The sequence below is a fragment of the Saccostrea cucullata genome, unplaced genomic scaffold (assembly GCF_032062105.1).
Source record: "Saccostrea cucullata isolate Sc308-1 unplaced genomic scaffold, CSIRO_AGI_Scuc_v1 ctg234, whole genome shotgun sequence".
NCBI classification, from domain to species: domain Eukaryota; kingdom Metazoa; phylum Mollusca; class Bivalvia; order Ostreida; family Ostreidae; genus Saccostrea; species Saccostrea cuccullata.
The window spans coordinates 369,396-441,484 of record NW_026931351.1 but is presented as its reverse complement, the minus strand read 5'-3'; the positions used below and the strand labels follow the sequence as shown (position 1 = coordinate 441,484).

At 33.3% G+C, this 72,089-nt stretch overlaps 4 protein-coding genes across 5 annotated transcripts; 3 read left to right on the top strand and 1 right to left on the bottom strand.

Annotated features, from left to right (window-relative positions):
* Window positions 1–15,723: 15,723 nt before the first annotated feature.
* LOC134232296 (agrin-like) lies at window positions 15,724–24,261 on the top strand. The gene is made up of 8 exons (XM_062714250.1): window positions 15,724–15,836; window positions 17,451–17,541; window positions 19,189–19,326; window positions 20,168–20,305; window positions 21,116–21,253; window positions 22,843–22,980; window positions 23,126–23,160; window positions 24,254–24,261. The coding sequence occupies exons 1-8, from the start codon at window positions 15,755–15,757 to the stop codon at window positions 24,259–24,261; spliced, it is 768 nt and encodes a 255-aa protein (XP_062570234.1). The 5' UTR covers window positions 15,724–15,754.
* A 4,594-nt stretch (window positions 24,262–28,855) lies between these two features.
* Window positions 28,856–35,449, top strand: LOC134232311 (inactive pancreatic lipase-related protein 1-like). The gene is made up of 6 exons (XM_062714263.1): window positions 28,856–29,058; window positions 30,379–30,689; window positions 31,972–32,203; window positions 32,934–33,044; window positions 33,979–34,101; window positions 34,768–35,449. Exons 1-6 carry the CDS (start codon window positions 28,887–28,889, stop codon window positions 34,971–34,973), a joined length of 1,155 nt encoding a protein of 384 aa, XP_062570247.1. The 5' UTR covers window positions 28,856–28,886; the 3' UTR covers window positions 34,974–35,449.
* Window positions 35,450–42,190: 6,741 nt separating this feature from the next.
* Window positions 42,191–51,891, bottom strand: LOC134232318 (sugar transporter SWEET1-like). 2 transcript variants are annotated; one of them, XM_062714272.1, is made up of 8 exons: window positions 51,799–51,891; window positions 51,354–51,379; window positions 50,754–50,853; window positions 49,702–49,779; window positions 49,253–49,376; window positions 48,445–48,606; window positions 47,553–47,672; window positions 42,191–42,582 (listed from the first exon to the last, which is right to left on the bottom strand). In XM_062714272.1, exons 3-8 carry the CDS (start codon window positions 50,819–50,821, stop codon window positions 42,475–42,477), a joined length of 660 nt encoding a protein of 219 aa, XP_062570256.1. In that variant the 5' UTR covers window positions 50,822–50,853; window positions 51,354–51,379; window positions 51,799–51,891; the 3' UTR covers window positions 42,191–42,474. The 2 variants fall into 2 exon arrangements, with proteins under 2 accessions (XP_062570256.1, XP_062570257.1); XM_062714273.1 differs by having other exon boundaries at window positions 51,354–51,374; window positions 51,799–51,881.
* Window positions 51,892–52,136: 245 nt separating this feature from the next.
* On the top strand, window positions 52,137–68,607 carry LOC134232310 (testis-expressed protein 10 homolog). The gene is made up of 16 exons (XM_062714262.1): window positions 52,137–52,191; window positions 52,414–52,619; window positions 52,880–53,553; window positions 53,816–53,967; window positions 54,110–54,201; window positions 54,687–54,812; window positions 55,180–55,387; window positions 56,230–56,356; window positions 57,205–57,344; window positions 57,879–58,056; window positions 61,482–61,552; window positions 66,955–67,028; window positions 67,274–67,354; window positions 67,477–67,756; window positions 68,255–68,379; window positions 68,520–68,607. The coding sequence occupies exons 2-16, from the start codon at window positions 52,434–52,436 to the stop codon at window positions 68,592–68,594; spliced, it is 2,589 nt and encodes an 862-aa protein (XP_062570246.1). The 5' UTR covers window positions 52,137–52,191; window positions 52,414–52,433; the 3' UTR covers window positions 68,595–68,607.
* Window positions 68,608–72,089: the final 3,482 nt, after the last annotated feature.

The window sequence follows — 72,089 nt, the reverse complement described above, 5'->3', positions numbered from 1 at the left end:
GTCTCAAGCGCTTCCCCTGTATTTGCTGGGTCTTCTTCTTTAAAAGATATCTGCCAGTATGCCCAACACAATTGCAGTGTCGGAAACCATGCAGTTCCCATGTTCAGCATTCGAATTGGTACCACTCTATCTACTAAGGTCCTCCCTACAAGAGTACCTGTCGACACGAACTTTTCATTTGGTTCCACCAAACCATGAATCATCGAAATGCTTTTGCCCTCCGGCGCACACACTCTCCCCTTTATGATAACCTCTTGATTTGTTGGGAGTGTCACAGTGTTCAACGCAACGATGCGATAACACCCATAACTCCCTTCTTTTATCAGGCTGTATTGTTTCCCCTTAATGCACATTTTCTTCTTTGCCACATCAATTGTGCATCCATTTTCTTCCAGAAAATCAAGGCCCATAATTCCATCATTGCTCAGTTCTGCAACGACAGCATCCAGTTTGCAAGAGAATCCCCTTATCTGTGATGGAAAGGTTCCCTTACCGCTTATCTGGAGACAGTTGCCACCAGCATCCAGTATATCACGACTGAATGAGTCAAGCCTAGGTCGGTCCTCTTCTGGAATTCTACTCATCAGTTCGATAGATATTAGGCTGACTGTCGCACCTGTGTCAACCTATAGCTTCGCCGTCACGCCACAGACGTCCATTTCAAGGAATAGGCCAGCGTCCATTCCGACTGGACTTGCTCCTATGGAATTTTTACACTTTTGCTAAAAGATTTGGCGTCTTTGTTTCTCGTACCATGATTTTCTGGGTGTTCTCCAGTAGAGGACTTGAAGGAATATTTAGGTTTCCTTTGCGCCTGAAAAGCTCTGCAATCCTTGCGCAGGTGTCCGGGTTTTCGGCAAAAGTAACATTTTTTCTGTGTCCCCAACGTTTGCTTTGCTTCCCATGGTCGGGATCGCTGTGAACTTTCACTGCGCTCTGCTTTCATTTCTTTGAGTTCTCTCTGCATAGACTCAAACTTTGCGCTTAATTCCTCAAGCATCGAGACAGTCTTTCCTTCAACGGATTCAACCGTAGTTGGGCGCGCATAGTTCTTTTTCTCAGCTCTGTTGTAAGCTTCTAATTCGACGGCCAATTGTATAGCGTCATTAAGATGTCTAGGACACGCCTGTTTAATGCGGATGCGCATTTCCGAGTCGACCAATGCGTCCACAAATTGGTCTTTGGACAATGTTTCCCGAATCTCGGCTGACGCAGTGGGATAGGCTAAGTTGGCAAGTCTGCGAATAGCCTGTCCTAACTCCGGAAGAGATTCTCCTGCTCTTTGGCGCCGCTCACGCATCTGCACCCTGTATAGCTCCGTTTGACTCGGGGGTGCAAATCTGTCTTCAAGGGCTTTAACAAGTGTTTGATAATCGGGCTTTGTCCCCTTTGGCATGTTACCTAACACTCCCTGTGCACTTCCCCGAAGAGAAACTGCTAGATATAGTCCCTTCTGATGATATTTCCATCCACTTAATTCTGCACATGCCTCGAAATGCGCATGATAATCCAACCAGGGACCACTGCCATCATACGTTGCTGGCTTTATCATTTGTCCAATCAACCAATCTTTAGTAATCCAACTAGTGTAACATACAATGATTATTATTGATAACTTTAATTCAAATTCAACACTAATTAAGTATTTATTTAAGCACATATATAATTAGTTATTAAAATGACAAGGGCGATAACTTTCGCTATAATGAAAATATAGAAAACGGCTTTCCGTTTCATCACCCCCACCCCAGCTTTATGCGTCCTCGCAAATATATAGAAAACGGCTTTCCGTTTCAATAATATATATTTATCAGCTCATTTGCAGTCTTAACTTTGATATTTTTATATAGATTCGATCAAGTTAATCTTAATGCTTTTTGGTTTTGTTTTTTGTTGTTTTTTTATTTTTTGCAAAACTGAAAATCAAGAACAGCAAACGGTGAGAAAAATCATAATCTATATTTGTTAAAACGGCAAAAGATGTATACAATTTTTGCAAGATTTAATGATTTTAAATCATTTGGAAAAAAAAAATTCTAAAATTATAACATAATGCACTGCGGCATGACACTCACATTCGTTAAATGACAAAGACAATTTTTATACCGTTTAATTTAGTTTTAAAATTAGATCATTTTTGTAAATCTTTAGAGCACTTCTTTTAAAGGAGATTGATATAGTCTTAAAATGACCACTTCCACCCAGCCCTCTTAATTTAAAAGGAGGGTTATAAATTAAAATAATAAATAATATAATAATGTAATAAAAAAAGTAATGTTAAAAATAAAATACAGGGATCAAGTACATTGTAAAGTTTACACCTAACATTATCGTTTTCTTTTTTTTGACACATTTCAATGTTGCTACTTAATTTCTTTCGTCATCAGTATTTTCAAGATTAACTTAGTGCACTGAAGAAAAAAAATTATAACCGGGCGTGTGCGGGTGTCGGGGTTGGTGTGTCAAGAAATGACACCATATACTTAGCAGAAATCTACTTGAAATGTAATATTTCATATACCTTTTAAATTTAGAAATAATTGTTATTTTTCTTTCACAAGAATTATAAGATAAAAGAGGATTTTAAAAAAAGAAGAAAAAAAAATAAGTCTAATTGTTCTTTTTGGGATTTATATATAAAATTTAACCCACGAGAAAAATGACACCATATACTTAGTATAAATTACTTGAAATGTAATATCCGATATACCTTTTGAATAAGTAAAAAAATGTTGGTTTTTTAAATCACAAGATTTCTAAAATAAATAGAAATAAGTGTTGTTGACCGTTTTATATATCATAAATAAACCTACGAAAAAAAATTTTGCAAACAAATCTCGCTTTGTCAGTGGTAAACGTAAAAGCCATGAATGAGATTAAAAGCTGACTATAAAAAGACAGTTCCCAGTCCAAGAATTCAATTCTCTGCTGGACCTGAGAGAAGACTCATTCATAGGAAGAAGGTACCTTTTTCTGTGATTTGTTAAAAGTGAATCACTGATGTGAATTACTTACTACTTTTTTGTATAAGGTTGAGAAAAAAGTATTTTAAGAACTTTGTCTAGCAATGAATTCTTTTTTGTAATGTTAAAATTTATTTCCACATAACATTATGCCCAAATTGTATTTGCCCACGTGGCATACCTGAACCATACTCAAAATTTTATTTTTTGGTAACTTTAGTCGAAGTTTGTTCATGAATTACAGAACTGAAGAGAAAAGGTAATAGGGTTAACCAAAAAGTCGAAAAAATTGTTCAAACTTTTAGGCCACTGTAGTAAAACATACGGTCAATAGACGAAGGCCAAACTGAAGAACCTGCTTTATATGTTATCATTGGGTTTTTGAAAAGGGATCGGGAAAGGAAGTATAATACCTCCTATATGCAGAAAATTTTTACACAGGAGTACTGTTCTGCTAAAATTGTCTTCTTTTTATTTTCGAAAATAAGGATCAAACATCTAATGGTCAGCAAACTTTCGAAATATATTTTGTCAAAAAGGTAAAAGTTTGTAAATTTCTTCTTCTTGCCTAAGCCTAGAATTCCTTTTTTAAATGAAAAGAAGACAATACAGATCATGATCTTTTTACTGTTAGCCTCTTATGTTGTTTCGTTATGGCCACTCGCAATTTTGCACTCTCACTTGTAGGGCGAAGATGTGAAGGCGAAGGTGCAAATGTAGGAAGATGCAAAGGCGAAGCGCGAAGTTGCGAAGGCAAGAGTGCGAAAGCGACGGAACAAAACTGAATACTGTGTCTGCAGCGCATGCGTAGCAATAAAAACATGCGAAGGCGAGAGTGCGAAGGTGCAAATAAGTCGAAAATGGGGTAAAATACCGGTATATGAACCTTGTACTATGTGTACATAGTAACTCTAAAAAAGAATCCATGCCAGCTATTGCTTACATGTATTTCTATACAGGCGAAGGAATAGCTAAAAGAAATTGATTTAATTTTTGAGAATTTATGCCCATAAGGACATGAGCTACGACGCTTCACACCGATATATTTCATGAAGCGTTGTAGTTCAAGTACCTAATGAATTCTCAAAAAGTTAATTCTTTTGTTATATTTACAATATTTTTCTTATGACTTACCACATATTTTTGTCATTCCAAGGCCCCTTTTTAACCCCCAAAAAGATTGCATACTATATACAGGGTTATTTTGTCCTGCTTTATTTTCGCCCGTTCACAGTTTGGAATAATTTTGCCCCGTCTTAAATGTGTCAAATCACAGTTCTATTTAAGAAATTATACTGTATTCTTTGAATTCGCCCCCTTTAAATTCCCCAAATTGATACGGCGGAAAGGGCGAAAATAAAACGGGGGCGAAACTTTCCCTGATAATATTTGTTTTTACTTCAATAACCTCACAATGGAATTATTCTTACTCATCCCATGATAGTTCATGAGAACGTGAACTTTTTTTCTAATTTCAAAAGAATCCTAAGGAAAAATATTAGGAAATGTACATCTTTAAAACAGATTAATTGATACATGCTATTTTTTCCTTTAAGAAGACATCACCATTCTAATAGGAATGATAATTCTAATCACCTGTCTACTCCTGATTGACGAGACACTGTGTTCATCAAAGGTCGAAAAATATTTAAAAGCGAATGGTCACTCCGATAAACAGATAGTCAAGCTACGGAAACTGTTACTGAGCCTTTACCACAGACGGGCAGCAACTGTGAATAATGCACCCTCATCCTTTCCCAATAGCCTCATATGGAGATCTAGTTACGACAAAAGAAATAAAAGTGCTTCATAAAATAAGAAATGAAAAATAAGAACAGACTACAAGTATGTATGTATATTTTTTCTGCAAAAAATAATCTAATCGAAAATCTATGTATATTCCTTATTTCTTTTTATGATGATGTCTACAAATTAGAAAGAAATAATTATAATAATTGTTCTTTTTAAGTCTGAATGCATTTCTTATGATGATGCCTACCAATTAGAAAGAAATAATAATAATAATAATTGTTCTTTTTAAGTATGAATGCACATTCAACCTAATGAACTTCTCAATTTGATAATTATTATGATAAATTGCACTGATCTAATTAAAAAGTAACCCATCGTTGCAAATCACGGCCAAAATGTCATCCAATAAATTGGATATTTGTCCTCTTGAAGCTCACTTGAAATATGACTACATTTGAACCAACTAACTGGTGTAGAAAATAACTAAGCGGACTCTGAACCGCAGCTTGAGACGATGCTAGTAACCATAACATACAAAATGTATAAATAGGAGTACATAAATTGTGTATAATTTTTTGTCTTGCTTTATTCTACAGGCTTTATACAGGAAACCAAACATGTATAATTTCATATTTGATTCAGTACTGTTCATCGATTCATCTATTCTGTATATACATGTATTTATACTTTTTCAAAAAATGTGTTTTGCATATTTTAAAATGTTATTCACAATAAATACTTTTTTATCCAATTTCTTTCTTTCTTTCTTTTTTCTGAATGAAAAAATATCAAGAACGAGCATTTTGTTTTCAAAGAGAACATTTTGAGGTACTGTCTGAATGAAAAAATGTTGAAATGTAACAAACGTTCTGAGAGTATTCTAGGACCCCTTATCGACAAATGTAATCTGCCATGCAAAATTGAAAAGCCCAAAAGGGTTTTTTCCGGATTTGACCTACTGAAAGGGGGTGTTTACTCCCCCTAGGCATCTGATCCCATCAGTTTTGTTTCTAGGGTCTTCGTTTTGCTCACACGTTTCACACTGAGGCAGGATAATGTCAAATACTACTTTTTATCAGGAAAAACTATATTTTGGTGAAAATATGCAAAAAAAAAAAAAATCATTCTTGTGTTTACCTGTAAATATTTTTCAATCTTACGAAAAAGTATTTGTATTTAAAGACCGTTTTCAATAAATAAATAGATAATAAAATCTCATGAAAATGTCACCTATGATGTCACCAAGGGTTTCTTAATTTTTGCCTTGTTTACGACGGCATGAATGAAATTGATCAAACTTCGCTATTTTGAATTTTTTTTATAATGTCATCTCAAAGAAACATTTTTTTCCTGGTCATAGAATAAAACAATTAAAATCTGGTGTGCTATTTAGTTTATAAAATGTAATTTGCAGGTAAAGTGAGGACAAGAGAGATCTATTATGATGAATGGACAATAAACTCATCTGACCGGATTACCTATTTTAAATGTTTTGTTTAACAGGTATATCAACTGCTGTTTAGGTCTTACAGCCACGAACAGTTAGGATTGTCTCTAGGAACAGTGTAAGTAACAGAGTGCAGAATATGACAACACTCACATCGTGATGTACATCAGTTAACTTTAGAGATGTGTACTTTTGTTTATACAGTTACTAGTAGTCAGGTATTGGTTGTTTGAGGTCGAGGGAAGATGATAAACAATGTATGCTCACGAATACAAGAGAAACTCATTTAAATATAAATAACCAACGAATTTTCATTATTTTCACTCTACGATTTTTAGTACATACAAAGCTATATTAAAATTAGGATGAAAAATGGGAGGTAAAGACACTTTTTTTGGCGCTGCAGCACATGTGCAGGGTTCTCCACAAGGGGTTTTACCATGGCGGCGCGCCTTGGTTAAATTCATGTGCGCCATGGTTAAACGAGCTGCGCCATGGTTAAAATCAGCATCCGCCATGATTAAAATTTTATTGCATTTCAGTCCTGACACCTACTTTTTTTGATGACTTGAGTAGTTAATTGTGTTTATACAACGACTGCCGTGCATCTGGCATGCCTCGAAGGAAAGCGGACTGTGCTAAACAAACACGTCGTTAATCGGCGACTCGTAACAATCAATGGAGAGTCAATCAGCTGATTGATATTTTGAGAGTTAATTATCCTGTACACATGTAAATAATTTTGGGTAACTTCAACATGTTCACTACACGATTAGATATATAACGGGTTTATAAAAAATTACAATTTAATACCGATACGGTAATACAAGCACAAAAATATTTCATAAAACAGGCTACAATTCTTATAATTAGTAATCTAATGCCATGGTTACCGGCTACCAGTATCAACATTTTTTCTTAAAATTCCTTCAGAAGGTTACTACAGTTTTGGGCAACTTTTGGTACATTTGTGAAGTAAGATACAGGATAAATCCTTTTCAATTTTATTTAATATTTTTTTCACTTTAAAAAGTGTTAGTTATTTCATTGTTTTGTATTGCAGTAGGTAAGTTTAAAAATTGTAAAAACCAATCATTTTGATTAATGAAGATTACATGTAGGAAGTCTAAGATATATCAGTGTTTTTGAACACATTTCGCCTTCGTGCAGCTTCCTCCATGGTTAAATTTTCAAATGTGGAGAACCCTGCATGTGATATGTCATGACCTTTTTGCACTCTGAAATTGTCTTTTACATAAATCACTTCTTGAAAAATTTTACTCTAATATTTATTTCAAATAAATCAATGTACCTTAACCTATTTGAAAAGATTAAATTTTGTGACAAAGTTGAATTAGTTTCAAATTATCAACGATTTGTCATTTCTGCACTCACAAGGTGTCATTTTCCTGGCATTAAAAATTGAACAAGAGTCTTGAGCTTATGCTGAATTTAAGCAGAATGATGAAAGTTAGATGGAGGTTTATGGTGTAATTTGTTTTTAGATAATGCCGAGAAATTGTAAATTTTAAGCTAAAATTGACCATTCTTTCCTGTATGATAAAAAAAACCCTTAAGGCGATTTTAGGACCAGTATGAACATAACTTTGGATAAATCACTACAAGTACAACCTGCTTGTAAAAAAATAAATGAAATCCAAACTTTTAAAACAGTTACTGTACTGAAAATTCTTTGAAAGAGAGAAATATTAATTTCTTTCTTTGAAAAAATCCGCCACAACATAATTGTTTCTCACTGCATTTTGTATGAAATTTAATCTTAGGTATTTTATTGAGTGTAGCTTTACTTGCATTGTTGAATCTAATTTTAATGTAAGAGCTAAATTATGATGCAGAATTCTGGAAATAGATGTCCAGGCGAAATTCACTTAAAACTTTTTAGCAATGCATGTCTATCAATGTATTTAAACACACATTTCTGAAGTCTTGAACGTTCGACGCAATTTTTCAGAGACATATAAAATGGTAAACAAGCTTTCAATCGATCAAACTTATGCTACATGTACTGTGATTAAAAATATATTTTGTGTGTGATAATGACACAGATGCATACATTATAATTATAATTAAGTCATAAATATACGTAATTAAGTATCATTTTGAAACATATATCGGGATGCAAAAACGAGATGGTGTGTGATCAAATCTACCATGAAATATATGGAGATAACGAACAGTATTCTGGATCAAAAGTCCTTAAAACAATCCAAAATAGGAGCAGAGCAATCACGGACTTCCACAACATCAGAGGTGAGATCAGGTGCCATGGAGGAGTAAGCACCCCCTGCCGACCAGTTACACCCGCCTTGTGCTTCTTGTCATGATCGGGAAAAAACAGAAACATCCGTCGTCAATGCAATATATAAATAATGGACTAACAATTAATATGAAAAAAGTCAAAGTTGACGCTAGAAAAGTGAAGGTCATCAAGTTTGTCATAGAGCTTGGTTGTCAGATTACCATTAACGTCTTTTTCAAGTGAAATATCCGAATATGAAACAGATGTGTCAGACTCTGTGGTACATCGAGCACTTCAACCTCTGTGGATTTATATTTCCCAAGCATAACAAGTAGAACATGGTGAATGTGACCGGTCGGCAGGGGATGCTCACTCCCCCATGGCACCTGATCCCACCTCATATGTTTTGAAGATTCGTATTTCCTCAGCTTCTGTTCTGTTATGTTTTATGGACTTTTTAGCTGTTCGTTATCTGCATATATTTCATTGAATCAGATCATGTGATCAACCGTTATTTATATTCTGATAGATGTTTATAAATGATACCTCTTTAAGATAGAAGGTAGCTTCTTTATAAATAAATTTAATGTATCTTTTTTTTTTTTTAATCTTTTACCATTTTGCTTTGGCAATTATATCGATATTGCATTACAATGAAGAATACGCTATAAATCCTATCTTTCATTAAGTTAAGAAATAGGTAGCGCTGTAATAGTTGTTTTTTTACACCACTTTAGACCTTCAAAAAATTATACAGTGTATTTGGGAAATTGTTTTACGTAGCCTTCAACTCAACATTTAGATATACAGTTACTTTCATTCATATTACGATTCATATATCCTAGTTAACTTGACATTAAAGAAACAACAGATTCTGCCATATGTGTTTCATTTTTTAGCTAACACACGGTGATAAATCCATCCACTGCAATTTTATGAGAATTATTCTGATTTAACGATTTATTTTTTATTTAGGAAAAAAAAATAGTATAGAGGTAACAAATTGTCTGCTTCTTCATACTAATACTTGGTAAAACCAATATTTGTTATTTTTGACAATCAACATGAACAAGTACACTAAATGATATGTGCTCGAAACCAATGTAAAAAAGAAAAATGCATGTGCGCTAAATGCATCTACGTTTACATTATGATAATTATCAAAAGAGCTTACTCACTAATTTTGTATGCATCAACTTTGAAAGTCGTATAAAGAATTGTAAGGTTAAATGCAAAATGCGAAATAGAGTTAAAACGCTTTTACAAAAATATGGAGATAAAGAAGACTTTCCAAGCTAAAAATTCATTTAAATAATACGTATTGGTAGCAGAGCAAACAAGGACCCCCAAAAACATCAGAGATAGGATCAGGTTCTATGGAGGAGTGAGCATTCTCTGCACACCGGTCACATCCGCCGTATACTCCTTTTAGTGCTAGATGTAGGTTTTAATATCTATTCGAAAATCTAGAGCATAAGAATTAATAAATATTCAAATATACAGAAAATCAGAGAAAGAGTAAAAGAGATATTGTTTAACAAGCAAGAATAACAATGAAATATCTGGTGATAACTAACAGTATTCAAGCTCAAAAGTCTATTAAACAACTCAAAATAGCAGCACAGCAAACGCGGGCCTCCAAAACATCAGAGGTGGGATCAGGTGCCATGGAGGAGTGAGCATCCCCTGCCGACCGGTCCACCAGTCGTGTGCTCCTTGTCATGATCTGCGAAAGGGAAAACCGCACACATTTATGTTTGTAAATAATGGCATAATAATTGGTATGTTAAACGTCTGTCAGCATTTGGCTAAATTATAGGATTTATCTGCTGGTAAAAGTCAATGGATCTACCAAATATTTGCTAAATGATGGTCCAATTTCATTTGGAGGACTGTCAATGATGTCAAAACGCCTGGTCTTTAATTTATCATGAGGATTGGTTGTATTTAGAGTTGAAAAGTCAAGTTTTCATGTTCTGGATTTTGTTAAAGTTTGGGGATTAAAAATTTTCGGAAAGTTCCTTGAAATTTTTAAGTATCCACATCTGATTTTTACTACTTCCTGAGTATATTGTTGCAATGTACTCCTGAAGTTTCTCCTTACTACTATAAATATTTTAGGGAAAAATAAAGAAAGGGGCTTGGTAGAACATTTGCTAGAACCCGCTTCGTATCTTTGTTTGAAAGGTTATTATTTTATTGAAATTTTGGAATCTAGTATAAGTATGGTCTTTCAATTTTTTTGTTGTTAGAAATATTAAAAATATTAAAAAGTGTCGTATAATTTTGAAGAATGTTCTCCTTGGAAAAGGAGTTATTTGTATAAGATGGATTGTCATGATGACTCTTACAAACAAGGACAATGTTGTTACCTGCTGTTTTGTCATCTGAAACCAGTAAATACTGATTGTGTGATCTATCTAATTCTTTTTATTTCACTATCGAATTACTGATGGTTTTCATTTTGCACCTCAGTTGCTTTAATTCGAGATTTTAACATACATCTGATACATTTAATCCATTCAATCAAGTGTCAATGTGTTCTTTTTCACATCACCTGGCCTAATCTTCCAAAGAATTATGACACCAGTTAAAAGCTCAGGGTTCCCTAAATTTCGATCCCTCAAAATAAAGTGATTTAAGGTTATCATAATTAACTATATATTTACGTTATCAGTTATAAAGTATTCAGCAAGATTATTGTAAATGTAGTAGGGTGAAGAAGAACATAGACATGATGGAGGATTATGTTTCAGGTGCTCTATATCCAGATTATGTGCTTAAAAAATAATGAAATTATAGCTGATGTATATTTATAAGAAATACAAGTTGTGAAATATGGGGTAATACGAGACTGGACCCTTTTGTGATTAAAGATATTTTTTTTATTAAGCGTCTCAATTTTTGTCGTCATGTTAAAGTTCAAGGTGAAATAGGTAGTTTTAAATGTATTTTTTTGTTTCAAAAGCCTTAATTTGTTATATCCATAATCACAAATATGAGCCTGTTTTCTGCTGTCGAGAATCTTTATACAAGTAATGACTTACTTGACCCTTTTAAAAGTTTAAAAGATACAAAGTAATATTTGGTGCAATTGTGATAAAGACCTTTTTTCCTTAGGAGATGTATTCTAATTTTATCTTTAGCCATGAGCATATTTTACACATTTGTGTTACATTATGTACTCGCGATAACGAATAAATCGGTTAATTTGTTATTACTATATGGTGCACCATTCAATATTAGAGACAAACCATAGACGCTCCCCATGTAATTCTGTTAATGACGAAAGATAAGTATATATAGGTCTACCCCCTCTATACTATAAAATGGGGGTAGATCTATATATACTTATCTTTCGTCATTTCCAGAATTACTTGGGGAGCGCCTACGAGACAAACGAACAAAATTTCAAACGTAAAGGTAGTAATGCATTAAAGGAGACATAAACGACATTAAAAAGTTATTGGATTAATTAACTGTATAAAAACTTGAGGGTTGACAACACTTCCTTCATTTTTTTAAAAATAAACCTTGCATCTTACAATTTTTGTTCCGAAAATGCAGAAAATATGTATAATTTCTTTTAAATGAGTTTGAAATTAAAAGACAAATGTACTCAAGATCAATCAAATATCATAATGTTTAAATCTAAAACTGTGAAGAATATTCACTATCAATTTGTAGGTAGTGCAAAAACATCTTAAGATCCTAGACACATTATATCAATGATTGTTGACTTTGCATCGGTGTTTTGCTTATTTTGAAAGAAGACTGTTGATTTTGGGATTGATTCTGCTGATTTTTATGATTTTTAATCTACCTGTTTTGTACTTCAGCTTGTCTTTCTTTTAAATTAATTTTTTGTATTCCATAAAAATCCTCCTCCTGCTGCCAATAGAAACATTCTTTATTCTTTGTGTATTCTTTGGAATATCACTAAATACAATATAGTAATAAATACTCCTTGCAAAGTTTTCTGTCAGAATTTTAGATTTATAAAAGAACAATAAGATGACAATGTCATGCCATAGTAATGCCATAGTAAATAAAAGTGATCTAGTTTTCTACAGGTGTGCATGCAATTATACTGTAGATCAAATTCTCTTAAATTCTTTAGTTCTGTTTTCTTTCGTGCATAAAACAAGATGATCGACTTTCATTCAAGTGACTCAAACGTACACACTTGGAAATTACTCTTGTGACTGAATACCTAAAGGTGTCTCTTGACTTAAATTAAATGAAAGAGTAAGATGGATATGGAGATAACGAACAGTATACAATCTCAAAGTCAATAAAACAATACAAAATAAGAGCAGAGCAAACACGGACCCCCAAAACATCAGAGATGGGATCAGGTGCCATGGAGGAGTGAGCATCCCCTGCCGACCGGTCCCACCCGCCGTGTGCTCCTTGTCATGATCAGGAAATAACGGGAAAAATCCGTCGTCAATTCATTGTATAAATAATGGACTAACAATTGGTATGAAAAACGTCAGTCAGCATTTGACTCAATGATAAACTGTATTTGCTGACAAGGTCATTGTATCGACCATAGAACTCACGAAATGATGACTTTAAACGAGACTGCTGATATTCTTGTTTCGTCAACTTGTTTGTCAATAATTCACCTCGTTTTAGAAATTGTTTATACGTAGAACATGCTCTTGCGTATCGAATCATTATTTTATAAGATTATTTTTCATAGAACATGTACGTAGAAAGTGGTAAAATGAGAAACTGGAAACAAACTTTGCTATGTTTGGAATAATTTAATAGTTCTCTAATTTGAAAGAAAATATAGAATGACCACGGTGGCACAAGCTTTAATTTTTTTTAAAAAATAACTGAAAATATTTAATGACTATCACAATGCTTTATGGATAACTACCCCTAAGAAATATAGTGTACCCAATTGTCCAGAAAGCATTTTGTCTATCGAAGGATATGTTATTTACTATCAATATTTGAATATAGTCAAATTTTTCTTAAAAATACATAATCCTTTTGAGGCATTAATCACATACGCAATGGGTAGTTTTTTTCCATTGTGTTGGTGCTCAAATTCCGTCGTCCGTTTCCAAAATAACATTTATGCAACACATTGGAATTGATATCGAAAACGTGGATATATATATATATTTTTAAAATAAACATCTTGTTAAATTAAATTTTATAGCTAAAACCTCAAAATAAATAATAAATTACAGTTCATAAATTATCGGAAATGCATATTGTATGCAGTCTATCACGTATCGATTTTTTATTTTACCTTGTGAAGAAAAAAATTGGGATTTAGATTATACTCATCAATGAGGTTTCATATCTAACTACTCTTTCGTTAGATCTGATTTTCTTTCTTTTAGAAAATGCATATTTCGCTACGCAATTAAATGCCTCATCAGATTTTTGAAAAACAATTCTGTAGTACTTAATTAAAAAGAATTTTATACCCTGTAGGATGCCGAAAGTAATTTGTATTCAGACACTGTTTTATTTAATCATTAAAATGTAATTAGAACAATGAGTATTTTCAAAATCAACTTTCTATCAGGTTATAAATTGTGATGGATTTACTGAGGCATGTTCCTCATTTATTATTTTCGGGGTCAAAATCACAAGTAACTGATAATGTCCTTACAAGAGAATGAAAATAACGGGGAAAAGGCGTAATAAGAAGTATTTGTAGAGAAAGCTTTGAAAGTATGACCGAGACGTGATCAAACATGATTAATTAATGACGGGTTAAGGAGAAAGATTTACATTAATTAACTAAATAAAAGTGGTATATAAAACAAGAAATATTTGTTTACAAATTTAAAACTAACATTTAATAAAGACAGGTAAGCTGGATTTTTTTTCTCTTTTGATCTGTGAACAATATTTCTTATAGATTTTTATTTAAATAGGTAGCCTGGATAATGTACGTTAGGTAAAATGGATGAATTTGGAAGACTTCTTCACAATGATGAGAATATGTGCAAATTTTTGTATATAGAAACACTAAGAAAGTGATACGAAGTCGCATTTGAAAATAATAGCATCATAGTGATAATTAATGAAAAACTTAAACCAACATTCGACCTAACGAAAGATTATTAAAGCAAACAAGATCATAGTATATTGACCCTAAAAATATTCGAAATGTTCAATCAAAATACGATTAGAGATACTAGTACCCCTTGGTTCATCAAAATGCGTGTCCGTAGCCCGCCTTGTTTAAAAGCAATATTGTTCTGTACGAATGGTTCTCGCTAAATAATGTTGAAATTGATCCATTGTTTAGATAAATAAACAATAAGACAAACGAGTCAAATCTTATAGTGGTTAATATTAGACACTATACACTAGATCAGGAAAAAACAAAAACAAATAAAAAGCCTCGTAAACTTTTTACATATCTTTTTAAAATTTTATTTAAAAAAAGAAAAAGACATTTTCATTTTGCGAGGGTAATATTTGTATTTATCAAAGATTATTATTTCTAGGCTATTCATTGTTATTTATAATCTATTGAAATGAAAATTCCATGAGAATGAAATCTCGTATAATCACTACGGAATAAAACTCCTGAAGATTAAAACGGATTTTCAAATTCCTAGTAAGCTACCATAGTCAGATATCTCCAGTATATGGATCACATTAATATACTCGTTTGTGTAGCATTATACAATCAACACCTGCATGTGGAGTTTATGTCTCTTGGTTGATTCTATACGCACGATTATGGTCTACGATTGAACAATTTCTAAAACGGGTCAAGTTAGTGACAAATAAGTTGATGAAACAAGGATATCAAAAATCTGGTTTAGAGTCAACATTTTTCAAAATCTATGGTCGATATAACGACCTTGTCAGCCTATACAGTGTATTAGTATCATTCAGTTGAATAATTGTTTTTTTTTTCATACAAAACAAATTGTTAGGTAATACTATACTAATTTAAAATTAAGTTATATATTAATATTTCATTTACATACATAAAGCATAAAACAATAAATTTCAATAATATACTTTGAAATAACTGTTTTCATATAATACTAAGTGTATTTTCGTTCTATGATGGCTATGAAGAGACCCATGAAATCAAGAATTTTTCCGATTTGTTTAAAATTCAAGAATAAAGAAGCTTAAGAATCCAATTACTAGAAGAAATTTAATCCTCACTTTTCAATATCTTTATTTTCACGGATGACATAAAATGTTCTCACTTACATGAGTGATTTTACAATACTCTACTTATTTGTTCTACATTCACGGAATGTTACATGTTCATATGTTTTCGTATTTTTTATAGAGCTTCCTGAACGTGGAGCTAAAATTAAAAAAAAAATGAAGTTCGTTTATACATTGGTGGCTTGTCTAGTGCTGCTCAAAAATGTGCAATCACAGACTGAAACACGGGGATCCGTTCGTAAGGACTTAGAATATTTTTCTATCATCCATCCCCCTGTCTAGTAATACATGTACAACTGAAAACTCTGATAATTTGGCACAGTGAAAGTAAACCGCAATCTTATTGTATAATTATTTTTTTCAATATTTTAATAATCAATCGACTGGAAGAAAACCATTTACATGTACATATACGAGGGGTTATCAAAAAGTTCGTGGACTAGCGCCATAAAATTAAAACCGCTCAAAGTACATCAATGAATTTTGAAATATCTAGTAAGCATCATCTTTTTTATCCAAAGAATAAACCACAAATCATGAATTTTATTTTTTAATAAATTAGTAATGTTTGTGTAAGCAATGGTATGTCCAAGCGGCGCAACCTCGAAAACGACGTTTTTTCGACCTATGTGTAACTGAGAAAAACTCATTTTAATATGATTATTTGACATCCAGAAATCCCGTTAATTCAGGTATTTGTCCGGACACAATTGTTCTATAAAATATGAAATTTTCACTTCATTCTCGAATTTCTATGAAATTTTATCGTAAATTTTACACGGAATGTCTAAACAAATGACGCCTTGAAAATGACGTCAAAAGGGGGAGGGGTTTCCGTTTCCAACATTATATAAAGTTTTGCCTCTGAAAAAAATAGTATAGACCTAAAATATGCTGAAACTGGCTACAGAGAAGTAATATGCATCCAGAGTACTTGTCTTTTAATGTCAAAATAGATTCAGAGAGTAAAGGGATACACAGTTAATGTCGATTTGCAGTCAAGGTGTGAAAAATCAATCCCGTAAAAATGACGTTGATCATATGTTGTAGATATTGAACTCCCAAAAGCAAAATATGCCGGCACAATATCAAGCGCGGATCTCTCCCATTGTATAAATCCATCTGGAATATTATATTCATTGAAGGCCACTGTTAATGACATTGTAAAGTCATAAAAACAAAGCGGGTTTAAGTCCTTACTCAGCTCCAGAAAATCTCATCAAAAAAAATGTATGAGGTAGAAGAAGATGACATTGAAAAAACAATGACGTTATCGGACGTCAGGAAAATAAACGACGACAGCGCCGGGTGATCATATAATGTCGTTTTCATTTTATGATAATTTGGCAAATAATGAACGTATCAGGCTGAAATTTTCAACATTTCTCTATTTTGTGTTGTTTTATGTTCCATATAAATTTTGAAAGCACAGACTACATAGTACTAATTTTATAGCCTCAGTCCACGAACTTTTTGATAACCCCTCGTATGAATACACAAGTATATTTCAACAGCTCCTTGCAACTGGATGCGTTTACAATTCCGACGAAGTTTGGAAAATGTTATATTTTCAATTGTTTATTTGATTGTTTGAAATAATGTGGCGAAAGAAATATAGTACAAAATGTCAATGTTCGCAAAAGAATTACTGGAATTGTTGAGAGACATTGCAGAGAAAAATTGTAGAAGCAGCGTTTCTTGTACAACCTGGCATTTTAAAATTGATCCTGTTTTGTCTCCTAGAAAAAAGGATGTCCTAAAAAATAAAAACTGATTCATTAAAAGTTGTTCTTGTCACGTGATTGCTTTCTTGTCATTCTGAATATCTACGCTTATTTATATTTTCATTCAGGTAGACCTAACTGTATATGTACGTTGGAATACGATCCTGTTTGCGGAACTAATGGACGGACATATTCCAACCCTTGTCAAGCACGCTGCGCGTAAGTACCCCAAAACACAAATAAATCCCTCTTACCCTGTTGAAAATATTCCCTGTATAATTTTTGCAATGTTCCTTGCACATCTTGCAGATGGTACAGCATGTAGAAATGTAGTTTGTATTTCCGATTTACTTTTTTGCGGTATCTTGAGGCAGGACCCTGTTCATCCAGTTGACGTCTCTATATGTGTGAAAAGAATGGAAAGTAAAAACAACAATCAATCAATCAATCAATCTTTTTCAATGTTACAGAGGTGCTTCTGTAAGGTGCCGAGGTAGATGTATTATAAGTTTTTTGTTATACCCTTATAAATATCATTCTATATATTTATTACTTATAAAAAGTCCAACAAAAGAGCTGTTTATTACATCGGTCTTACAATTTCACTATTGACCGGTCTTACATAAGAATTGTTAGACCGCAACGTCACTCGTCTGTTACGTCACAAGTAAGTTCGATATCGGCGACGCGAAAATAGCCGAAGTTAAGACCTACAAGAGTTGTTGCTTACAGCAAGGTAATGAAGAAGGGAATAGTACGTTTTGTGATGAATAATTTTTGTGATACAATACATATATAACTGAGTTTGTTCTTTATCAGCTTGATGTTTTATATTTACTGAAGAAGCTATAATTTTCCATGTAAAATAATTGATAATATAGCGTGTATTGATTAAATTGATCAATCTTAAATGAGTAGTGAAGGGTATAACAAAACAGTTATAGACTGGGATTCTTTATGATTTGTTGGACCTGACGGTCAAAATGTTGCCCTTGGCCTGCGGCCTCGGGCAACATTTTGACCTTCAGGTCCAACAAATCATATGTTGCCCTCATACCCAGTCAATAACTGTATAGTATTGTACTACAAAATCGTATTGTGTATACATTCTTAATACAGTGTATCATAAGATTTTTTGAATCTTATAAAACTGTATTAAGAATGGAGCAATGCTCTATTTCCTAATACAAGTCTTAGCTTACCTTTCACTTACAACCATTGAAATGTACTGACACTGGGGGTCATCCTATTTTTATCATTATTAAAAAAGCACATGGTAAATAATAATGACAGACTTAAAAAGATATCATAAAACCGTCGTTTTATAGCAAGGAGAAGAAGTTTTGAGGAATATCTCAGTTTATGGAAAGTTAAACAAAAAAGACGCAAAAAGAAGAGATATAAACAGAATACAAAAGGCTCGAACAAAGAAACGGAAGAAAGAGTATATAGTTATCCTCATCGATCAAATTCTAGAAACATATAGTTAAACCAATTTGTCTCTTATTATCTTTAAACTTTAAACAAATATATGACTACTAAACAGAGAAATATGGTGGAGTAAGACGTGGTAATACGTAGTTTATTTACAATCTTATGAAATATGTATTAGCGTGTGTACAAGAAAGAATTACAATGCAAAAATATAATACTTTAATAATACTACAAATCTCATCGTGTATATCGGCCTGAAGTCAACCAAGCTCAGCACATAATTGACAAAGGCAGTCATGGTTTTACTGTTCTATCCATATCATAATTATTTTTTGTCACTTCAACAAATACACGCCCATGAATAATACAAATGATATTGCAAGCACGAAATTATAAATTTTTCTCTTAAATTTGAAATAATCCTATTTACAGAAATGTAAGAGTTAGATGCAACAGACGTTGTCCTTGCTCTGGTTCTGGCGGCGGTGATTGTATTTGTCCAAGAAACTATGATCCAGTTTGTGGAACTGACGGAAGAACTTACAATAATAGGTGTGAGGCCCGCTGCAGGTAACTGATACAAACACGAAAATTCACTTTTTAAAAATATTGATAATAATATTTTGATATAAGCTTAAAACACGTAAGGATTTTTACCTTGTATTAGGTTATATTATTTTTTTTTTACTTGTCATTCTCCCCGGAGAATCTTGCGATAAAAGCAACATATAAGGGATGCTTTCTTTTCAATGGCACCTGAATCAACCTCTCATCTTTACAGAGTTTTGAGATTCCTTTGGTCCCAATTTTATATTGTTTCAAAGGACTTAGCTTGATTTCTATTCATTGTCTTCCAATTTTATGAAATATATGATGTCGCTAAAGTTTCTGAACCTTTCAAAATTATTTATTTATTTCCATTGACTTAAAAAATAACACATTTTGAATTCAAACTCAATAGGTCAAATCAGAAAAATATCAAGACCCGATTACATTTTTCAACAGAAATTATTTCAGACATTAACTACAGTTTTATATCATAAGTAGTTATGATTTAATATCGACCCCTATTGTTTTGAATAAAACATAAATAAAGCAAAGGTCAGACGTTCTAATTTGCAACAACAAAAATTTCAATTGATATCTCGTATTTTCAAGGGCTAACTTTAATAACTAATTTTAGCCAATAGGTATATGCCATCATTTCGTTCTCTTTCCCATTCTTTTGTCCCCTCAAAGGTGAATTCCTGGACTGAGCTTGTTGATAACACAAACGATACCAGCTGTTTTTTTTTTTAAGAATATCAATTTAAGATTAACAGGCCCCATATTGTATCTCTCTCTCTCTCTCTCACTCTCTCTCTCTCTCTCCCATGTAGGTGTTGTTCTAAGAAAACAGAATATTTTCCAGAAATGTTGGAGTCAGATGCAATAGACGATGCCCTTGCTCGGGTGGCGGAGGTGGTGATTGTGCTTGTCCAAGAAACTATGATCCAGTTTGTGGAACTGACGGAAGAACTTACAATAATAGATGTGAGGCCCGCTGCAGGTAACTGATACAGACACGAAAATTCACTTTTTAAAAATATTTATAATAATATTTTGATATAAGCTTAAAACACGTAAGGATTTTTACCTTGTATTAGGTTATATTATTTTTTTTTACTTGTCATTCTCCCCGGAGAATCTTGCGATAAAAGCAACATATAAGGGATGCTTTCTTTTCAATGGCACCTGAACCAACCTCTCATCTTTACAGAGGTTTGAGATTCCTTTGGTCCCAATTTTATATTGTTTCAAAGGACTTAGCTTGATTTCTATTCATTGTCTTCCATTTTTATGAAATATATGATGTCTCTAAAGTTTCTGAACCTTTCAAAATTATTTATTTATTTCCGTTGACTTAAAAAATAACACATTTTGAATTCAAACTCAATAGGTCAAATCAGAAAAATATCAACACCCGACTACATTTTCAACAGAAATTATTTCAGACAATAACTACAGTTTTATATCATAAGTAGTTATGATTTAATATCGACCCCTATTGTTTTGAATAAAACAAAATAAAGCAAAGGTCAGATGTTCTAATTTGCAACAACAAAAATTTCAGTTAATATCTCGTACTTTAATAATTAATTTTAGCCAATAGGTATTAGCCATCATTTCGTTTTCTTTCCCATTCTTTTGTCCCCTCAAAGGTGAATTCCTGGACTGAGCTTGTTGATAACACAAACGATACCAGCTTTTTTTTTTAATATCAATTTTAGATAAAGAAGCCCCATATTCTCTCTCTCTCTCTCTCTCTCTCTCTCTCTCCCATGTAGGTGTTGTTCTAATAAAATAGAATATTTTCCAGAAATGTTGGAGTCAGATGCAATAGACGATGCCCTTGCTCGGGTGGCGGAGGTGGTGACTGTGCTTGTCCAAGAAACTATGATCCAGTTTGTGGAACTGACGGAAGAACTTACAATAACAGATGTGAGGCCCGCTGCAGGTAACTGATACTTACACGAAAATTCACTTTTTAAAATATTTATTATAATATTTTGATATAAGCTTAAAATTTCCTTGTATTCAAAAAGCTCCCCGGAATGTATAAAAGCAAATAAATGCTACTTTCCATGGCACCTGAATAACCTCTCACAAAATATACAAAAACGAATTTTATATTGTATTAAATTTGAATCATATTTTCTTCCAATTTTATGAAATATATGATTTTAAAGTTTCTGAACCTTTCAAAATTATTTATTTATTTAAAAAAAATAACACATTTTGTTACTCAATGTGATGTTTTGAGTCATTAATTTACTTACATGAAATATAATAAGATATGAAATAATAATAAATATAAATTAATAAAGCGAATATGAAGAATTTGCAACAACAAAAATTTCAATTGATATCTCGTATTTTCAAAACTTTAAAAACTAATTTTTGCATAGGTATATGCCCATTTCGTATTCTTTCCCATTTTAATAAAAAATTCCTGAAAGCATGATAACACAAACGGCTTTTTTTTTTAATATCAATTTATAAAGGCCCCAATTATCTCTTTCTCTCTCTCTCTCATGTAGGTGTTGTTCTAAAAACAAAAAATGTTGAAGTCAGCATTGAAAGACTGTTGCTCGGGTGGCGGCGGTGGCAATTGTGCTTGTGACAACTCACCACATATAATATCGCACAATAAATTGTGTATTTGTATTGCTTTGTTTTTAATGATTTTGAAGAAACATTAATAAATAAATAAATTTGTTAATTGATTAATATATTAACATCATTAAATGCTAATCAAAACATACAAATTCACCAAAAACCATTTTATAAGTAAAATTTGAATCATATATTTTTCAAAAGAAATTTACTTTTAAAAAAAAAGTTAAAATTAAAAAGATAGAAAGCATATTGTTCTATAAAACAGTTGTAATACAAAATATGTAAAAGAAAACAAAAATCAAAATGAAAAACAAACACAAAAATGTAACTTTCTTATCAATGTGGCGTTCATAAATCTTCTTTATAAACCAAATACCAGCGATGAAATATGAATTTTCATGTAAGAAATTACTGGATATAAATAGTACAATATATTAAGTAAATGTATAGTTTTGTTTAGTTTTAATGATTTTGAAGTTACAATGAATAAATTAATAATTTAACTGATTAAAAAAATAACTTTAATGCTGTCACGTGAAATCCCCTTTCAAATAGAAAAAATCCATTTTTTACAATTCAATGTAAATTATAAAATAACAATTTTTATGAAAAATGTCTATATAAAAGAATCAAAAATCAACTGGAAACAAACACAGATATGTAGAACAAAACGTGGTAATTTATAAATAATTATTAAAAAAGCTGTTCATGTTGTCATTGTCCATGTCCCATCATTAATAAGCTAGTGTGTAGACACAAAACAGTTTTTTTGTTCCATAAAGTAATTTAGGGGACGGGTGTGGCATAAATTCCCTAAAATAGCTTATTCATAGTACAAACAATACCAGACTTGTATAATGATAATAAGTAGGTGACATATTATATACTCTCTCTCTCTTTCTCTCTAATAAAATAAAATATTTCCAGAAATGTAAGAGTCAGATGCAATAGACAATGTCCTTGCTCGGGTTCTGGTGGCGGCAATTGTAATTGTCAAAGAAACTATGATCCAGTTTGTGGATCTGATGGGAGAACGTACAATAATAGATGTTTGGCACGCTGCAGGTAACTTGTAATGAAACACAACTTCAAATAAAATTGAATTTCTGCCCTCAAAAAATCTTAAAATTTTAGATTTTTAAAAATATTTTTCTTCTCTTGAGAAAAAAGATGGCGTTCAATGTTTTAAAATTTTACTTCCTTTTTTCAGTGGGATCTATCGCTATAGACAAGGAGCATGTAGAGGTAAGTAAAAGGTTATCTGAAGAGAAGTCTGATGTAACAAATAGATTCTTGAAATCAGTTGTTCTAAATCGTTAAATGCTTTAAACGATTGAATTTAATGAAGCTTGAAATAAGTCTCGATTATTAACAATATGTTTCAATGCTTTATACTTTAATACATGTATTTGATTTATTACGATAAATGATATGTATATTACGTGATATTTTTCTATGACACCTCGATTTACAATGAAACTGACTTCTTGATGACTTCTTAAATGGAATTTCTATTGAATCTCACATAAGTGATAGAAACTGAGAAATGGCAGTGGAGAACATGGCTATACAGCTTAACGCACTTTTTAAACTCACATGGATTTTCGTACAAACTAAAATCACATTATTATAACGTAAAGTTGTGTAACATGACAACAAAAAATATTTTAAAAATGATTTATAACTTAATTTTGATCATATTCTATTACTTTAAACATATTTCACACATAATACTTGGTAGGATTTATATATACCATAGGATGATATATAATGAGATTTTCCAAATGTTTTTTCATGGTTTCTCGTCAAATGCAACCATCCTTGTATCCGTTCATTTTAAAACATACTTTTGCCTTGCCTTAATTCAGAAACAGTGCAATTCATGTAATCTCTGTATTTTCTATACATTAATAAGACGCTAACGCGCAAGATGGAAGAAGTATTTCTCATCTGTTCAACTGGTTTCCGTGTTAAAAGATCGCATTTTTCAGGTTAACTTCGTGAAATCTAGCATCATGAAAGATACCTTCCAACGCAAAATTTCAAAGTTTCAGACCATAAATGTAAAAGAACTTTCTTTTCAATATTTACAATTTACTATGCTGAAAGATAAACAATACTTTATAATCCTATCCTTTCACATGATTTCTTTATGCAGTTTTGTAATTTTTTGGCGCTGCATTTCTACAAAACCAAGAGAAGTATGGAAAATGTGCAAAAAACCTAGAAAAATACTCATTTGTAAGAAGTAAATTTGAACATTTCAACCAAATCGATTCAAAGATTGGTAGAACCATACACATTTAACATCATACAATATAAATCAATTCCTTTTTAGAACACTGACATTTATAACTTTGGATAATGATTTTAGAGAATATGCACCTTAAACATAAGATATTCAATAATATAAAGATTATCTCTCGTACTGTAACTCGATTATTTTAAGTTTTATTGCAAAAAAAATGTGACTTTAATTTATGCGAAAATCCATGTGAGTTTTTATAGTTTTGATTTTACCTAATCTTGACATTTTGAAATTCCTGACTAATTCGTCTACGTCTTTAAAAAGTTATCCAACCTTTTAAAAAGATATTATTTTAACAACAGTAGCTTAAAAACGTTATTTTTCCATACATTTCAATAGTAAAGCGCAAAAACAGTACTAACAACAAATACCGTGTTTAAAGTGATATAGCATTAAAACTATTGTAGGCATATATTTAATAAAAATTGCAGATAGTATGCTGTGAATTTTTAAGGAACTTTATATCAAATTTTCAGGTATATGTTATTCTATTTGAATTTTTATAGGTACATGTATTTACAAATTAAAAAGTGCATTGAGCTGTATCAACAGTTGCCTTATCATGGAATTCGGTTTTAAAAATCTCATTTTATGAGCTCATAATGAAGTTAATGAAATTTTCACTTCTAACATTTGACAATTGGCTAGGATGGTAAAGGAGCAACTACTGACTTAATAAATGTTTAGGTTTAAAGTGGCTACTCTTTGGATACTTAAGGCGATATCTTTGAAACCTGGTCCACTGTTTTCATGTACTTTTGTTAAGGAGGCTAGGGGGTCGACAAATTTTTTTTTTATTATTAACCACCAGATATAACTTAAATTTTGGGATATGATATCTTAAGCTGTCAACTATCATTTAGCAAAGAAATACAGAAGTTATATGAGCAGCATATTTTTGTGTCTAAATCACTATTCCTAAAAAGAACTATATGAGAACGTTTTTCCGTGTAAAACCATTGTACTGTCATATTTATCATTACCTTAGATTATTAAAATCCTGAATTATATCAAAACCTTTTCCAAGTAAATTAAAGTACAATCAAATCAAATCAATTAATATATATATCTCTATATCAAAAACTGTGTTCCATGAATTGTACAATCATATTAAGAATTGACCTTATATTATGACTAATCATGACCATGACAAAACGTTTTCTGTGAGCTGTACATAATTAAATGTATAGTATATATTCATTTTTAAAAAGGTTACGGTTAAATTTTAATTTGAATATCTTTTCTGTTTATTTTACAGATAAAAAGCTTTCCCCTTATTGCATAAATGACACACATGCTTAAAACAAGAACCTCTCTACAAGTCTAGATATCAATTTCATAAACATGAAATTTAATTTGTTTCTAGTTTTCCAAATTAAGAAGAGTCATGTAAATCACGAAATCGTGAATGAACAAAAGATATATGTGTAATATTGTGAACATTTTAACTGTGTATCGTGCCTGTCCTTTTTTTCAATTATTAAAATTTAAATTGTGATTTATTATTCTTAAATTGTTTTTCTACAGTTATGCCATGAGTAATCCTTGCATCATTTATATAATAAAATCTATTAACATATTTAATCCCATGAAAATCTGTTTCCTGATATGACTGGATAAGTTTAACACATGAGTTAAAAGTGTAAATGTTTTGCAAAAAGTATTCAAAATTATTTACCGGGGTATACATATCAGGTATTCATTTACATCCATAATATATATATCCTATTTTTAAAAAATGACCTTGGGGCCTTGACACAGTTTCAACTGATTTTTTTATGTTAATGTTTATAAGTTACCTAAGGAGAGTTTATTGATTTATTGCAAAAATTTGAAAATCATTTGTTGATTAACAATCAAGATACAGAACTTAACAAGGCTCGTGCCTTGTTTTTGTTTACATATAGAAAATATCATATTTATAACAAAATGAAGTTCATCAAATCAATAGTAACCGTCGAATCGTATTTAGAATTAACTTTTATTTGAAATTATCCACTTTAAAAATATATTTGAATGTATATATTAACCTGTGTAAACAAAAAAATTGACACTAGCCTTGTTTACATTACAAAGGTTGATGCCCTAAATCTGACCTTGTATCATGCAACTCGATAATAAATTTTATTGATGATATTTAATCCTATATAATTTGTTTATTTGTGAAAATCAAAAAATAAATTTTGAAATTTTAGCTGAAACTGTGTCCATGCCCCTTTAACCAGTCCATAAACGACACTAAACAACCCACCCTCATAGCCTTCTTGACCTCGCTCTCCTATAACAAGTTTTTTGAGAATAAAGATTGTCATTGCCATTGATCATTAGTTGTTCCAGTCTGAGATGCATACAATGACATATACGCGTACGTCTTTAGTGCAATATCTGACATATTAATTTTACTTTGAATTTTTTTTATTCAAATGTAAATTAAAAAAAAGAAATTAAAATGTCTTTCTTTGTTGTTAGTATGGGAATTGGCGTCAGTATGGGAATTGGCGTCACAGCTATTGTAGAATAATTTACATAAACCGCTTACGCGACAACAGCTGTGACATTGATTCTTGTTCTATCAATCTAAGAAAAAAATTTATTGTTTTTAAAAATATCTCTTCGAGCAACAACGTATTCTTTTTTTAAACCAAATTTGATCCTTTAACAGAGAGTAGAAGTGTTCATTCAAATACTATATTGTACAGTGATAACAATATTTCACAGATAATTAACTAATTTCTATTATTAATTTTAATATGTATATCGTTTGTTCCAGAAAAAAACGCCAAGTTGCTGTGTTATAACTACTGTGTAAAATGTAGTCTACATTAATAGGTCATTTTAGCTGCTCAATTAAATCAAAATTGTGAAACATATACTAAGAAACAGAAAGTTCTTTGGGTATTTACTTTTGTTTAAATCGAATCAACGAAATTGAATCCGACACGAAATTTCGATATGACTATACGAAGACTGTTTAAAAAATATATGTCCTGGAACTCTATGACAGAATACTCAGTAATACAGAAATCAAATAATCACTTTGGCTTTCTCTCTTGATGGAATCTCTAATAAACCGATAACCATTTACGTGACTACTTTTCATCATATAGCTTCATTGTGAAAAGTTGGAAAACAGGGGATATCCGAGACACTGCATTAAAATGAATGAAAAAGAAACAATCAACAGGAGCGAAGTTAGACGCTTCATTAAAGCTGCTGTAAAACACGTTAAGAATTCCAAAGAAACATTCAATGAAATATGTGATGTTTATGCAGCAACCAAAGCTTGTATTGTAGAGACATGAGGGGCGGATTTCAATGATAAGAAATGATGAAATAGCCATCAAGGCGCCAAGGACTTACAACAACTAAGGTAATGTTGACAGTGTGTAAGAATACCCAAACAATTTTTTTTTTTAAAAAACTCAAAAAATTGTAGTTTCCGCGTTTGTCTCAAATTCTAACAGATAATTTGGAATCTGAATTTGATATATTGCTTTGAACCCCAAGAATAATTTACAAGACGACCAAAAGCAGCAAATGTCCGAGAAGATCAAAGAATTGCAAGAGCACAAAGAAATTTTATATGCTCTTTTTTTAAATAGTAGTGGTCCTGTTGTTCAAATTCTTATTCAGGAAGGTCGTTCAATTTTTGGATGAGTCTAGAAAGAAAATTTTTGCAAAAAAATCGAAAGGTTTATAAGAAGAAGGAGCCAGAATCAAGCATTTACTTCCTAAAATTTCTTTATGAAAGTGTCCAAAATTTCTTAAAGGAGTTTTGGGGATAAACAGATAGTTAATGTTTTGTTACCAGATCTTTCATCAGGCTGTTACCAGATTTTTCACCCTTCGACTTGTTTCATTTTCCAAGCTTAAAATAAAAAAACACTTTTCAGAAAGAGGAAACAAGTCCAGGAAATCATAGAATCTCCCATATTCCAGTATACGAAGGGTAAGCTCAAACATATGTTCTAAAACCAATTAAGAAATTGAAGAAATTGGACTAAAACTGAGAGAGAGAGAGAGAGAGAGAGAGAGAGAGAGAGAGAGAAGATGTTCTACCACGAAATGAGCCATGAAACTTCTTCAAGGTCATCAATCAATGATAACGGTTATTGTTTTAAGACAGCTGAGAAAAAAATCATATAATTATCTTTCTAGAATCATAATTAAGAGGAACCGGATGAATATTTTTTTTTATTTATTCCCTTGAGCAAAACATTGAACATTTAAATAATGGATGTATAAATTAATAACCTTTTTAATATTCTAGTAATCGTAGATATGATATATACATAAAAACTTTTTACAAGTGTATTAAATTATCAACCATGATTGAAGAAAAATGAGTAAAAGTGCAACTGTTGAGTGTATACATGTTTTAGCAGACATTAATTTGATACAGAGAAGTGTAAATCAAGTATGAATTTTTCCACCTTTTTGTGATAAAATACATGTACCAATGTGAATGTAACCATTTACGTGATAAAAAATAGAGTTATGATTAATTACTTGTGCAAATGAGGCGTGTAAAAGATATCTATATACTTTCATTTATTTGAGATATAAAATAACTAAAACCAAAAAATACCACCGAAAAAGATTCTGTTAAAAATTATCCTCTCCACTCAAGAGAACAAAGACATGCTACTAGATAAAATGGTTGATGTATATATGTTTTGACGGGAAATGGCCGCAGTGGGTTTTATTATCACATGCCACAGGTCTATTAACACCAGAAGCACACACTTTGTTACAAATTAATGAAAAAAGGATGTTTAAGCCTTTTGAAATAGTGCAATATTTTCTTTTTCTTTCAATCATTGTGCTGTCTGAAGGTAAGAAATCTTATAATGTACATATCTAAGGTATTCTTAATATACTGCAGCATAAAAATTATTTTAGATTTACTACAAGCTAAATTTAGTTCTGAAATTTATTGACAATGACAAAAGGAAAAAAAAGACATAATTATTTATGATAATTTATGCTTCTGTCGGTCGTGGGTTCTACAAAATTTTATATGTTCCTAAATATTTTTCCGTTTTAAAACCGATCGACTGAAAAAAAAAATTTAAAGAAATTTTGCAGAACTGTTAAGGAAAAGAATAAATGAATTAGATTTAAGACTTTCTTTGATATTATTACATGTACATGTGTGAAGATAGCGAAGAGTATTCAAGCTCAGGAGTCTATAAAACAATACAAAATAGGAGCAGAGCAAACACAGACTTCCAAAACATTGAGATGGGATCAGGTGCCATGGAGGAGTGAGCATCCTCCTGCCGACAGGTCACACCCGCCGTGTGCTCCTTGTCATGATCGGGAAATAACGGGAAAATCCGTAGTCAATTGAGTGCGTAAATATTGAATTAGAAAATTAACATGAAAAACGTCATTTGACTTAATGATATATTGTATTTGCTGACAAGATTATTGTATGGACCGTAGAACTGAAGAAATACATTTTACTTAATTCGATACTACTGATATTCTTGTTTCATCAACTTGTTTTTCAATAATTTACCTCGTTTTGGAAATTTACATGTGTACGTTGTGAATGCTCTTTCGTATCGAATCAACTGAGAGATATCATCAGTAAACCCCGTATATTTAATGCAAAAGTTGAAGTCTGGTTTGTTGATAACTCCCCTTGGAGGTTAGTATTAGAAAATTCCAATTTGAATTAAATCAACCAATACCATCAATATTAAACTTTAAGGGCATAAATTATGTCTGGAAATGCGAATTAATCAAATACTTCTGACTACTGTTAGCTTATTTAATTCAGCCGTAAGGAAAAGTTGAACAAATATAATTTTTCCCTCTAGTTTCAATGAGATTTCATCGACAAATTTGCCGAGCATGGTATTTGTTCTTAAAAAAGAGTCCGGGCGTTTGTTTTTGGACAACTATAGTATTTTCCTGACAAGTCACTCGATCCTTCATGGCACGAGATCCCACCTCTGATGTTTTGGAGGTTCGTGTTTGCTCTGCTCCGTTTTTGTTTTGTTTTATGAACTCTTGAGCTTGAATACTTTTCATATCTCCATATATTTTCATTATATATCATTTTTTCAGATACATTATTTGCCTTCTTTCTCAAAAATTAATTCTTCATTAATTTATTTCACAAAAATGAAATTCCTTCTATGAAGGCTGGTGGTTGAGAAAAAGAGAGAAATGTTACGAAGACATCGGTTGTTTCAACAATAGAGCGCCTTTTGACAACCTTCGTCTGCTCGGGAAAAAATTCTTGCCTAAAGATCCCAACACAATACAGACCCGATTTTACCTTTATACTAGGGTAAATCAAAATCTTGGCAAAGAGCTTCATCTAGATAACCATGCATCTGTATTTTCGTCAAACTTTGATCCAGCAAGAAAGACTGTGTTTATCATTCATGGGTTTTCTGCAAGTTCAACGGATTATCGACTGGTGGATATGAAAGAGGCGTTCTTGACAAAGGTATCAAAATTAGACAAACAAACTGAATTAAGTCCTCTGGTAAAAACCTGACACTGCATTTTAGAAAATCATTTGTAATGTGTAGAACAAATGAAATTTGAAATTAGTTTTCATGCACTTTTGTTTTTATAGTTTCATCCAGAAGTTTTGAATATTATCATTTATTTTTTTTTAAGTTTCTGTCTTTTGGTATATTCAGAAATTAATTTTATTTTGTTTTTAAATTTATGTATTGACTGCCTCTTAAAAGTCACAAAATAACAATAAAAATTCTACGAATAATAAGTACATATGTATTTCTTACAATTATGACAAATTAAAAATTCTACGAATAATGCGTATTTCTTACAATTATGACAAATTAAAAAACACAAAATGAAAAATTAAAAAACACAATAAATTCCTTTTTATACGTGCAACTACTGCTCTCCTCCTAATCTCCTAATTCTAAATCAATTAACATAGTGGTGACCTGGACCTTTTTGTTCTTTTGTAAACTTAACTTTTAAACTATTAACTGTTTAAACATTGCAATGGTGAACTGGTCCCATTCCTTCTTTTGTTAATTTGACTACAACATCATTAATTGTGGACTGACCATTTTTTTTTCATGTCCTTTTTAACTACTAGTTTACAACATTATAATTATAAACTGTCCTGATCTTTTGTTTTTAAGTTTAAGTGCAACATTATAATAGTTGATTGGTTGAGTTCTTTGATAAGTTCAACTACGACATCAAAATGATGGACTGTCCCCCATCTATTATTAGTTTAATTACAACATGGTGGATTGGTTTTCTTTTTTTTTGTGTGACTACACCATTATAATGGTGGACTGGTTACATATTTATTTGTAGTTTATTTACTATAATTAGTTTAACTATAACATGGTGGATTGGTTGAGTTTCTTTTTTAGTTTGACCACAAGATTATAATGGTTGGCTAATGTGGACTAGTCTCCTACCTTCATTTTAACTATTAATATTATTAGTAAACATGCATGTGTCTTTTCATTATTATGGTGAATTGGTTCCCCCTTTTTTAGTAGGACTACAACATTATAATGGGGGGATTGGTTCCTTTTTTTTTAAGTTTGACTACAACATTATAATGGTGGACTAGTTCTTTTTTAGTTTGACTACAACATTATAATGATGGACTGGTTCTCCTTTTTTACTGGTTCTCCTTTTTTAGTCTGACTACAACATTATAATGGTGGACCGGTTCTCCATTTTTAGTTTCACTACAACATTATAATGATGGACTGGTTCTCCTTTTTTAGTTTGACTACAACATTATAATGGTGGACTGGTCCCCGGGGGCTAACCATGTCTGTTACCTCCAGGCTGCGGCCAATACAAGAGTCGTAGGAGCGGTAACAGCTAGACTGCTGAGAGCACTGAGGGACAGGCACTCCCTGTCTTATAGTGAGGTCCACCTGGTGGGGCACAGTCTCGGGGCTCATACGTGTGGTTATGTTGGCAGACGGGAGAGGGGGGTTAGCCGTATAACAGGTGATTTTACGGTTAAATTACGGAAATATGTGTCCAACAAGCACCTTACTACTGCTTTTCGGTGTGTTCACTATTAACTTATTAATTTTACTTAAACATGTACTATATACCTGTGCATACCTTTAATGTACTAATTAAGAGATGCAAAGTTTCTCTTTAGTTAAACTTTTGATTTTTTTAGTATTATAAATAAATATTGAATGGAAATTAACAATTCAACTCTAATAGCAGATAATACAAACAAAAAAGGATACTTGCATACACTGTATTAACATTTGTTTTTGGACTTTATTTAACCTTTTTGTTTTGTAACTTAAGCATATGCATGTATATTGAATTTTAATGGCAAAGGATTACTGAAGAGAAAGTTGATGTTACAAGGATTTCACAAACTTCGTTTGAAAGTAACATTTCAAGATCCAATTACAGTGTGCTTTATTGCATTTACGTCATATCTCTTGGGACACGGGATACAAAAAAAGTCCAAAAATTTGGTTTAATGAAGCGCTATTCTTGCGGTGTAATACAACCAATTCATCACAAATATGCATCTCTTCAAATGATGCCCCCCCCCCCAATATAAAAAGTTAATTTCACCATTTTACCCCCAATAAATAAAATACAATTTCACCGTAAATGAAATAAATTTGTCTAAAAATACAAGACGAGTTACATTTGCATGACAACAATCTCCATGTCATTGTGGTCTTTTCATTTTATTTCTGTTCAGGTCTGGATCCGGCTGGACCTTTCTTTGAGGACTCGGAGTCTCCTGTTCGCCTGGATCCTTCTGATGCTGTTTTTGTGGACGCCATCCACACCGACGGCAGAAAATATTTTGGTATTTATTTGTCTATATCCATTTTGAAATGGTGACTTATTCAACTGTGTGATTTCTCTTCAAATTGACTTTAAACGTTTGGTGATATTTTTGTTTCATCAACTGTGTGTGTCAATAGATTTAGGGGTTTTAGAAATTTTCCATATATAGAGATTGCTCTTGCGTATCGAATCAACTGAGAGATATAAACCCCCTATGCAGGTGATGAAGGTATATTGCTGCATAAGTAAGGGAAGTTGATGTTTATCATAGAGCTTGGTTGTTAGATTACCATTAACTTTTTTTCTTTTTCAAATAAAATATCCAAATACAGATGCGTCAGACTTTATGATATATTTTATCTCAAGCTCACCGGTATATATTGTATCGACATAAGAATGGAAATTACCATTCTTAATTGACAATATATATATATCTAAATGTCAAATATATCCACAGCAAGTATTTTCTTCATTTTGAATAAGTTAAATGGTCGATACAATGACCTTGCCAGCAACTGTTGAAAATACAATCTATCATTAAGCTGAATTCTGAATATTTTTCATTCCTTTGTTTGCTTTGCTAATTTCTTACACATTGAATTGTCTATGGATTTTTCTGTTTTTCCAATCATGACAATGAGCACACGCATATGTGATCGACAGGGAATGCTTACTCCTTTATGGATCCTGATCCTACTCTGTTGTTTCTGGGGCCCTTGTTTGCTCTGCTCAAAATGCATTGTTACAATGAACTTTTTTAGCCTGATTTATATTCGCTATTTCCATATATTTCATCGAAACTTTAAATTTTGTTTTATCATTTTAAGTTTTATATTTTATATAATACAAGTTTTGTTTAGTATGTTCATCTTCTTAATCTTGAAATAAATTCAAATTCGATCGAGCCTGCCTAAAAAGAAATATGTTTATTGGCAATTCCTTGATATTACCAGGGTTTGGGATCATTCGTCCAGTGGGCCATGTTGATTTTTATCCCAACAATGGAAAACACCAACCTGCCTGTAAATCGAGGAAACTGAAATCCATTAAGAAACTAATTTTTGGACAGTTGGAAAGTGAGTTATACTTATAACCTTGCAATGAGTGGTAATTAAAATTAAAATAAAAAACAAATATGATATAGCCTTTATTGTATGTAAAATAAAATTATAAATGAAATTAATGGGGTAAAATCAAATTTCTTACTTACAGTTAAAGTAAGTGTCAACAACAATAAATACAGAAAAAATTCTAATTGACTTCTGAAAATATGATAATTTATCACTGTTTCGTTAAAGTGTCATAATTACTTTATATCACATTTTTTTTTCATTCGTGAAATACATTCCTTTTTCCATCTACAAACCATTGTATACCAATTAAATACCAAAACAAGATATTACATTACAAAAACCAAAGGTTTATACAAATACCTGTACAACGTTGTTGTACAAATACTTTTACGATTTGACGGCCTAATTTAGTTTTTTAGTTCGAAAAATTTTCTAAAGATAAATACATTTCTTGTGTCAATTTTATCATTCTACTTTAATTTGTAGTAACATTAAGCATGCAATTTATTTTACAATTTTCTTTTCAAAATGTAATTTGATATTAACGCTTAAAAATGTCAAATCAGCAAGAAAAAAAATATCTTTCATGTGTTTTAGTAATATTCATCACTAAGAGGATTTCTCATGTTTATGAATTCTACTGATGCATATGTTTTTCTTTTTAACAAGGTTTATCGAGAGATATCGCCTGCAGTCATATGAGATCCATCCTCCTCTTCACAGAATCCATTAGATCCGCCTGTCCATTTACAGCCTGCACACGATGCACATCATGTGAGAAGAAATGTGCGTCCATGGGACAGAATGTGAATACTACGGCCAGAGGAAGTTATTATCTGACCACTGATCCGGCGTCCCCTTTCTGTCAGCAATAATATACGAGGGCTGTTCAATAAATAATGTCCTCGGTGCTCAGAAAGAAGCAAAAGACGCTTTTCAATGATTTAGTCTTAATAATTTAACTTAATATTCTCTTTCAATTAAAACCCATGTCGATAAAATTTTTTATCCAACTTCTGATTGTTTTTAGAACTCATTTTTGGGTATCACCCGTAGTATACTGGAAAATGGCAGATCTTATGATTTCCTGGACTAGCTTCTTCGTTCTGAAAGGTGTTTTTTCAAGTTTGGAAAATGAAACAAGTCAAAAGGCGAAAGATCTTGCGAATATTGTTAGTGTGAAAAAAATTCATTTTCTATTTATCCCAAAAACTCCTTCACTCTTCATGGCGTGCAGGCGTGGACGCTGCAGAAATTTAATGTAGTGGATTCCTGATTCTGGTTCCTTCCTCTAATTAACCTTTGATTTTTTTGCAAAAAAATTGCTTTCTAGACTAGCTCTTCCAGAAATTGAACCGCCTCCCCGAATTTTAACAATAAGACCACTAATATTTAAGAAAATTGCATATAAAACTGTTTTTGTGCTCTTGCAATTCTTTGCTCTTCTCAGACTTTTGCTGTTTTTGTCAAGTACATCTTATCGTAAATTTTGTTTCGAGGGTTTTAAGCAATGGATTCAAGTTTCTTTATCTGTTTGAATTTCAAACAAACTTGTATAACTACAATTTTTCATTTTTTAAAATAATTGTTCAGATATTCTTACACGCTGTCGTTTTCATTCATTTTTCGAAACATGGGGTGACCTTTGAATACTAAACTTTTTTACTGTCAAACGTTTCTTTAAAACAGTGTGAACTACTCCCGAAATGATGTCTATCAAATTTGCTATGTGTCTTAAAGTCAATCATACATCATCAGCGATTATTTGTTGAAAACTGGCAAACAGTACATGAGTTGTTATAATTTTTGTTGGCAAGGAAGGTACCCATATTTGATGCCCATTATCTATTTTTTTTATCATCTAAATCCACCTGCTCATTTGTCAGACATTGGTTGCCGTAAATGTTACATATTTCACTGAATATTTCATTGGGATTCTTAACGAGTTTTACAGCAGCTTGAATGAAGCGTTTAAGTTCACTCTAGTTTACTGAATCTTTACCGTTCGTTTTACATGCAGTGTCACGAATAGCCCTAAGGCTTGTTTTTCCAGCTTCTCACAATGAAACTATGCGATGAAAAGTGGTCACATAAAGTGTTATAAATTCATTGAAGATTCAATAATGCGAAAAAGTCAAGCTTAATGTCATATGATATCTGTATTGTATGTCATGCAGTTCAGGACATTTATTATTTATTGAACATCCCTCGTATCTGACTACAAACTCAACTTCGCCATTCTGTCTAAAATCTCGGTGGAAATCACGACCTTTTCAGCACATACAACTTATCATTAAGTCAAATGCGGACTGATTTTTTTCATGCTGATTGAAAGGCTTTTTTACATACTGAGTTGCCACGGATTTCTTCCGTTATTTCCTGATAAAGACAAGGAGCACACAGCGGGTGTGACCCGTCGTCAGGAGATGCTCACTCCTCCATTGCACCTGATCCCACCTCTGATGTTTTGAAGATCCGTGTTTGCTCCGCTCCTATTTTGTAATGTTCAATGGACTTTTCAGCTCAAATACTGTTTGCTATCTCCACGTATTTCATAAATGTGACCACTACTTCAACTTTTTTTCAAAATAATAATTCAGATAATGTTTATATCTGCCCACTTGCTAAGGTTAAGTTTTCTGTCAAAAATCTCAACAAAAAGGCCAGCAGATGTTCTTATTTAACCACTAATCATGCTTATATTTCGATGACATTTCCACCTTTCTGTCAACAGTTGGGCAAAAGGAAGTTTATCATTTCCTAACCATAAACTCAGCATTACTATCTGTCAACAATAGGTCAGAGATGTAATCTTCTGACTTCCACTAAGCAGTATCTTTCAATAAATCCTTTCGTGAGTACTATGGTCGATACAATGAACTTGTCAGCAAATACAATTTATCATAAAGGCAAATGCTAACTGATGTTTTTCATACAGATTGTTCGGCCATTATATACTGAATTGTCGACGGTTTTTTGTTGTTGTTATTTTCCGATCATGACAAGGAGAACATGGCGGTTGTTACCGGTCAGGGATGCTCACTTCTACGTGGCACCTGATCCCACCTCCGATTTTTTGGAGGTACTTGTTTGCTCTGCTCAAATTTTGTATTGTTTAATGGACTTTTTAGCTTGAATACTGTTCGTAATCTTTATATATCTCGGTCAACTTTCAGCAAAAGTCCAGAGGAATTAAATTTCTGACCTCTCAATTAATTCCATCCCTCTGTAATCAATAAGCCCAGTGGAAATTATATTATTTGCCCACTATCCGAGCTTAATCTCTCTGTGGTGCAATAAGAGCAGTGGAAGTTAATATATCTGACCATTAACTCAGCTGAAACTGTCTGTCAAAAATCTCAATCATTGCTGGACATACCATCTGACCATTTCATTCATAATTTTTGTCAGCAAAACGGCAAATTGAAGATATTAGCTGACAAAAAAAATTCTTTATAATGTTACTCTGCAAGAGCAGCAGGGCAAATAGTTTGTGTCAAGGAATCTGGTGGACAACACAGTCTATATATATTTAATGTTAGGTGAGCATTGTGACCATTGGGCATCTTGTAAACGTTATCATTTTAAGGCATCATATATATGCTTTTTTCTGAGTTACTACACAAATACACATACAAAACTGTACAATGATTTCAAGAAAATCAGTATGACAAGCACTTTTAAAATCTTTAATCTCTGTTTAAAATCCTGTAATATCTGTATAACAAGTAATTTTGCAGAAATATTTAACAAATAACAGGTATGTTTGTACATGACAACATGCAGTAGACTAACTCAAAACACAATTCAATGAAAAAAAAATAATTTGCTTTCTTGCTTCATCTTTGCTTACAAATGGTTAAAAAAAATCTTTTGATAAGATGAATTTATTTGAAAAGATATTATTTTCAAGACATGTTATAGGGAAAAGATTTTGAGATAGATATTGCATTTTTTATAAATGAAACATATGAGAACAAAATTACATTAATGAATACATTAACAATTAAAGCACACCAAAACCATATTTAATATGTCACTAGTTTTACTAGTGATCTATGAGGTACTTTGGTTTTTTAGTCCCATCCAACAAAAACAAAAACAAAAAAATCAAGTTTAGTCATTTTTGTTAAGATTTCATAAACTTCAATTTGCTCGAGATTTTCCTGTTAATTCTTCTATTCTTATATTTGGGCAACAATCTGTCAGAAAAGTACATATACCAAAATTATCATACAAGAAATACCAAAATTGAATATTGTTATTGCACATTTTAATTTAACACTTCCATCAAAAATGATAAATAAAATAATTTTCAAATTGTTAATAGTTATGTTACTGCTTTAAGGATAGATAAAACTGGCCACTTTCATTTTTTCTTTCACAAAAAAATACAAAAAAGTAACAATATTGAACTTCAAGGCGCAAACAGACATAAATTCAACATTACAAGTATGGCATACAATGATCAAAACACCGGATAGAATTAATTAAAGAAAAGAAATACTGAAATTAAAACATAGAAATTTTAAAATCCTTCAAACATACAAATGTTCCATTTATATCTCACACTCTCAAAAGTAACATAATTTACTCTGAATCAGTTCACTGTAACATTTTAGAAAACTGTCTTATGACTTAACAGTATAAAGCTCACTTATTATGAACAAGATGAATAAAACTACATTGATATTGAATCATTTTCCCTAAACAGATATCAGAAATTTTGAATTTTAGAGCATGGTGCAGTGGTTAGAGTGTCTGCTGTAGATCCTTACGTCACTGGTTTGAATCCCACTGTGGGATGTGTAGACTGGCCCTTCAGAAGAGACCGTATAAATTGAGGTCCTGTGTTGCAACTTAGGTGATGACACACAAAGATCCCTCCCTGCTCATTTAATGGCCTTAGTGCCAAGCAAAGGCAAAATTTGTGGCTCTCCGCCAGAAAGTGGTAGCATCTCTATTTGAGTGAAAAATTCTTAATAGGGACATTAAACAACAAACAAACAACTTCTGAAATAACTGTGCATGGTGAACTATTACATAAAACTAAGAAATTGACCCATCAGCAGAAACCCACAGAGGGATTCCAATCTAATGATGCAGGGGAAAAAACTTTTCTCTTTACCTTTTTAAAAAATAGAACAGTTTCAGCAATGTGAGGTCGAAAATCAAAATAATGGCACTATCTACAAGTATGGCATTTTTTTCTACAATGAACTGCAGATTATATCTAAATTAAGCACATATAAATTAACACACATGAATATACATAATGCCTTTTTCTACAATCAAATGAATGGATTGAGCAGGCAAGTATGGCAGAATTAAATATTTGTAGAATATAAGAATATTTTACAAAAAGAGACATAGGTAGCAAACAGAGACTAGAATGATTTTAAACAAAGAAAAATAAATATATTCAGAGCATATTAATAACTTATATAAATACTCTCTGTGGAGAAATTATTATATTGCAGCTATAAATGTACATGAGCAATACATTTCAGAAATTAACGTTGTTATACTGCAAACCAAAACATAAAATGCCAAGAACATCACATCTATGGTCCACCTATATATACACTTGTAACATTGAATGTGAGTTGAGTCATTTTTCTTGATATCTGTATAAACAATCTAATTCAGCTAATTCTTAAGCAAATTTAAATACACTGTACATAATAAATGAGCTGAAAGAAATGATAAATGCCAATTTTGAGTATTTCATGGTAAGAAACATTATGTTTGCCTAATTGACGGGGTTAATTAATTGTTCATCAGTAAAACTTTTAAGAACATATGTGCAAAAAGTTTTAAAAATAATTTCGTACAGAAAGAATGAAGATTTCAATACACTTTTAAAAAAAATGAATATTTCTTCAGTCTGTTTACAGATAATCACTTTAGGTCTATTAAATTTATCAAAATAAAGACTGAGTTTATGGCTTTACAAGTTGTTTCATTCGAGCTAACAATTTATAATACCAAAATATGAGAACTAACCTTGAGTTACACATTACATGTAAATGAAAAAGATGGTGTAAAAAGTAATAACACTGATGCACACCATTCCATGCTTTCTGAGAAAAATATTTAAATTCAAAGTTTTCTTTAAAAAAAAAAATCAAAATGACTTTCTTTAATTTAGAGACATAAAAAACTGTATGTTTGTTTGTGAGAAAAAAAGGTAGCAAACTATTGATCAATTTTTAGTCGGGCTTTGCTAAAAGCAAAGTCATGGCTATAGGCATCATGATCGACCGTCTTACTATAAATAGCACAGTAAACAAAAAACCAAACAGCGTCAAAGCAGACGCTTGGACCGATAAACAAAATAGTCCAATTGCGAGACGACATTCAAACAAATATTTTTAACATCCCAATCGTTGGAAAAGTTAATGATCAATATTTTTGCTTGAGAATTAAACTGAAAGAGAGAGTAGATATTTGGTTTATTGGGATAATCTTGATGTAATATAAATGTAAGGCATATACGGGCTTTTTGAAATGTTGAAATTGTTGAAGAGTTTCATGTTTCATATCGTTTTTGTTGATGTTATTGGTGGTTATATTCTGTTTTGATTTTTATCAAATTAATAGTATAGCGAATTGGAATTTTAAGAATTAACATGCGTGAAGTTGCTTGACAATGTACACGTATCAGTGTTTCTACATGTAGTTGGCGATAAAAGTACTGTTTGTTTAAAACTAAAGAATGTGTATAAAATACAAATGTGCATTATTTTAACTATTTCAAGACTGAATTTTTAAATTATGAGAAAAAAATGCTTATTGAATAGAAAAAATGCGAGAATTTCATGGAAATATTATTTATTAAATTTTATCTTGGGGACTGGACTGTTAATTTTAATTACTGGATATAAGATATTGTTTTCATCATAATATTTTTTAAAAATCAATAGCCAAAAAGAAAAACCAGAAGTCTCTGTTGAGAATTAAACTTATAAGAGAAATTAGATATTTGGTTTATTGGGATAAAGTCTCTGATGTAGTCTACTTGTGTGCCAATTTGTGCACATAAACTGTAGGAGGAGTGCTGAATGCATATTTTTAGTAACCACGGCAACACAGTTCATCAAAATTAAAATTCAATACACAGAATTATGGCTTTGTGTGCCAAGTTATATTGAATGTTGAAAACTGTAGGAGGAGTAGTTTTGAAACAGTTTTACATGTTTTTAGTAACATATCACCATTTTTTGTTATGTATGTTATTGGTGGTTATATTTTGTTTCAAAGAAATTTCTATTTTTAGATTTTTATTAAATTAAAACCGAGTATAATTATGAAGTGTAGTCTACTTGTGTGCCAATTTTAAGAAAAACTGTAACATTTTGTTTCACAGAAATTTCTATTTTTAGTCCACGGCAACACCGTTCACAATGTACACAGAATTATGTAACTTAGTGTATTCTACTTGTGTGCCAAGTAATACTGAAATCAGACCAAAACTGTAGGAGGAGTAGCATTTTGAAAGAATTTCACAGAAATTTCTATTTTTAGTAACACGGCAACACCCTTCATCGAAATCAAAAACCGATATTCAGAATTATGTATCTTAGTGTATTCTACTTGTTTGCCAAGTTATACTAAATCAGAAAAACTGTAGGAGGAGTAGCATTTTGAAAGAATTTCACAGAAATTTCTATTTTCAGTGGCATTATTTTAGAATTATGTTCTTAGTGTAGTCTACTTGTGTGCCAAGTTATACTGAGGAGGAGTAGCATTTTTAAATTTCACAGAAATTTCGTTTTTAGTAACCACGGCAACACCCTTCAAAAATGCTTATTGAATAGAAAATATGCAACATTTTGATTTCACAGAAATATTATTTTTACCATAAATTTTAAATTCATAACATATCTTGTGTGCCAAGTTATACTGAAATCAGACTGTTAATTTTAATTACAGAAATATATAACCATGGCAACACGTTCATCGATCAAAAACATACAAACTCTACCTTATATTGTTAAAAATCAATTGTTTACAGCCAAAAAGACAGAAAAAAAATTAAATATGTACTAAATATGTACTAATTTCAGATCAGACAATATACTCGAGTAATTAAAGCCCGGCTTTCAGTTCTTTCAATACTTTGATAAAAGTATAGCATTTGAAAAAAAAAAAAAAAACTACGATATTCCTTTAGTATATTTTCTTTACAAGTCAATTAAAGCTTGTATTAAAATATTTTTTTCTTCCGTAAGTATATCTCATGCATGATGGCTTCTAATATCACAGATTTGTAAGACAGCTCTCATTTGCAGGATGTAGAATATGCACCAATCAGCATTTGATGTAACTGTATAGCTTTAATTTGATTGGCTGAATATCTGCAAACACTGTTAGTTACAATGTTTCATTGGTTGATTGTGGCAATGCTGCCTTGGATTTTGGATAAACAACAAACAATCCCAGTTGGAGAAGTCCTAGAGCTATCCCTATCAGATTAGGCATCTACAATAAGGGTAAAATATATCATTGATGAAAATTAAAAGCAAGAGATTGCAAAGATACTAAGGGGTACCAAGTTGAAGGTAATGTTACAATTATCTTTTTAACGGTGCTTTCCCTTTATTTATTTCAAAATAAAGGGTTAAGATCCATTGTAACAGGCTAGGAGCTGAGGTTTATGAACAAAATCTCTGTGGACCTTACTGTAACGTTTCCGCCTGTTCCAGGGTTTGTTACAATGAAAATAAATTATTGTGGGTCTCCTGTTTCTGAATTTTACCCTTTAACTCTAAATGAAAAGTCAGGTTGCAAATTTATAAAATTTATTATGGTGCAAACAATGAATAACAAATAACAATAAGATAATTGGCAATTAGGCAATAATAAATTATGGGTTACCCGACAATAAAAAGGTATCGGTTACCGGGTTACCGGAAATAAACAATGAATCAATTGGGTATGGATCTGCCGGGATTGGCATCAATGAATCAATTGGGTAATTTACCTGCCGGGCTTGGCAGATTGGGTTACAAATCAATTGGGTATGGATCTGCCGGGCTTGGCAGATTGGGTTACAAATCAAATGGGTATGGATCTGCATTACCAAATATTGGTAATGGGTTAATTTACCCAATAAGGGGCATCAGATTTTACCCACTTCTGGGGAGTTGGGATTCTTAGAGCTGGTCAGATGTTGTGACTACCAACGTCCCACTTCCAAAGTGACTTCATTATATACCTTTTCATCACTACAATTATCACGTGCGAATAACCAGCGGTACCGCCAGTATTCGCGTATTTGTATGGAACACAAACAACTTTTGCATCAAGTGAAGGCCTTAGCATTACAAATGCGGGAAAAGGGATGCTATTGTTGTTTGGGATTCGTTTTAGAGTTGATTTTGGTCACTTTTGTGAAATGACAATGCCAGACGGCCATTTGTTATTACGAAAGGGCTGATCGATTGAGGAAATTTGGGTTTGTACATTACAATGAAAGGATTTCCATGAAATAAACATATACAATGAATTATAAAGCATACATTAATAACATACGATGATTGGTAATATTCCCATGATATCTACAAATTAATTTACGATTACTAGATTAAATATTTAGGACATAAATTGGGGTGATCCAACCTGTGGGTTATTTTGGGTCATGGGGAAAATCCGTAACAGAGCTCCCCCTCCATGAAAACATTCGTCCCGAATGTTGGGTCGTTTTATCAAATCTCAGTTTTGGGACTGTATTTCATGGGAATATTGTCATGAAAAGTAACATTTGCAATATGAATAAACATAATCAGGGGCCACAAAAATACATACATAGCAATAATAACAATGTGGTCAATAGTTATGAATCATAGTTATGAATAACAATAATATGAATAACAGTTCATCAATTATTAATACATCTACTTTTACCAAAATGTTTTTGTTCATCACAGTTCATCACTTCTTACCAATCCTGGATCCATTGAAATAGAAAAGTCACAACGGAGACACACAGATCTCGATCCACACAACAAATATTCACAATTATTATACGGTTCACAAAGTTATACGATATAGTCCTTTGAAATATCCAAAAGGTTCATGCACGTAATCAAAATGTCAATCAATGTCCGGAAGTACATCATACGGTTTGGAAGGCTTCCTCACGGCAAGGTATGAACTAGGGATCATCATGTCTCTGTTAAGTGATGGGTATGACACATATGATTTTCCAACACCATTTCGTAATTTTTCATTGTTGGGGTAGGATTTGATAACTTGTAGGGCATAAAATTCATGGCAATTTTCTTCAAATGGAACTCTTGCTTTGGTTCATTCATAATTTCTTTGGGGATTTTCTCAACATTCATACATTGCAAGTGGTCTGAAAATTGGGGGTTGAGCTCTTGGCTAAAAGCATTAATGGTATTGGTATTGGTTGGGTTTTCCAATACACGTAGTACTTTTTCATAACATTTGACCGTGGCACATAGGGTATTCTCATATGGTTTGCTACATTCATCTTTCATATTCATGTGACAAACTGCGACTTCTCTGTCTACAGTTACAGGGGTTTGGGGAATCTTTAATTTACATTTCTCATCAAAATTTTGTATTTGTTTACAGGGGTTATCCTTTTGGGATCTAATCACAATTTTTATCCTTGGCATATATCTTGCCACAGGACACAATTTTTACACAAGATTTACTAAAGCAGGGAATGTCTAGACCCTGTACCTTTAGTTTCATCTGTTTTACAAAAAGTTCACATGAATTCTGGGTCATAATAATCCCAATATGCATGGGTTTTGTATGTCATCTTTATGGGTAACATGAAAATTTTCAAGGGATATTTTGATTGGGCATTCTCCCTTAACTGGGATTTCACTACCACTTGCAGATGTAAGTTTGATAGATACTGGTGTAATTTGGGGCTTTTCCATAGTATCTAAATTTTCTAAGAATTGGGTGTTTACAATAGTCACACTAGCACCTGTATCAACAAGTATATTTGTTTCTTTATTTCCAATTTTTCCAACAACATAAATTCCATCATTTTCCCCATTTGTATCTCTCACTAAAATTCCTTTGGGGATAGGTTCAGTACAAGGGGTTTCTTTCTTGGATTTGAATTCCATTTTATTTTCAATATTGGGTTTGGGATTTAGTGAGAGAGGTTGATGAGCCATATTTAATGGCAAGTTATATATATGCCCTTGCATGAAAACATTTATACAAATTATTTTGACTTGGGTTTATGGGGTAATTGTTACATGTGTGTGGGTGAAGCAAAATTTTGTTTTGGTAGTCGGGTTTACTGAATTTCCATAGAGGGAATAATTTTAGTTTGGTATGAGTTCTCATATACATGATAATGTGCAATGATTTCTGCCAATTTTGGGTAGGCATTTGACAATTTCTTATAATTCTTGGGTAAGGGATTGGTCATCATAAACTTTGAATGGGTTCTGTTTTGTTAATGGCAAAATTTCTTTGGGCATCTGCCAAAATTGTTCCAACCGAATGGCCAAAATTTCACTTCATTAATGTCTTTGGGCCTTGCCTCTCTTAAAATATCAGGGTCAGGTAGGGCATCTATGATTGTTCAAAAATAACAAAGTGTTGGGTAGGCATGGCGGGTTAATTTTTTGGATTGGGCCAGTTCAGATATGGTTTCATTTTTCCCTATTTTGGGTTGGGCTCAAAATTATGACAGAGCGAATATAATTGTAATCTGTATATATTTTTTAATAAAGTGTTATTTGCAAGGCTGCTGGCTAAGAACCTAAAAAATATATAAAAATGGACCAGGAAATCATTTGCATACCATCAAAATCTTTTAACTTTACGGGTGCGTTGGATTTAACAGACACTGGGTAATGGGTTCTTTTTCTTGAGGAGTTGAAAACTCATTTTTGGATGGTCATTTATGGAAATGGACCGGGGGCAAACCCAAATGAGACACTGTAGGGACAATTGGACTCATTTACATTGTTGGTTTTGGATTGGGTTGTATAAATGTGATGATTGTTCCCCTGTCACTATATAATTTTCTAAGTTCAGCATTATCCCTTTGCAAGATTTCATTTTGTTTTTCAACATGCTGAAATTTCATTTTCATTTCTTGACTATCTTGTTCAAATTTGGATTTTTCATGTAACATTGAGAGAATACATCAAGTTGATTATCTCTTGCAGGTACATGTAGCAATGAATTTGATGCCGGCATGGAATGGTGACTTGGGATATCCGGGCGGTCACGAGAATTAACATGAACATTGGGTGAAATTGGGTGTGGTTTAAAAGTAATTTCAAAACTTTCATCCGCCTCCATTGTACAAAATTTGTACCCAAAAGAAATATTTGAAGTAATAAAAATTTACAAAAATATTAAGAAATGGTTTTGTTTTTTTCTTAGGGTAAACAAAAACAAGATATAAAATATCCCACTGAAAAAGAAATTAATTGTTACAATAAAAGTTATTGTGGGTCTCCTGTTTCTGAATTTTACCCTTTAACTCTAAAGAAAAGTCAGGTTGCAAATTTATAAAATTTATTATGGTGCAAACAATGAATAACAAATAACAATAAGATAATTGGCAATTAGGCAATAATAAATTATGACCCGAATAAAATTAAAATGAACTTATAAACAATAAATTGGGTATCTGCCGGGATTTCTCTGATCATTGCACTAGCTCATTTAGAACGGATTAAATTCATTTTGGGTTACAAATCAATTGGGTATAATCATTGGCAAAACAAAAGAAATGTATGGATCTGCCGGGCGGTTACCAAATATTGGTAATGGGTTAATTTACCCATTAAGTGCATCGTAAATAATTTGGGGAGTTATAGCTGGTCAGATGTTGATTTACCCGTAGACCTAAGAAAAAGTCCAAAGTGACTTCTTTATATACCTTTTCATCACTAGGGCCGATTTCACGTGCGAATAACCACGGTACCGAATTCGCGCGACGTTTGTATGGTAACACAAACAACTTTTGCATCAAGTGAAGGCTTTATCATTACAAATGCGGGAAAAGGGATGATCTGTTTTTGGAATTGTAACGATGCCAAGTTGGATTTGGGTACCTTGATTGAATAACAATGCCAGACGGCCATTTGCTATTACGAGTGGGCTGGTATATGGAGGAAATTCGGGTTTGTACATTACAATGAAAGGATTTCCATGAAATAAACATATACAATGAATTATAAAGCATACATTAATAACATACGATGATTGGTAATATTCCCATGATATCTACAAATTAATTTACGATTACTAGATTAAATATTTAGGACATAAATTGGGGTGATCCAACCTGTGGGTTATTTTGGGTCATGGGGAAAATCCGTAACATTACAATTAGATTATTACTATTAGATTTTGATTTCGGCGGGTATTTGGTTCTTTGGGGGGGGGGGGGGCACTTTTAACTGACCTTTATAAATTTATTAAACTTAATTTACCTGTACATACTGATCTTCAAGAAGAGAACCATAGATGAACCATTCAATGGAGACAATGAAGTAAGCTAGCACCAAGGGGAAAGACATGACATCTGTACTACGACTTCTGAACACATCAAACTACAAAACACAAATCATAAAAGACAAATGATAATTGACTACTGTGTATTATATAAGAATCAAACCTCAATAAGAAACTTTTTTAATATTCCTTTTTTATGTTAATAAAAAAAATCTCAAACTGTACTGAACTATGAACACATACTTGACCCAAAAGCCATGATTAAAATAATATACACATATAAATGAAAGCTTTCAAACTATTTCTAAATAATGCTGCATGGTCTTTATTTATGATTCAATAAAAGAATGGAGTTTTTTCTTATAAAAGCAGAATCTTTGTGTAACTATGATCTGTACGAGTATGATGAAGTAGTTTTAATAAACAGTAAATCAATATACATATTGCATGATCAAGAGGGAAATATGAAGATTTATAAAGCCAAGAAAAATAACGCGCGCGCTTCACTGATTATCATTTTTTTTTAAAATCTTTATAATTCCTGCATTTGTTAATCAAGCAAATGTAGATATTTTGGTAAGGGTGACCCATGACATCAATGAACACTGATCCCCCTACAAACAATGATGATTTGACAGTATACATAAAATCATCATTCTCCCCTTTATTAAATAATTCTCAATCACGACAATTTAGGAGCACATGGCTGGGGTAACAGGTCGGCAAGGGATGCTCACTCATCCATGGCACCTGATCCCACCTCTGATGTTTTGGAGGTCCGTATTTGCTCCTCACCTATTTTGTATTGTTTAAAGGCCTTTTGAGCTTGAATTATTTTTTCTATCTTCATATATCTTCAAACATACTTACAAGAGAAGCAAGAGGGGCTGCGTAGCTGACAACCGTCATGATAACGCACATCTTGCCCAGGTGGGCTACGGCCAGCTGTACGTCCTCTATATACATTCCAATGTACACATAAGGTAGGCATATTGCTAGGCAACTACATGCTATAAACCGGCCAATCAAAGTCTAAAAATAAATCCAGATATTAAAGTTATATATGGCCTTGCATGAAAACATTTGTACATAGAGTTGGGGTTCAATGTATGTGGGTAAGCAAAATTTTTGGTTCAAAGTTGGTTCAAGAGGACATAATTTTGTTGGTAACTCATAAATGCATAAATCAATGATTAAATATGTTGACAAAATAATTCTTTAGTTGGACATAAATTTGTTGATATTAAAGTTTGACCCACAAAATCCATAAAAATTGTTCTCTCATAAACAATGATGTTTTCAAAGTACTGTAGATCACTTAAATATCACGACAACTTACATTTTACATTTGTGGGATAGTCATTAACTCTTTGTAAGTGAGAAAAAATTTTCAGGACTTTTGATTATTTATATAATAGTGTTGTACTTTGCATGTTAGGTATTGATTATATAGAGAGAAACTGACAGGAAGCATAATAATGCTCTATATAACCTAAAGAAATACTATTATATGCGAGAATGAAATTTTCGTGAGCATTAAATTCTTTAATTCTCAAAAAAAAAAATCTTGTGAATAATAAGTGATTTACAGTACACACTTTTCACATAACAAATTTTTGTGTTAATTACATAACAATTACAAACAAACAAACAAACAAACAAACAGACAGAGCCTCACCTTTCTGATGGAGTACACATAGAAGAAGATGACATATAACAGGGACAGGAGAGCACCGATACTGTTAACAATTATCACAGACTGAATTGTGGTCATCAATCCATACTTCACCCACAGGCAGGCCCTGATAATATAAATAACAGTAACACAATAATTACAAATATTACAATATTATTATAATTACAAATTTGCAATTGTATTCTTCTTTGATGAAATATGTGTAATACACAAAAAGGTAACACATTCTTAGGCTTATAATGCAATAAATAACTATGTACTTATGCAATAAATTACCATCTACTTAGTATGCAATAAATTACCATGTACTTATGCATTAAATTACCATCTACTAAGTATGCAATGAATTACAATGTACTTATACAATAAATTACAATGTACTTATACAATAAATTACAATGTACTTATACAATAAATTACAATTTACTTACGCAATAAGATTGGCTGCAAAAGGAGCAGGTGATATGTCTCCAGTTGTTCCCTTCTTCCAGATTTTGAAACATATTTCACTGTTAAAAAAAATATAATGTATAATTTGTAAACAGTACACATGTATATTATTTAATTTGCTTTTTGTTAAACAAAAGAAGCAGAGCAGAGGAAAACATAAAAGATATAGAAAAGGTGTACAATTTTAAGACAGATACCTGAAACAGGTCATTAGAAGAACATCCCACAGTAAAAAATTATTTGTAAATTAACTTACAGGCCTAGAATATTGCGAACTATACAACTTCATTACAATATTGTAATCTAAAGAGGTAATTTACAGGTCCACAAACTATACAGCTTTATTACAATATTGTAATCTACAGAGGCAACTTAAAGGCCCACAAATTGTACAGCTTTATTACAATATTGTAATTAACAGATTTAATATACAGGCCCACAAACTATACAGCTTTATCACAATTATATTGTAATTTACAGATTTAATATACAGGCCCACAAACTATACAGCTTTATTACAATATTGTAATTTACAGAGTTAATGTACAGACCCACAAACTGTACAGCTTTATCACAATGTTGTAATTTACAGAGTTAACGTACAGATCGACCCACAAACTGTACAGCTTTATTACAATATTGTAATCTATTGAGTTAACGTAACTATACAGCTTCATTACAATATTGTAAACTATAGACTGAAGTAATTTCGACACACAAACTGTACAGCTTCATTACAGTATTGTAATCAACAGAGAAAACTTACAGGCCTACAAACTTTACAGCTTTATAACTATTGTAGACTATAGAAGTAACTTAGACACACAAACTGTACAGCCTTTTTACAATATTGTAATCTTCAGGGGTAACTTACAGGCTAATACAAACAGTGTACCTTCATTACAATATTGAATTCAACTTATAGGCCATCAAATTATACAGCTTTATTAAAACATTGTAATTTATACAGGTAACTTAGACACACAAATTGTACAGCTTTATTACAATATTGTAAACTATAGAGGTAACTTACAGGCCCACAAATTGCACAGCTATGGAGGAGAATGTACACATCCATCCTAGGACAGAAAGAACCTCCATCAAAGCTCACACGACAGAGCTTCAGTCATTAACTGCAATGAAATGTTTCGTAAAACTAATTCATAAAAAATTATATTTTGTTCAATACATATACAAGGGAACACCACAGCAAAGCAGAGGAACCTCTCACTAAGAGCATACCTATAAATCAAGGCAGCATATGACATTGATCCTTATGCAAATAACGTCACTTCTGTTTCACATGGGACATTCTAGCACACATTAAGTAACACACATACAGGCATGTTATGATTGGCAACAACTCTGTTGCAATGGGATAATACACCATTATTATTGGTAAACTAGCTTAACAAGGAAACTATAAATTTACTAGTATGCTAAACATGCTAAGGGTATGAGCTCGAAGTGACAAGCAATGCTCTGTGCTGCTCATTTTTAAGTTCCCTTTTAAAATGAAAAAAATGCAAACTTTTCATCACAAGCTCATCTTAAATATATAAATTTAACTCACTACAAATACTACACTTCAACAAATTCAAATGTATAGTATATATAATTTAAAGTAGCTTACCTCTTAATTACTCAGAAACATCTGCTCTGAAACAAAACATAAAATACTCTCATTATGCCTCATGAAGAAATAAATTTGTAAACAATAATGCCCCCAACACAAATGAAACATGCTTTAGTAAATTAATCTTTATCAAAACATATTTAAACAGTTTAATTCACAATAGCTTAAATTACAAGCTATCTATAAATATTTTGAGTTAGGTGTATCATTTACTTTGTCAAGCTACACATTTTATACAAGAAAGAAATATTGCTGCCTCTATAGAATTAAATTCATAAACAAACGTTGTAATTTACGTCTAAGACGCAAAACATGTAAATTGATCTTCTAACAGTCTAAATCTGATACAATTTAAACACATTCAATTAAATAAAAGAAATCTATGGTTGTTAAATGATTGATAGAATGATAATAGCTCTATACTTCCTGAAAAAGTACATACATTTGTAATTCAACAAAATTAAAGCCCACGTGAACACGTATACGTGCTACCTATGTAAATATTGTGACGCGTCATTTTCTACTTTCATTTTCGAAATCCAATAAAAGGGGGAAAACGAAATAATACATCATCTTGTCCCAAGAAATAAATTTATATTTCAGTATTTTGTTAATTTTCACAAATATTAAAAATAAATATTTACGTAATTGATGCAGAAAACTTATTAAACAGTTCGATTCTCTAATTTCGTTTTTGGACATTTTGAAATGTTTATCTTCTTGTGGAGCACGTGTCGATGGATGTCACGATCATAACCAACTCTTTAAGCGAAAAGTTTATAGCTACAGCTTGTTTTAATTGCCAGTAAATGATATACACAAGGCTCCTAGGAAGGTTGTATAGTCTTCTCCATTTACAATTATTCATGTTTGACTTTCATGCAATTTTCAACAAGTGCATTTATTTCCCCCCATATTTCACTCAGTTTTTAAGGATCAAGTACATTGTAAATACAAGATATACTTGATAAAAAATATGCTTTCAGGCTTAAATATGTTTGCATGATTTTTAAAAGAAAAGATTATTTTTGTAGATTTCATTTACTTCTTTTTCAAGAGCGTTAGAAAGATAAAAGAATGCCAAAGTCAAAGAAAAAGAAAAACCAAGACTTCCAGAAAGTTAAACTGAAAGTAGGCAGAAAATTACAGAAGGCTGACAATGTAACGAATGCAAGCTTCAAATCTAGATCTGTCCAAGTGGTACAGCATATCAAGACAGGGGATGGAAACCAGCCCACTACAAAACGCAACCTTAGTATAGGGGTGTGTAGTGCATACAAGTTTATGTATCAAATTCTGTATAAACTATCAAAGACTTCATAATTGTAAGGTTTTCTTTAAAAACTGTCTGACATTAAGAATTAAACACATATTTAAAGATTTTATACATTCTGTCCTTTGAAATGAAATATTCGTTCTTTCAATTGATACACTATGCATGTGGAAGAGCAGTATTTTGATATATTAGTATGGATCGACATCTGATAAACATCTTTTGACAATTTAAATTATTTATTTTTTAGGATTTACTGAACCAGTGTCAGCATTACAGTACCACAGTTAGACTTGATGCGGTCAATGGCTTACGAGAACTTCTGTCCTCTCATCCAGCACTCCTTGAGCATCGCCTCTCTCAGACGATTGACCGTATCTCCCAACTAATGGTGGACAAGGACCCAGTTGTGAGATCAGCACTGACCAAACTCTTCCGACAAATTGTTCCATCGGTCCCACTTCACAAAATGCGACCTTTTTTCCCAATTATCAGTGCGCATGTGTGCTGCTCTATGACCCACATTTGTGAAGACATTCAAAGAGACTCCTTGCAGATTCTCGATATTTTCCTAGAATTTTACCCATCTCTGATTGTGGACCAATCCAGTCAAATTATTCCCAATTTTATTGAGCAGATTTCTCACCAGAATGCCTCCAAGAAATTGAATGCTGGAGGTAGGTCTCTCAGTGTGAAACCAGATGGGAAGATTCAGGCTCATAAGTGGAGGATCCAGGTTCTCACGCGGCTTGGCAAGTTATTATCAACACTGATAGAGAGTACAGGTGCTTTGAATTCTGGGTCAGTAATTGACGAGAAAGAGAAAGTTGTAAAGGTCATGTGGAGGGAGGATGAAGAGGTATCTTATGCCCCCTGTCCCAGTCATTTTCAGAATGTCTGGACATCTCCAGGATGTAAAACAAGGTTTGTATAACTTTATTAAATGTCTTATGTTTAACAGTGTCATCATTTAGCTCATTAAACAACTAGATGCATACTTATATGTGGTAATACTTGTTTATATAGACTACAAATATTATGATCTTTTGACATTAATTTCTGTCATTGTATTGTTATTTGTGTTAATTAATACATAACTGGTAAAGGCAATTATTGTAGTTTATGGAGAGTTGTCAACAACTTGGAAATATTCTTATTTAGTCCATCATTTCTTCATTAATTTCAGTTCTATGAAGAATCTCCTCTCTACAGAGATGGAAGCGAGAGGTTTTAATCTGAGGGAACCTCAGGGGGTACTCAAACTTGTGGAGACAATAGTACCCATCTTACTGGAGTGTTGGGTGGAGGCCACAGCTATACAACACAAGGCCATAGAAGGTGACTTGTCTCTTAAAAATTGACCCCTGCTTAATGAGATGTGAATATATTTTCTGCATAAATTTTATTTCTTTATAAGGGTTTGAGTGACACTAGAGAGTTTGCTCTGATTTTTTTTTTTTTTCATTTTATATACATGTAGGTTCCCTATTGTCAGTGGATGCCTGCTCATTGCGACACAATGTGGTGAAAATCATAAAACTTCTCTGGCAATATGCTGGACAAGTTATACAGGTAATGGTGTAGTGGCATTAATACTGTGGTTTCATTAATACTCATTGAGCACCAATTTTTGAGGATTTCGTTGTCGAGGAGATCCCCGAAATTCAATGTTCATTGAATTATGAAATCTGTTATTCATTTGTATATAGGCAATGCTTTTGTCTACGAAATTACATATCCTTGAAAACCTTTGTTTTACAAAATCCACAAAAACTATTGCCAACGAAAATTGATGAAACCACAGTACTATACAGTAGACAAGTAATCAAGTTTCCGAGGTAATTGAAGTAGACTTCTAAAATAAAATAAAATCTTTGAAAGCTAAAATAGCTGGATGATCTTACTACATGACAGAAGCTTAATTTTGTTGGGCTTAAGTTTCAGCAACTAAATCATGAATTATGCAAATCCTTTTATAAGGTGGGTCAACAGAACCATGTTTAATAATTAATCATACATGTACACTGCCTAAGTTAATTACTTTATGATATTTGTAGGTGGACTGGCAAAGCAGTGTTGCCCATTTCCAGTCTGACTTTTATCAGCATTTTATGAAGTTCTTTCCTTACTCTGCCCACACCAGTGCCCCCAAAAGTAAAAAGACAACACAGGATACTGAACAGGTAACTGTTAAAATTTAAGGAGTTTATAAATTCAAAAGAAATTTTATTACTTAGTGTACACGAAAATTTTTGCTCCCATAAACAATATTATTTTTGCCTCCTTTACCTTACCCTCACTTTGGCAAATTTAAAATCAGGCAAATTCAAAGAATTCACAAAAGTATTCACAAAATTCACAAAAGTACTTTTTAACGAAAGTATGATTGGGCAGATTGAAAATTTAAAAAAAAAGTGTGAAAGGGCAAAATAGACAGGGCAAGAAAAAAAACCTTAGGGCCCCAATATAAAGTGTTAATTGTATACAGTTTACAGTTTTGGAGATTAATAATTATATATAGTTTTAATTTTAATTTCTTTTTACAAACAGCATACTGTGCACTCTCTAAACATCACAATCTGTGACATCATGTCCTACTTTCTGGCAACCAATCAAAACTCAGGACACAGAAGCCGCCTGCCTCACACAGTCACACAATACTTCCTTACATACTTAAGAGAGGAAGGTTATGATTCGTCAAATACCCCGCAGATCTTAGAAGTGATAGAGAGGTTACTTGAATGCTACCAGAATAATGGTATTTGTTTATCATATTTATATGTAAGATTTCCTATGATTTTCTGTTGGATATGATTTTAATCTATCCAGTTTTGTGTTTTTATCCCTTACTGTAGTCTAGAAGAGGACCAGAAAACACACATAGGAGTTGATAAAACATATCTATAAAGATAAACAAATGGGAGATTCTTTTTATCGTATGTTTAACAATGTTTTTACTTGTGAATCCATTTTATTTGACTTCATCACTTTTATGCAAGGACCATTAGCATTATAGCATCAGAACTGATGATAAAACCAGGGTTGTCCGTACGAATTGAAAAAGAAGGGGACATTTGGAAAGTAGAAGGGGAACTGGGCTCCTCTCCTAATTGGGAGTTTCGGAGGAATACCAAAATGATTACAACAGTATAGGTCGCAAAATTCCCCAGCCCCCGGGTCTGAGGAACAACCCTGTATGTGACAATGATATTTCCTCTGCATTAATGAATTAGTAAACATAATCAGAATGCAGTCAATAAGTTAATACTTTTAGGGAGGTATCTTTGATATCATTAATGCTTTAAAATGTGTAAATAAGGAAATTTTGATCTTTTAAGAGTTAATTCATAAAATAAAACGCATTTAATTATACTTTTGGAGTTAAAATATTATTCAGCGTTGGATACCCTCGGGTGATCTTTTTTTTTATTCATCACAATGTTGGATACCCATGGGTGATCTCGTCTATTACTCATCACCGTGGGTATGAGTAAAAGACGAGATCACCTGTGGGTACGATGAATATCAATAAGTTAATTCTTTTTTTTTCAAGAAAATGATCAGCAAAGTTAATAGATATAACTAATTTATTTTTTCTAGAGCACTTCCAACAGTTATTGTCAGTCCTGGTGACTCGTTTTACACAGGTCCACCCCCTCTCTAAGGAGAAAAAGTTACTGCTACGGTTCTTCTCCAGAATTGTTAGTCAAGAGGGAATGGTTTTAAGGTTTGTGTCTCACAACACTTGTCTTCCTAAACCAGTTACAGAAAAGTTTGTCTATCCTATTTTATTACATAAGTTAATATTTTTAAAAAACTCAATTATTATGTAGACAGTGGTGCCCTGAATGATCAGTGATTGGGAAGGGCTTGCGCCACGCGCCATAGTCGCATTGAAGTGAAAAATGGCGCATTAAATTAATCAATCATTGCGCCAAGGTGCGCATTCAATTTTTATCGATGTTTGGAAATATTTTGCGTATGACTTTCTTTCTTGTTTTACTTTCGTTTTTAAATGAAGTCAATTTAAAACAACAATTCTCATTGGTTGAACCTCGTCAAAAAGTACTTCCGGTTAAACGAAGCACTTACATTAGGCACAATACTTCATTCAATTGTACTGTAAGGCTGTTCCCTTTCCATAACTGTCGTAATTTTAACACAAAATACGGTTAGTTATATTCTAAGGAAGTTCCTTTAAATTTGCTGCATTGCATGTGTTAAAAGTCAGATTTGGTCAATTAAAAACGTGTTTTCTCTCGTATTTAATATTGTTTGTCACTTTGTTATTTTTTAAAATGGCCCTTCAGATTATATTGATGGCACATTTATTTTCGAAATGGCCCATCAAAAATGTTGACAGTTGCGCCATAGTCCCATTGACCATTTTGGCCTTCCCAATCACTGATGATTATTAGAAATTTTTAAAATAAAGTTCTTGGTGTAAATGATTAGTTGAAAAAAAACTATTTGTAGCAAACAGTATTTTTTTTTGCTATTGTCACGTATTGTGGTTGGAAAATAGTCAATTGCATCTATTGTGATCTAATATTCATGTATTTCCCTACTTTGTAGAGAGGACATCAGAGGGGTTTTCCTCAAGTCGTGTATTGAGAATTCCGTGATGTCAGAACAGATAATAGAGGTCCTGCGTGATCTGGTCATTAAAACCTCTGAGAGGGAGGGCGTGACTGATTTTGTCACATCTGTCTTAGGTATATACTGTAAAGTAACTTTTATTCGCATGCCAGAAATATTAGTGAGTTTCGCGACCTATTTTAAGCTACAAATATTAAGTGCTGTGAACCATTTATTTTGATTTGTTTTTGTAGAATATGTTTCTTTATTCGTGAAAATTAATTGTAGCGTATTGATTTCAAACCGACGAATTTCGAATAATAGTTGGTTTACAGTCGTAGATGTAATCAGGATACAGAAATATGTAGAATGGCATGCACTTGGGGAATATATTTTTAGTTGTTGAATAAAACTAAAATACCATTGGCAAGAAAAAATATCTTAATTTGAAAATTGATAAAAAGTAGTCTGATCAGTGTATATTTTCTATATTTTACATGTAATATATTCCATTCAAAGTATTCCTTTAGCTGCGTGATAATTAATAACACTGAATTGTACATGTAGATCATCAATGATCTAATGATCTAAGAGGATCATATTAGAGAATTTAGAGATGTACCAAAAATGAAAATCTATCATTAAAGACCTATATTTACTTTTGTCCACAGAAATGGATCTAGACAGTTTGATATCTATGGACAACAAGTGCATGCACAGCCTTATAGAACTAATTTATCGTGTGCCTCAACTCAGCAGGGAAAGTTACAGAAAACTGGGGGCCATGGTGCACGATGTACGCTTACCACTAGCTACCTGTCAGTATCTGCTACAAGTCATGCAGCACAGGTATGGTAACACTATCAAATACTGTAGATCACTAAATTTTCGCGACACCTTATTTTGGCGAGATAGGTGTTAATTCTTGATAAGGGAGACAGAATTTTCACAAAATGTGGTTATTGCTCATAATAAATAATAAATCATAGATTGCTCTATATAATCCTATGGAATACTATTGTAGCCAAGAATTAATTTTTCGCGAGCACACTGTCATGCGTAATTACGCGAAAATAAAGGTTTTTTTTAGCTCACCTGAGCCGAAGGCTCAAGTGAGCTTTTCTGATCATATTTTGTCCGTCGTCCATCCGTCTGTCCGTCTGTCTGTCTGTCCGTCTGTAAACTTTTCACATTTTCTACTTCTTCTCAAGAACCACTGGGCCAATTTTGACCAAACTTGGTACAAAGCATCCTTGGGTGAAGGGGAATTTAAATTGTTAAAATAGAGGGCCAAGTCCCCTCACAAGGGGAGATAATCAAGAAAAGACAAAAATAGGGTGGGGTCATTAAAAAATCTTCTAAAGAACCACTGGGTCAGAAAAGCTGAAACTTATGTGGAAGCAACCTGAGGTAGTGTAGATTCTAAATTGTTAAAATCATGACCCCCGGGGGAAGGGCGGGGCCACAATGGGGAATTAAATTTTTACATAGAAATATATAGGAAAAATCTTAGAAAATCTTCCTCTCAAGAACCACTGGGCCAGAAAAGCTGAAACTTATGTGGAAGCGTCCTGGTATAGTGTAGATTCTAAATTGTTAAAATCATGACCCCTGGGGGAAGGGCGGGGCCACAATGGGGAATAAAATTTTTACATAGAAATATATAGGAAAAATATTTGAAAATCTTCTTCTCAAGAACCACTGGGCCAGAAAAGCTGAAACTTATGTGGAAGCATTCTGGGGTAGTGTAAATTCTAAATTGTAAAAATCATGACCCCCGGGGGAAGGGCGGGGCACAATTGGGAATCAAAGTTTTACATAGAAATATATAGGAAAAATCTTAGAAAATCTTCTTCTCAAGAACCACTGGGCCAGAAAAGCTGAAACTTATGTGGAAGCATCCTGGTATAATGTAGATTCTAAATTGTTAAAATCATGACCCCCGGGGGAAGGGTGGGGCCACAATGGGGAATCAAAGTTTTACATAGAAATATATAGGAAAAATCTTAGAAAATCTTCTTCTCAAGAACCACTGGGCCAGAAAAGCTGAAACTTATGTGGAAGCATCCTGGGGGTAGTGTAGATTCTAAATTGTTAAAATCATGACCCCCGGGGGAAGGGCGGGGCCACAATTGGTAATCAAAGTTTTACATAGAAATTAGGGATGTCAACGAGTACCCGGTTAACCGGGTACTCGATTGAACGTCCGAGTATCGAATACTAAAATCGGTACTCGGTTACTCGGATGTATATTTTTGAATATTTCTAAGCCTATTTATTAATGCATTAAACAAACTGTTTTAAAACGTAAAATGCTCATTGCACTTGTACATACAGTAATTAGGGTTTACTACGATTCTAAATGACCGTTATTGCCTGTGGCAGTGTTTATACAGTAATTATCGTGACCAAGCACCTGGGGTACCTGACTTTTCTCACCTTCGGCTGCGTTCTACCCCTATGTTTTGTTTGCATGGCTTTAATTATTTGTTTTCACCGAGCATCGTTTAAGATCCATTATGTATAAATAAATTAGATAATTTTGTCAATTCTCCGAGAAGCCGTAAATTATCGAGAAAAGAGCGGATGATATTACAAGTGCGATTGTTGATATGGTTGTGTTTGATTACATGCCAATACAACTGGTTGAAGGCAAAGGCTTTTAAAAAATGATGTCCATCGTTGCACCAAACTACAAATACCGTCCCGTAATATTATAAAATCCAGGATCGAAAAAGTACACGAAAATCGTAAATCTGCTCTGTTAGGGTACATACTGTATGTAGCTCTGACGACTGATACCTGGTTGTCAAACGCGACAAAGAGTTATATTACAATTATGGAGCAAATTATTTTTTTTAAACAAAAACACTGTGAATAACTTATGATTTTATTTCTTGTGCTTATCTGATAAATAAATTGAATTTTAAAAAATGTATTAAATTTCGTCGGGCACGAATTTTAAGTGCTCATCATTATCACAATAGAAAGAGATTTACGGATAAGCCTCCTATCAGTGCATCTGGTTTTATTTCTACAAGAGTTTACAGTGTTTTACAATCTCCAATTTACTTGTTCATATTTATTTACACTATTACCGAGTACCCGGGTACTCGATCAGAAAAACGTCCGAGTAACCGAGTATTGAAAATTGACCGATTTGACATCCCTAATAGAAATATATAGTCTTATAAAATCTTTGAAAATCTTCTTTTCAAGAACCACTGGGCCAGAAAAGCTGAACATTATGTGCACATGGAAGGATTCCTGGGTAGTGTAGATTTCAAAATGTATAAATTATGATCAGTGTGGTAGGGTGGGGATGCATTATTTTTTACAAGGGGGAAATCTGGTAAAGAACAGAATGGTCAAAGCTTCTCAGGTGAGCGATGTGGCCCATGGGCCTCTTGTTTGTAATAAAAAGTGATTAACAGTACTGTTGCCACTGTGCCAAACTCACCATAAAATCACCTTGGAGTTTTTATACCCCCCCCCCCCATCTGAAGGAGAGGGGGGTATACTGTTTTACCCTTGTGTGTCTGTCCAGCTGTCCGTCCGTCTGTCTGTGTGTCCGTGTTTCCGTTTGTAACAAATTTTCGTCGCAGTTTTCTCAGCAACTACTCATCGTAGATGCTTGAAATTTTAACACAATCTTCTCTGAGGCATGCCATATGATGGGATACATTTTCGCTCAAATCCGATGTCAACTTCCTGTTTGTCTGCGCGTCTGTCCGTTTCATACATAACAAATTTTCCTCGCTGTTTTCTCAGCAACTACTCATCGTAGATGCTTGAAATTTTAACACAATCTTCTCTAAGGTATGCCATATTTTGGGATACATTTTTGTTCAAATCGGATATCAACTTCCTGTTTGTCTATGCATCTGTCCGTTTCATACATAACAAATCTCCGTCGCAGTTTTCTCATTAGCTATTCATAGCAGATGCTTGAAATTTTATTACACTCTTTGTTGAGGCATGCCATATGGTGGGATTAATTTTGATACCGTATGAATCTGATGTCAACTTCATATTTTTCTGTGCATCTGCCTGTAATTGAACTTGTTTATATTAACATGATAGTGCTTAATTACATCAGAGCGGGGGTATTACTAGTGAGCATTGGCTCACAGATTTCTTGTTTTAAAAGTTAAAATTTCTTCCAATAATGGGGTTACATCCTCTTCTGAGAATGAGTGAAAATTTAATAGCATTTCTAATTTTAATAACTTGAAGAAAAAAAAATAAATTAAAATTAAAATCTTGTCTGTCAGGTACAAGTATTACATTTTGCCGATAGAGGAACAAGGATTCTACATGCAGTTTCTTCTGAAGTCAGCATTTGGTAAGTAGTTATTTCCATATAATAAGCAGGGCACTTAGAAAGAATGAAGTGAAAGAGAATTCTGAAATCTTTATTCTAAATGTACATCTGTCTGTAATGATCAGAACATCATGTACATAAAAATAACATATTAATCTTGGCATTTTGCTTAGCCATAACCATTTTGCTTAACCATAAAACATGCTATACGTGATATGACAGCCCATCTCTGTGTTGATATGACTGCCCATCTTTGTGTTAGTATGACTGCCCATCTCCCTGTTGATATGACTGCCCATCTCTCTGTTGTTATGACTGCCCATCTACCTGTTGATATAACTGCCCATCTCCCTGTTGATATAACTGCCCATTTCTCTGTTGAGATGACTGCCCATCTCCCTGTTGATATAACTGCCCATCACTGTGTTGATATAACTGCCCATCTCTCTGTTGATATAACTGCCCATCTCCCTGTTGATATAACTGCCCGTTTCTCTGTTGAGATGACTGCCCATCTCCCTGTTGATATAACTGCCCATCTCTCTGTTGATATAACTACCCATCTCTGTTGATATGACTGCCCATCTCCCTGTTGATATGACTACCCATCTCCCTGTTGATGTGACTGCCCATCTCCCTGTTGATATAACTGCACATCAATCTGTTGATATGGCTGCCCATCTCTCTGTTGACATGACTGTCCATCTCTCTGTTGATATGACTGCCCATCTTTGTGTTAGTATGACAGCCCATCTCTCTGTTGTTATGACTGCCCATCTCTCTGTTGATATGACTGCCCATCTCTCTGTTGATATGACTGCCCGTCTCCCTGTTGATATGACTGCCCATCTCTCTGTTGATATGACTGCCCATCTCTCTGTTGATATGACTGCCCATCTCCCTGTTGATATAACTGCACATCAATCTGTTGATATGGCTGCCCATCTCTCTGTTGACATGACTGTCCATCTCTCTGTTGATATGACTGCCCATCTTTGTGTTAGTATGACTGCCCATCTCCCTGTTGATATGACTGCCCATCTCCCTGTTGATATGACTGCCCATCTCTCTGTTGATATGACTGCCCATCTCCCTGTTGATATGACTGCCCATCTCTCTGTTGACATGACTGCCCATCTCTCTGTTGATATGACTGCCCATCTCCCTGTTGTTATGACTGCCCATCTCCCTGTTGATATGACTGCCCATCTCTCTGTTGACATGACTGCCCATCTCCCTGTTGATATGACTGCCCATCTCTCTGTTGACATGACTGCCCATGTCTCTGTTGATACAACTGTCCATCTCTCTGTTGATATGACTGCCCGTTTCTCTGTTGATATGACTGCCCATCACTGTGTTGATATGACTGCCCATCTCTGTGTTGATATGACTGCCCATCTCCCTGTTGATATGACTGCCCATCTCTCTGTTGATATGACTGCCCATCTCCCTGTTGTTATGACTGCCCATCTCCCTGTTGATATGACTGCCCATCTCTCTGTTGTTATGACTGCCCATCTCCCTGTTGATATAACTGCCCGTTTCTCTGTTGATATGACTGCCCATCTCTCTGTTGATATGACTGCCCATCTCCCTGTTGATATGACTGCCCATCTCTCTGTTGATATGACTGCCCATCTCTCTGTTGATATGACTGCCCATCTCTCTGTTGATCTGACTGCCCATCTCTCTGTTGATATGACTGACCATCTCTCTGTTGATATGACTGCCCATCTCCCTGTTGATATGACTGCCCATCTCTCTGTTGATATAACTGCCCATCTCCCTGTTGATATAACTGCCCGTTTCTCTGTTGATATGACTGCCCATCTCTCTGTTGATATGACTGCCCATCTCTCTGTTGATATAACTTCCCATCTCTCTGTTGATATGACTGCCCATCTCCCTGTTGATATGACTGCCCATCTCTCTGTTGATATAAGTGTCCATCTCCCTGTTGATATAACTGCCCATCTCCCTGTTGATATGACTGCCCATCTCTCTGTTGATATGACTGCCCATCTCCCTGTTGATATGACTGCCCATCTCTCTGTTGATATGACTGCCCATCTCTGTGTTGATATGACTGCCCATCTCCCTGTTGATATGACAGCCCATCTCTCTGTTGATATGACTGCCCATCTCTCTGTTGTTATGACTGCCCATCTCCCTGTTGATATGACTGCCCATCTCTCTGTTGATATGACTGCCCATCTCCCTGTTGATGTGACTGCCCATCTCTGTGTTGATATGACTGCCCATCTCTCTGTTGATATGACTGCCCATCTCCCTGTTGATGTGACTGCCCATCTCTGTGTTGATATGACTGCCCATCTCTCTGTTGATATGACTGCCCATCTCTCTGTTGATATGACTGCCCATCTCTCTGTTGATATGACTGCCCATCTCTCTGTTGATATGACTGCCCATCTCTCTGTTGATATGACTGCCCATCTCCCTGTTGATATGACTGCCCATCTCTCTGTTGATATGACTGCCCATCTCTCTGTTGATATGACTGCCCATCTCTCTGTTGATGTGATCTCTCTGCTGCCCATCTCTCTGTTGATATAACTGTCAATCTCTCTGTTGATATGACTGCCCATCTCTCTGTTGATATGACTGCCCATCTGTCTGTTGATATTACTGCCCATCTCTGTTGATATGACTGCCCATCTCTCTGTTGATATGACTGCCCATCTCTCTGTTGATATGACTGCCTATCTCCCTGTTGATATGACTGCCCATCTCTCTGTTGATATAACTGCCCATCTCTCTGTTGATATAACTGCCCATCACTGTGTTGATATAACTGCCCATCTCTCTGTTGATATAACTGCCCATTTCCCTGTTGATATAACTGCCCCTTTCTCTGTTGATATGACTGCCCATCTCCCTGTTGATATGACTACCCATCTCCCTGTTGATGTGACTGCCCATCTCCATGTTGATATAACTGCACATCAATCTGTTGATATGGCTGCCCATCTCTCTGTTGACATGACTGTCCATCTCTCTGTTGATATGACTGCCCATCTTTGTGTTAGTATGACTGCCCATCTCCCTGTTGATATGACTGCCCATCTCCCTGTTGATATGACTGCCCATCTCTCTGTTGATATGACTGTCCATCTCTTTGTTGATATGACTGTCCATCTCTCTGTTGATATGACTGCCCATCTCCCTGTTGATATGACTGCCCATCTCTCTGTTGATATGACTGTCCATCTCTTTGTTGATATGACTGCCCATCTCTCTGTTGATATGACTGCCCATCTCTCTGTTGATATGACTGCCCATCTTTGTGTTAGTATGACATCCCATCTCTCTCTGTTGATATGACTGCCCATCTCCCTGTTGACATGACTGTCCATCTCTCTGTTGATATGACTGCCCGTCTCTCTGTTGATATGACTGCCCATCTCCCTGTTGATGTGACTGCCCATCTCTGTGTTGATATGACTGCCCATCTCTCTGTTGATATGACTGCCCATCTCCCTGTTGATGTGACTGCCCATCTCTGTGTTGATATGACTGCCCATCTCTGTGTTGATATGACTGCCCATCTCTCTGTTGATATGACTGCCCATCTCTCTGTTGATATGACTGCCCATCTCTCTGTTGATATGACTGCCCATCTCTCTGTTGTTATGACTGCCCATCTCTCTGTTGATATGACTGCCCATCTCTCTGTTGATATGACTGCCCATCTCTCTGTTGATATGACTGCCCATCTCTCTGTTGATTTGACTGCCCATCTCTCTGTTGATGTGACTGCCCGTCTCTCTGTTGATATGACTGCCCATCTCTCTGTTGATATGACTGCCCATCTCTCTGTTGATATGACTGCCCATCTCTCTGTTGATATGACTGCCCATCTCCCTGTTGATATGACAGCCCATCTCTCTGTTTAGATGACTGCCCATCTCTCTGTTGATGTGACTGCCCATCTCTCTGTTGATATGACTGCCCATCTCTCTGTTGATGTGACTACCCATCTCTCTGTTGAGATGACTGCCCATCTCCCTGTTGATATGACTGCCCATCTCCCTGTTGATATAACTGCCCATCTCTCTGTTGATATAACTACCCATCTCTGTTGATATGACTGCCCATCTCCCTGTTGATATGACTACCCATCTCCCTGTTGATGTGACTGCCCATCTCCATGTTGATATAACTGCACATCAATCTGTTGATATGGCTGCCCATCTCTCTGTTGACATGACTGTCCATCTCTCTGTTGATATGACTGCCCATCTTTGTGTTAGTATGACTGCCCATCTCCCTGTTGATATGACTGCCCATCTCCCTGTTGATATGACTGCCCATCTCTCTGTTGATATGACTGTCCATCTCTTTGTTGATATGACTGTCCATCTCTCTGTTGATATGACTGCCCATCTCCCTGTTGATATGACTGCCCATCTCTCTGTTGATATGACTGTCCATCTCTTTGTTGATATGACTGCCCATCTCTCTGTTGATATGACTGCCCATCTCTCTGTTGATATGACTGCCCATCTTTGTGTTAGTATGACATCCCATCTCTCTCTGTTGATATGACTGCCCATCTCCCTGTTGACATGACTGTCCATCTCTCTGTTGATATGACTGCCCATCTCTCTGTTGATATGACTGCCCATCTCTCTGTTGATATGACTGCCCATCTCTCTGTTGATATGACTGCCCGTCTCTCTGTTGATATGACTGCCCATCTCTCTGTTGATATGACTGCCCATCTCCCTGTTGATGTGACTGCCCATCTCTGTGTTGATATGACTGCCCATCTCTGTGTTGATGTGACTGCCCATCTCTGTGTTGATATGACTGTCCATCTCTCTGTTGATATGACTGCCCATCTTTGTGTTAGTATGACAGCCCATCTCTCTGTTGATGTGACTGCCCATCTCTCTGTTGATATGACTGCCCATCTCTCTGTTGATGTGACTGCCCATCTCTGTGTTGATATGACTGTCCATCTCTGTGTTGTTATGACTGCCCATCTCCCTGTTGATATGACTGTCCATCTCTCTGTTGTTATGACTGCCCATCTCCCTGTTGATATGACTGCCCATCTCTCTGTTGATATGACTGCCCATCTCTCTGTTGATATGACTGCCCATCTCTCTGTTGTTATGACTGCCCATCTCCCTGTTGATATGACTGCCCATCTCCCTGTTGATATGACTGTCCATCTCTCTGTTGATATGACTGCCCATCTCTCTGTTGATATGACTGCCCATCTCTCTGTTGATATGACTGCCCATCTCTCTGTTGATATGACTGTCCGTTTCCCTGTAGATAAAACTGTCTACTCAATCATTAGGTTTTCGATTTTTTTTTTTAGAAAAGAAGTGTTAAGTTAAAGAGAGTATTGGTCAGAATTATTTGAACTAAATGTGTTATTTATTTATAAGATCCTGTGAATTTCCCCTCAAATCAAACCGAGCTGGACAGAGATCATTTCAGGCGACTACTCTCTCTCATTGAGGTGTGTATTATTGAAATTACCATTAATTCCTTATTTTATGAGAGTACTTTATTTCAGAAAATAAATGGTAGTCATAATTACATGAAATGATTTATAGATGTCAATTCCTTTTTCAAAATGAACTTTTTGTTCAAAAAAGTCAGCCATTTACAATGCATTTAAGAATGTAAATTAATACATTGTATAAGACACGAAATTATTTAATGATACATGAAAGTTGAGTATGATGTTTTTGTCTTCTCCAGACTGTCTCAGATCAGCTGCTGATGTTTGAGAACTCTGAACAAGTTGTGGATGTCCTGTGTTGTTACTTGAGTAAAACAATGGTATTAAAATTATAATTTGTCTGGGTAGAAACACTCGTAAACTTGTATTTGTACATTTGCAAATATTCATCATTCTCTACACCTTTCGTATTTGAGAGCTGTATTTTCTTTGAATTCTGCAGATAACAAGTAATGCAGTGGAAGAGCCAATTTACCCAATTGTAACCTTTGCCACAATGGGATCAAAGTTGAAGATTTGGAATTACCCAATCAGCAGACAAGTTACAAATGAGTTCTTAGATTTGTTATGGAGCTACTCATTAGCTGTAACTCAGCTTGATAAAGGTTCCACAGTTAACAGTCTTATTTTTGATGAAGTAGTGGAGAGATGTGGACATTTTATATCAGGAGGAGAACCAGTTTTTTGTCAGTTTTTAAAGAAGATGCTCATAGCACTGAAAGGTAATAAATGTATGTATGCACAAACATTAAATGTCCTATAAAAGCATTGCACTTTTCTTTGAAATGTCCCCCACTTTCTGTAAACAGGTATAGCTGCAGAACTGTAGCTCTCTGCTTGAGAAAAGTCAAAAAGAAAGCTGGGAGCTACTGGACTAAGGGTGTAATTTAAAATACCTTTGATTTACTCTGCAGCTTTTTTGTCACTTGCTTCGAGAATTGTTTCTTGTATTTTATGCTTTTCACCTGAATGGTATGCAATAATTAACCTTATGATTTACTCCTATTTCTGATACTATATTTATTTTTCAATGGTCCCAAAGATGCAAAGGAAACAATAAGTGTTTTATCAGTCATTCCCCTATGCAGCAGAGAAAATCCTAAAAGCAGCAGTGAAATGTTTTCTAATGATGCTATTTTCGCATTTAAAGTTTGGCTCTCAGTACTTTGATTAATCATGCTATTTTTAGCATTTGGATTCCATTTTGTTTCTATATTTAGACTGCAGCAGTGTTGAGGAAGTGAACGCAGTTCAGCATGCAGCCATTTTAATTCTTCAACAGGATCAGCCATGGCCTACTTTGTCAGAAAATCTAGAATGTCAGGCAATATTTGATACTTTAGAGGTAAAATTCTAAAGATTTAGGAGAAATCATAAAATTGGGAAGGAAGAAATGTACTTGACTGTCTCTTTTATGTGTATGGTTTTTAATTGTCATCTTTTACATTAATCATGTTTATATGATTTATGATTTTAAATTTTCAGAAGATTGAAGGTCTTGCCTTACAGCACAGATGGAAGAAACTAAAGAATATGTTAACAAAATTTAATAAAAATTGAAAATTTACTGCCATTTGATCATTTTATTCTTATTATTTCAAAACCTGTATACATAACATAGTTCCTCTTTTAGACAGTTTAGACAAATTTTTATGCCCCTGTTATTGCAGATCTGGGCGTATGTAGTTTTTGCCCTGCCTGTCTGACTGTTAATCTGTTTGCGAATACTTTAACCTTGCCCATAACTTTTTACTGGGTTGAGCTACTGTATGGCTTTCATATTTGATGTGTATATTCCTTGTGACGACCTTTTTTGGAATCCACAAACCCACTTTGTAAAAAAACAAAACAAAAACTCAATCGTCATAATTTTGAACAGTTAGTACTGGGACTTTCATATTTCAAAGGCATATTCCTTGTGCTATTTCAAAGAGCTTTCCTCTTGATGACCTTTACATGTACCTCTTGTTTGACTTGTTTTAATTAAATTTTCTGTGCATTTTAAGCTCAAATGAGCGGAAAGCTCAAGTGATATTTTCTGTTCACCTATCATCTCATGCCCGTTTGTAAACTTTTTACATTTTAAGCTTTCCAAGAACCACTTTGCCAATTATTCTAAACACTGGATGGTGGTGGGCACAATACAATTTAAATCTTTTTATTTTTTAACAACAGCTAGGACCAGGAAATCTGAAACTTACATGATAGAAACCTTCTAAGGAAGAGAAGATGCGTTGTTTGTTTTTTGTTTAACGTCTCTCTTGAAAATGTTTCACTTATATGGAGACGCCACCACTAGCCGTAGCTGCAGAACTGTAGCTCTCCGAAAAAATATATTGACAGACCGGTCTGTCAATGTATTTTTTTTTCCAGAGAGCTACAGTTCTGCAGCTAGGTGGAGAGCTGCAAATTTTGTCCGATAATACTTGGCACTTAAAGGCAGAGATTTTTTACCGGGTGGTATGTTCTAACAACTAACGAGGTTCTCACTATAAAATCCTACAACTGTCAATGTTTATACATGGGAAGAAGAAAATAACCTATTGATATAAGAATTAAATACAAGTTTTGCGTGGACACTTTATGTATTTCTAGTAAACTATATAAATCAGATTATATTATATTTTTTACCATCAATTAATTTTTTTTTATAGACATTACATGTATACATGTAATTCCTATTAAGTACAAATATTTCTGCAAAAGAACTTGAACTCAATTCCTTTTCTTTTCATTCTGAGTATATATAATCTCTTTATCGAAAAGATTTAATTAAGTAATGATCCAAATACATTTAGTGTGTTGTCAAAAAAATCTCTCTGTAAATGGATGATTTAATTTGTTCTCTCACTTTTTCCCAAGAAAATCGTTTTTTTATAATTCTCTTTACATAAAACTTGATCCTAAGTTTTCCGTTTAAAAATGATATTGATATAAATGTACCGGTATGTATTTTAAAATAATTAATATGTGGAACCTGATTAATTAATAATTATGTTATACATTAAGTATTTATGATATGTATTTTGATATTGAACTTAAACACCACAGGTAATAAGTACAGGTAATAAAACAGACTATACACAGGTGACCACTCAGGTGTGAATATCCCAATTTTGGCTAGATGGGAATAAAAAATTCAGAATTTTGGCTAAGTGGGAATAAACCATTCCAGGTGAGGGAGAGGCTTATTTTGTACAGGTGTGAATGCTTTGGGGGCTAGCTGTCTACCTGTGGTCATCTGTCTCCTAATCCCTATACACAGGAAGTGATTTAATACACAGTGAAATACCCCAGGTGACAATCTTTACCTATGTGGATTTTGAGACAATTTTAGAATTAGTACATGTAGTAAACAGGTTTTATTGATCCTACCTTCCACTTTCATACATTGATTTATTTTTTAATTATTAAATTCAAATATTAAAACAAAGATTGTTTTAGATGTTAGTGTATGTTTTAATTTAAAAAAAAAACAACTCCTGTAACAACCAAATTAATCTAATATATTCATTCCCAGGATCTCATCTATTAGTTAAATGAAAAGAGAGCCGTGTTAACTATATTTCACTAAAAGAAATATTTAGGTTCATCCTAACCTTAACAGACTTTGTCTCCATGAAACATGCTAAAAAAAAATTGCTTGTAAATTCTTATCTGAATTAAAAAAAGAAAATATAAGTGACCCATTATTAAAAATATTATTTTTAAATTCAATTACCTCACACGGTGCTGCTCTGAACTTACATGTAATTTATCAATAAAATTTCCACTTTAGGTTTACCAATTAGCATATTAAAATTAATATCGAAATTTCATTAGAAAACGAAAGTTTAATTACCAAAGGTTTATTTTTTTTTAAAAAAAGCATATTATATTATAATCCTTTTAAATACTAAAGGTATGTTTAATTCATATATCATCAATCTTAAATTTTCATAGTAATACAGTTTCTGTATACCATGTTCAGTAAACATCAAGGGATCATAAGTTAATTAGAAGGTCACCACGAGTGCCAAACGAGGTGTACAGGGTATACACAGGGACCATTAAGTAACTGTCAATCAAGTTTCAGCATCCAATGATGGACCTTCACGCACTTGATTGACAGGGCTACTTAGACCAGGTATTTTTGAAGGGATTTTGTAGGGATTAGGAGACAGATGGCCACAGGTAGACAGCTAGCCCCCAAAGCATTCACACCTGTACAAAATAAGCCCCTCCCTCACCTGGAATTTACCACCCGGTAAAAAAATCTCTGCCTTTAAAATCTCTGCTTTTAAAGATATCCGATCCTCAGCTAGGAAGGATAACTCCAAAAATTAATATTTAATATGAAATACATCAAAATAAAGCTTGAAAATGAAATTTTTTCATGCAACAAATTTCATTTTATTCATTTTTCTCTTCATCTTTTATAAGATTCAAGGCTTTTGGAAGTCTTAGAAAAAGGTCTTATAAAAGTTGACATTTGTACCCTATAAAAGGAAAAAAAAATACATACAGTTTTAGAGAAAAAAGATTTTCTTGAATCCAGCCTTAGATATCAATGCTTATTAACATGATGTGAAATAAGAAGTGATTTATGGTGTCTTGCAATGATAGCAAAAGCCGTTTACACTATGTATTATAGAAGACAAAAAATACCAAATAAGTATAAAAATCATGACAATTTCTCTGAATGCCTGCACTGTAAGAAATGTGTTTAGAATTCAAACACTTTTCTAAACACTTTTTTGTCACCTTCTTTTTTATACGTTTAATTTCTAAACATGTTTAGTTTCTAAACACGTATGAAAAAGTGTTTAGAATCTAAGCACACAAGTGTTTAGATTCTAAACACTTTCTCGTACATGTTTAGAAATTTTACATGTTTAGGAATTAAACGTATAAAAAAGAAGGTGACAAAAAAGTGCTTAGAAAAGTGTTTGAATTTTAAACACATTTCTTAATTATGTGCTTAGAAATTAAACATATCCAGATTTAACATATTAAAACAAGTGTAGCTGCAGAAAAACTACATGTATAAACACTTGTAAATTTTGGCACAAAGAG

Excerpts from the sequence above, each read along its gene's own strand:
- LOC134232296 (XM_062714250.1), top strand. The coding sequence starts at position 15,755 with ATGAAGTTCGTTTATACATTGGTGGCTTGTCTAGTGCTGCTCAAAAAT. Across the intron at positions 15,837-17,450 it reads TGAAACACGGGGATCCGTTC|GTAGACCTAACTGTATATGT; the intron begins GTAAGGACTTAG and ends ATTTTCATTCAG. Across the intron at positions 22,981-23,125 it reads AGATGTTTGGCACGCTGCAG|TGGGATCTATCGCTATAGAC; the intron begins GTAACTTGTAAT and ends TCCTTTTTTCAG.
- LOC134232311 (XM_062714263.1), top strand. The coding sequence starts at position 28,887 with ATGTATATATGTTTTGACGGGAAATGGCCGCAGTGGGTTTTATTATCA. Across the intron at positions 30,690-31,971 it reads AAGAGGCGTTCTTGACAAAG|TTTGACTACAACATTATAAT; the intron begins GTATCAAAATTA and ends CTCCTTTTTTAG. Across the intron at positions 33,045-33,978 it reads CGACGGCAGAAAATATTTTG|GGTTTGGGATCATTCGTCCA; the intron begins GTATTTATTTGT and ends TGATATTACCAG.
- LOC134232318 (XM_062714272.1), bottom strand. The coding sequence starts at position 50,821 with ATGGAGGTTCTTTCTGTCCTAGGATGGATGTGTACATTCTCCTCCATA. Across the intron at positions 47,673-48,444 it reads CAGCCCCTCTTGCTTCTCTT|TTTGATGTGTTCAGAAGTCG; the intron begins GTAAGTATGTTT and ends TGTGTTTTGTAG. Across the intron at positions 42,583-47,552 it reads TTGAAGATCAGTATGTACAG|ATGCCTAATCTGATAGGGAT; the intron begins GTAAATTAAGTT and ends CCCTTATTGTAG.
- LOC134232310 (XM_062714262.1), top strand. The coding sequence starts at position 52,434 with ATGCCAAAGTCAAAGAAAAAGAAAAACCAAGACTTCCAGAAAGTTAAA. Across the intron at positions 53,968-54,109 it reads ACAACACAAGGCCATAGAAG|GTTCCCTATTGTCAGTGGAT; the intron begins GTGACTTGTCTC and ends ATATACATGTAG. Across the intron at positions 58,057-61,481 it reads CTACAAGTCATGCAGCACAG|GTACAAGTATTACATTTTGC; the intron begins GTATGGTAACAC and ends CTTGTCTGTCAG.